We start from the raw sequence: 72089 nt of genomic DNA, 5'->3' as shown, positions 1-72089 counted from the left end.
ATCTGAATAGAATCTCCACAGTCTGGAACCAGGCCATTCGACCCAACCAGTCCATTCCAAACCTCTGAAGAGCATCTGACCCAGACCCACCCCTTTACCTATCCCTTTAACCCTGCATTTCTCATGGTTAGCTCACCTAAACCACACTTAATGATAGTTAATCCACTGATCGTGCAACGTTTGGATTGTGGGATGAAACCAGAGCGCCCGGGAAAACCCACACAGTCGGAGGGACAACATGCAAAGTCCACACAGACAGTTGCCTAAGGCTGGAATCGAAGCCAGGTCCCAGGCGCAGTGAGGCTGCATTGTTAACCACTGAGCCATCCCTGTGTCTGATTATACAGAGCGCTGCATACATTAGACCAGGTTCGAAAGTTCACAAGGGTTTATTGGAAAAGGAAGAATATATAGTCAGGGATAGGACAAGGTTTCACAGATGGTGTCCATGAGAGGGACTGGAGGAGGTTAACGCAATAGGGAGGGCTGTGGAATCTCCAGGCAATAAGAGGTAGGGACGGTTGGGGAGACTGTTTGAAGTTAGTACTGCTCAGAGTTGTGCACACTGGGTGAGGTTCCAGAGTTAGCAAGGATTCTATGGACTGGCTGAGGTTATAGACAGAGGCAGTTGTGTGAATGAAAGTTTTTACAACAATTGAGAGGAGGTTTCAGACACATGAATGGTTTTAGTGGCTGCAGGATGTTCGAGAGCGAGAAAGGCTAGTACTGACTGGAGGTGGTCAGAGGTAAGGAACATTGTAGAGAAGGGAGTTTGTTACAGAGACAGAGAGGTATGGAAAGAGAGGGCAAGGTTACAGATATTGGGACAGTTCAAGTGGCTTCAGAACGTTACACAAAGGGAGGGTTGGCAGGAAACGCTACAGAACTGAAGGACTCTGTACAGACAGGGAGGTGAAATGGATGGTGGAAGGTTAGAGGTAATGGGGTGCTGTAAGACAGGATGGAGGAGTGCTGTGGGGACTGGAGAAGGTTACAGTGACATCATGTGCTGGAGGAAGGTACACAGATGGGGAGGTCAGTAAGGGCTGGATGTTACAGACAGAGTCGGCTGTAGGTGCTGGACAAGGTGGCAAACATAAGGATTTTTGTAATGTTTTGGCGATGGTGGTCATAACACTAGGTTTCAATGTCATTTTGGAAAAGGAATAATGCAGAAGTGAAGAGGCCAAATTTGGGGAAGCCCCCTAATTGTTCTAATATCACTGTCACTGGGCATTCTCACTATCAGGAGACAGGGTCTGGCAAACACAGACACGGAGGAACTATTTGCAGTTACGTTCACATTCGGAAAGAGGAAAAATGTTAAAGTGATACAGTGAGAATTCAGGGCCGGTGTGGTCCCTGAAGAGCGAATACTGGTCAAGCGATACTGTCAGCTGGATAAATGAGGTACAGTACGATGGAAACAGGCGAAGCTCTTCAGAAGTATCAAGAGTGCAAAGGGGTCCTTAAAAATGAGTAGCAAAGAATGGCCATGAAATATCCTCATTAAAATACTGTTAAGGAAAGGTCACAAGGTATTTTATGAGTGTAGTTAGAGGAAGAGGATTCCCAGCTAAAGAGTGGGGCCTGTTAGAAACCAAAGTGACAATCTGTGCATGGAGCCAGATGAAGTAGTTGAGGTCTTCAATGAATACTTCCCATCTGTATTCACACAGGAGAAAGACATTGTAGCTGCGGACTTCATTTCGGTTGGTGAGATTCTATAACATGGTATGATCAATAACGAGGAGATATTAAATGTTTTATTTGGCGTAATGTTGGAGATAATTCCCAGTGCCCAATGAAATGTTCCCAGGCTGCTATGGGAGGTAAGGGAGGAGGTTGCTGGGGCCCTAGTGGATATATTTAATACTTTGCTGGCCACACGTGAAGTGCCGAATGACTGGAGGATCGCTAATGTGGTTCCTTTATTTAGGAAGGAGGAGAAAGTGAGGACAGCAGATGCTGGAAGAAGGGCTGATGCCCGAAATGTCGATTCTCCTGCTCCTTTGATGCTGCCTGACCTGCTGCGCTTTTCCAGCAAAGCATTTTCACCTTTATTCAGGAAGGGCAACAGGGGTAGGCCAGGTAATTACAGAACAGGGAGTCTGACAGCAGGGGGAGGGACATTATTGGAAACAATTCTGAGGATGAATCAACATTTGAAAAGGCAGTGATCACGGATTGAGTAGAGGAACATATTGTCTGAGGAATTCAGATTTTGAAGTGGTGTCTAAGAATATTGATGAGGGCAGTGTAGATGATGTGGGTTACATGGACTTGAATAAGGCCTTTGACAAGGTCCGTCATGGAAGGCTGATCCAAAGGTAAAGAGCCATTGGGATCCAAGGCAGGTTGGCAAATTGGTTGTAAAATTAGCGGATGTACCAGCGGGTGTACCACAGGGATCTGTGCAGGAACCTCTGTTGTTTATGATGTACATTAATGACTTGGATGTGAAAGCGGAAGGTGTCATTAGTCGGTTTGCAGATGCCATGAAAGGTGAGGGTGTTGTCCACAGTGAGGGGGATGGTCTCAGGCTGCAGTCCGATGTCAGTCAGATGATAAGCTGAGCAGAACTTATTTCTGATCAATGTGAGGTAATAACTTGTGGGAGGTATGATAAGCAACGGACAGACACAATGAATGGTCAGTCCTTGCGGCGTACTGAGGAACACAGGGACCTTGGTGGATAAGTCCATTGATCTCTGAATGGGTCAGCACAGGTAGACAGGGTGGGGAAGACACCTGAACTGGTAGCGGGAGCGAGACCCATATCTTGATGGGGTAAATTACTAGAGCTGCTTGAGAGGATATAAACTAGTCTGGCAGGGTATTGGACCTTAAACAGTTGTAAGGTCACAACGAAGATTGAGGCTGGTGCACACGTTAAAGAGAGTGATTTCAAAAGACAAGGCAGGCAAGAACATAACAGGGAATGGGGGGAAACTGATGATTAAACTGCATTTATTTCATTGCAAGGGGCCTGACAGCTAAGGAAGATGAACTCAGGACATGGATTGGAACATGGGACTGGGATATTATAGTTATTACAGAAACACAGCTGAGGGAGGGGCAGGACTGGCAGCTCATTGTTTCAAGGTAGAGATGCTACAGGAAGCATCGAAGGGGAGGCAAGAGAGGACGCGTGGTGGTGGGTTTTGATTGCATGAATCATCAAAGCAGTACTTAGAGAGGATATTCCTGTGGGATCGCCCAATGAAGCTATGTGGAACTCAGAAATAAGAACGTGTCATCACTTTGATACAATTGTCCTACTAACCCCGAATAACCAGTGGAAGATTGAGGAACAAGTATGTCGGGAGATCTCAAATATCAATCAGAATAATAGGTCTGTAATTTTAGGGATTTTTTTAAACTTTCCAAACTTAGACTGGGACTGCCAGTGTTCAGCGTTTGGAAGGGAGGAATTTGGTCATTGCGTTCCAGAAAACTCCCAATCAATATGTAAACGGCCTAAAAAGAGAAAGGGACAAAACCTGACCAACTCCTTGGGAAACAAGATCAGGAAAGGGACTGAGGTGTTAGTGGGAAGGCATTTTGCTAAAGTGACCACAGTTCTTCTAGTTTACAAATAGCTCTGGAAAAGGACAGGCCTGGTCCACAAGTTCAGTTTTTAAAACGGAGCCAGCCCAATCTTGATAGCATTAGCTAGGAACTTTCAAAAGGTGACTGGGGAGTGTATTTGCAGGGAAAGGGAAGATTGGCAAGTGAGAATATTTTAAAAGTGAGATAATTTGAGCATTCAGCGCCAACATGTTCCTGTTTTTTGTGTAGGTCAATGCTGACAGCATTTGGAAATGCTGGCTGTCTATTGAGGGTCTGGTCATGGAAAAGGGGGCGAATGTCAGGTATAGCCAGCTGGATCAAGGGGATCCTTGAGAATCATAGGGACTGTAGGAATACACTTTGGGTAGAAATCAGTAATGCAGAAAAGATACATGAAAATGCCTCGGCAGAGAAGAATAAGGAGAATCCAAAAGTGATTGTATAAAATATTAAAAGTAAACGAGTATCTCAGGCCAAAATTGGGGCCCTTAAATATCAATGAGGCAATTCATGTGTGGAACTGCAGGATATTTCCCAAGACCCTAAACACATTTTTCGCTCCAGAACTTACTGTGGACAAAGACTGGGGAACTCAGGGAACAAGAGTAATAGGTTAGACCACAATTGGTGTTCTCTGCAATTCCAGTCTCCCTCCTATAGGAATGATGTTGTGAAACTAAAAAGAGCTCATAAAAGATTTACAAGACGTTGCCCGGGTTGCTGCTGAATAAGATGGGGTTATTTTCAGTGGAGCATCGGAGACTGAGGGGTGACCTGACAGAGGTTTATATAAACATGACGGACATGGATTGGGTAAACATTCAAGGTCTTTTCCCAGGGGTTGGGGAGTCCAAAACTAGAGAGCATAGATTTAAGGTTAGAGGGGACAGGTTTAAACGGCACTGAAGTGACAGCTTTTTCATGCATATGGTGATGCGTGTATGGAATGAGCTGAGAGAGAAAGTAACAGAGACTGATATTATGACAACATTTATAAGGTATCTGGATGGGAACATGAATAACATGGGTTTTGAGGTACATGGGCCAAATGCTGATAAATGGGAGGGATGTGTTAGATCTACTGGTCAGCATAAATACGTTGGACCGAAGGCTCTGTTTCCATGGTATCCATCTCTGTGACTTGAAAAGAGTGCATTTATGGAAGAGGTAGTGCTGGAGGTTTTAAAACACAGAGGAATGGAAAGCCCTAGGACCTCATTAAGTGTATCACAGGACATTGTGGGATGCTAGGGAAGAAATGGTGGAGCCCCTAGCAAAGGTATTTATACCATTGACATCTACGTGTGAGGTGCTGGAAGGCTGGAGGGTGGCATAGTGGACAGTGAAGGAGGTTTACTCAGATTACAAATGGACCTTGATAATATGGGTGAATGGGCTGAAAAACCGTAGATGGTATTCAGTCTGAATAAATGCAACGAATACATTTCGTACAACAAACAAGGGTAGAACTTATACAATTAATGTTCGGGCCTCAGTTAGTGTTTTAATGCAGAGAGATCTCCAGGTTCAGTTACATATTTCTTGAAGTTTGTATCACAGGATGGATAAGACAGTGTTGGCATGTTTGACTATTGCTCAGTCCATTGAGTGTAGGATTTGGGACAACATGTTGAGATTGTATGGACACTGGTGAGGTCTCTTCTGCAGTACTCCATCCAGTTGTGACCGCCCAGTTATAGGGAGGATATTATTAAGCTGCACGGGTTCAGACGAGATTAACCAGGATGTTGCTGGGTATGGAAGGCTTGAGATTGAAAAATGGCTGGATAGGCTGAGCACTTTTTATGAAAAAAATGAGATATATAGACCAATTTAATGGTCGGTACCTTTTCCTCAGGGTGGGGGATTCTCAAGAGGAGAGACCACATTTTTAAAGTTAGAAGAGAGAGATTTAAAAAAAAAAGACATGGCGGAAAATTGTTACACAGAGGGTGGTTTGAGTGTGGAATAAACTTCCTGAGGAAGGGGTGCATGTGGGTACAATTACAACGTTTAAAAGACATTTGCATGAGTATATGAACATGAATGTTTTGGAGGGATTTGGGCCAGCAACAGGCAGCTGGGATGAGTTTAGTTTGAGATTATGATGGGTATCAAGTGAAGGGTCAGTTTCCATTCTTTATGACTCTATGACAAGAATGTGGGTTAATTCTATTATTTAAGAAAGGCTGCAATAGAAAACCAGGGAACTAAAGACCAATTAGCCTAATGGTGGGTAAGTTGTAGAAGTGACTCTGCCAGACAGGAGTCACATTCATTTGGAAAAGGCAAGGATTGATGAAAGATAGTCAGCACGGCTTTGTGCATACAAAGTCAGGTCTCATTAACTTGATACTTTTGTTGAAGTGGTGACCATACATTGTCTACACTAAAGTCAGCAGGGTCTTTGACAGGATTTATCAAGATATACTGTTTCGTAAGATTAGTTGACATGGGATCAGGGGGAACCAGCCAATTGGATACAAAATTGGCTTGACAATAGGAGACAGAGGGCGGTGGGAAAGGGTTGTTGTTCAGACTGGAGTCCTGTGACCAGCGGTGTGCCAGAAGGTTCAGGGCTGGGTCCACTGATATACATCACCGACACAAACAATTTGGTTGAGAATATAGGAGTCATTGTTAGTAAGTTTGTAGATGATCAAATTAATGGTGTAGTGGGCAGTGAGTACAGTTATCGTATACAGTGAATACACTGACCAACTGGGCCAGTGGACCAGGGAATGAAAGATGGAGTTTAATTCAGGTTTTGGATTTTGTTAAGACAAACGAGGAATGAATGACACAGTTAATGGGAGAGCTCTGGTCGGTGTTGTCGAACAGTGAGAGACCAAGGGGTACAGTTACAGATGGACAGGGTGGCGAAAGTGGCATTTAGGACACTTGCCGTCATTGTCCAGCACTTTGTTAGATACGTTGGAGATATTTGTAACATTGTCCTAAATAGTTCTCTTGGGCAGAGGAGGCTACAGAGTGACTTTATAAAGTTTTACAAAACCATACAGTTCCTAAGAATGGTGAATAGCCAAGGGGAAGTGAGTCTAAAACTAGACGCTATAAACGGGAGGTGAGAGAGCAAAGATTTAAAGAGGGAGCTGAGGGGCAACATTATCCACACAGGATGGTGCATAGACGGAATGGACTGCCAGAGGCACATGGGAGAAACAAGAATAATAACAACATGGAAAAGACATTTGGGCAGGAACATGGAGAGGTACATGGAGAGGAGAAGGTTTTTTTAGATTAGATTAGATTAGATTACTTACAGTGTGGAAACAGTCCCTTCGGCCCAACAAGTCCACACTGCCCCGCCGAAGCGTAACCCACCCATACCCCTATATCTACATCTAGATCTACCCCTTACCTAACACTACGGGCAATTTAGCATGGCCAATTCACCTGTCCTGCACATCTTTGTGACTGTGGGAGGAAACCGGAGTACCCGGAGGAAACCCACGCAGACACGGGGAGAACGTGCAAACTCCACACAGTCAGTCGCCTGAGGCGGGAATTGAACCCGGGTCTCTGGCGCTGTGAGGCAGCAGTGCTAACCACTGTGCCACCGTGCCACCCAAAATAGAATAGAAAAGAGCCAAATGCAGGCAAGTGAGACTCGTTCGGTATCGGAAAGCTGGGCAGCATTGAGGAGTTGGACCACAGGTTCTGTTTCCGTGCTGTATGACTCTGTATCCAGTTAAAGAGGATTAGATTACCGAAATAAAGCATGTTATAGACACTGAAGCAATTTACAGCAATAGGGATGGTAATCCAGAATGCAGTACCTTTCAAATATGTGGAGGGAGTACAGGGAATGGAGGTGGTTACAGGGACAGGAACTGTTCTAGGAGTTACAAATTATTGAAGACACTGGTGCACAAGCCATGCCGTAGACACAGTGTTACAGGTACTGAGTCTTAGTGCAGTGTTGGAGGGAGAACACAGAAGAGAAAGATCCCATGCAGCATTCCAAACGTCTTGTGGGAGGCCTGCTTTAACCTATTTTGTACTGATGCTCACTAAGACAGCAGAGGCCTGGAATGATTTCTCTGAACTCCCGATGCTGTCTCACAACGTACGTTAAAGTAGATGTGGTGATTGAGCCTGGGGTGTGTCTGTACAATGCTCCCCCTCCAGCACTGCATCTGTGTCATGTCTTGTTTGCCGGTGTTTGGAGCCCACTCATTGCTCCCTGCTCTGTGCACTGTGAGTGATCTCACCTCACTGCAGGATTTATTGAAGGCTCCAGATCTCTCTTCCCTTTGTCTCTTTGGCTGACCAAACATCTTCAATGTGGTGACAGACAAGCAGTTGGGAAGTCTATTGAGCCAGGAACTTCCCGAGTACCTACAGGAGACAGGGAAATAGACAGAATGGGACATTACACAGAATGGGACATTAGACTGATGCAGTGAGGGTTACACAAGAAGAATGGTACTAAGTCCCACAGAGATCTGGAAAATGCATCCTGCTCTGTGTTGCTGTATCTTTCTGGAGGTAGAAATCTGTTGACCCAGGATCTAGACTAACTGCAAGAGCGGGAAGCACTGACAGAGACTGCAATTATACCCACACAGTGAGGGATACCACATGGAGAGATACTGAGTGATATCACTAGAGTGCTGGAAGGTGTTGGGATCACAGAATCATGGGTTTAGCTTCATGATGCACTGGTTTCAGGGATGAGCAACCAGTGAGCAGGTGAAGTGATGCCCTAGTGGTATTATTGCTAGAGCATGTATCCCAAACCACAGCTAATGTTCAGGGGAGACAGATTTGAATCCCACCACAGAAATAGTGGAATTTCAAATGAATAATTTCAAAAATAGTAAGTAAGAATCCATAAGTAAGTATGAAACCATTGCTGATGTACAAAAAACCCAAACACTTGTTCTTTAGATAAGGACATCTGCCCATCCTCACGTGGTCGGCACGACATATCCACAGCAAAGTGTTTGCCTCTCAATTACACTTTGAAATGGCCGAGCAAGTTACTCAGCTCAAGGGCAGCTCGGGCTGGGCAAGAAAGGCTGGTTAGCCAGAGACACCCACATCCCATAACTGATTTAATAAATAGTCCATTAGGACGGTCCCACTGGAACTGTACTGGGAGCAGTATCCTGGCCAATCATGTCGGTAGGTTTATGGACAGGGCTTTAAACTGACAGAGAGGATTAAGGGACAGGGTTCAGGTGAAAGGAGCTTTCCAAATCCAAAAAGAAAAGGTGAAGCATCGGAACAGCATGGGAATGTGGCTGAAGACAAGCAGAAAGGAACAGGATGGGACAAAGTTTAACTAAAACTGTACATCAGTGAATCGGTTTGTGACAGGAAATTGTGGGAAAGAGTAAAATATGACTTTGTTTTTGCAATGGACGAATTCTCATCAATAAGGTAGATGGATTTGTGATGCAGTGATAAGAAGAGATTTAGTCACCAGGGAGACGTGGTTACAGGGCGAACAAAAGGTGAAACATAAATATTCAATGGTTCACAATCTTGTGGAAACTCAGGCAAAATCAGTAACGCTAACAATAATGGATAACAAAGGCATTACAGAGAAAGCATTTGGCCGCAGATCATGAAGTAGAGTCAGTCTGAATGTAAATTCTGGCTACTACTTGTCAAGGACTCAAGCAGCAGAACAGTTTTTAGCCACCGAACAGTATTTCATTCCTCATCACTGCATTGAACAGGAACTCAATGAAATTTTTAACTAAGGCATTGTGATAATTTTGGGAAACTTCAATTTTCACATAACCTGGGACAGTCAGATGGACAACTGTGATATTGGAAGAGGAGTTCCAAGAATATTTTTTCAGTGTTGCTTTAAATAACTCATTGGGCAACTGGCTAGGAACGTAACTATCTCAGATTGACCGTTGTGTGATGAAACTTAGTGAATGAGTCATATCACCTTAAGAGATCCTATAGGAAATTGTGGTAAGTGCAGTTTTAAGCATTATAATGTTGTAAAGAGACTCGCAGAAAGGACAAGTTACAACTAGAAATGAAAATAGCCAATTACTTGAGTTTGAGCAGACAAGTGACCAAGGTAAACAGGCTAAACAGACTGAAATATGTGTCTGAAAATGAACAGTGGAAAATATTTGAAGGAACAGTGTAAAATACTCAACAAAAGGACATTCCATTGAAACAGACAAAACCTCAGCAAGAAATTCCCACTGGTCTCTCACTCAGGACAGAATGGATCATATTAGATTATCAGGCTGAGAAGATCACCAAATATTACTTAAAATTCTGCAGTAAGGGAGTGTTTAGGAGTACGTTTTAAAGGAATTACAAAGTGTATGCTAGCAGGAGGAGGTCAGATGGAAGGGGTACCATTGTCAGGGTTTATTGTCACAAAAGGAACAGGGAGAGATGAAGGGGATGGAGGTGGTGAGAGTGTTACAGAGAGTGGTCAGGGCCTGAACGTTGTTACAAAGTCAGTACGGATTGCTGCAGCTGGAGGGGTTTGCAGAGGTAGGGAGCGCCATGTGTATTTTTAGTTATTTATTCATGGGATGTGCGTGTCACTGCCTGGACTACATTTTTTGCCCCCACTGGTAATTACCCAGAGGGCAGTTCAGAGTCAGCCATATTGCTGTTGTTCTGGAGTCACATGTAGGCCAGACCAGGTTAGAATATCAGGTGGCCTTCCCTAAAGCAGGTAAGTGAACCAGGTGAGTTCTTCCTACTGATAAACAATGGTTTTATGGAGGCCTCACCGATGTTTTGTACAGATTCAACATGACATCCCAACTCCGACTCTCAATGCTCTAACCAATGAGGGTAACCATCCCAAACGCCTGCTTCACCAGCCTGTCTACCTGTGACACTACTTTCAAAGAACTGTGTACCTACATCCCTGGGTCTCTGATTGACCACACCACCCAGGGCCCGAGCATTAACTGTACAAGTCCCGCCCTGACTTGTTTCACCAAAATGGAACACTTCACATTTATCTAATTAAACTCCATCTGCTATTCTTCAGCCCACTATCCCAGCAGTACTGTTCATCCTGTAGAATCACAGATAATCCTCTTCACTGTCCACTTTACCACCAATTTCAGTATAACTCAAAAACAAAATCTTACTTTCCAGGATACCAATATTCCCATCCAAACCATTAGTCCAAATGACAAACAACAGGGCACCCACTGCATCGCTGGTCACATGCATCCAGTCAGAAAAACAATATGTCTCTCATCACCCTCTGTCTCCTATCATCAAGCCCAGTTTTGTATCCAGTTCCCTCACTCCTCCTGAATGCCATATCCTTTTACATTGATCTGAGCTCATTACCCACTTTACCATATGGAGCAAAGAACACAGGACAGTGCAGCACCAGACCCTTCGGTCATGATGCCATGCCAATATTTTATCCAAACGTAAGATCAAACTAACCTACACACCCTTCATTTTATTATCCATGTGCCTATCCAGAAATATATTTAATGTCCCTAATGCGTCTAACTTTACTGCCACCTCTGGCAGTGCATTCCACTCGCCCACCACTCTGTATGTAACGAACCTACCTCTGAAATCTCCCCTTAAATACTCGCTAATCACCTTAAAATTACACCCCCTTGTAATAGCTATTTATGTCAGGGTAAAAAAAATGTCTCTCACTATTCACTCTTTCTGTGCCTCTCATCATCTGGTTCACTTCTGCCAAGTCATCCTCACACGTCTTCACTCCAATGAGAAAAGCCTTAGCTCCCTCAACCTTTCTTCATAAGACATGCCCTCCAGTACGGGCAGCATCCTGGTAAATCTCCTCTTTACCCTCTCTAAAGCTTCCACATCCATCCTGTAATGAAGAGACCAGAACTGAACACAATATTACCAGTGGGGTCCAGACAGGGCTCTATAGAGCTACAGCATAACCTCGCAGCTTTAAAACTCGATCCCCCAGCTAATGAAATCCAACACAATATATTCCTTCTTAACAAGCCTATCATCTTGGGTGGCAAACTTTGAGGGATCTCTGGACCTGTTACCCAAGATCCTTCTGTTCCTCCACAATGCCAAAGATCCTGCCTTTAACATTGCATTCTGTATTCAAATTCAATCTTTCAAAATGAATGACTTCACACTTTTCCAGATTGACTTCCATCTGCCACTTGTCAGCCCAGCTCTGCATCCTGTCATTGCCCCGTTGCAAACAACAACAGTCCTCCACACTATTCACCACTCCACCAACGCTTGTGTCATTGGCAAACTTACTAACTCACTCTTCCACTCACACATCCAAGTCATTCATAAACTCACAAAGAGCAGAGGTCCTCGCACCTCTCCCTGCAGAACAACACTGGTCACTGAGCTCGAGGATGAATGCTTTTCATCTGTAATCACCCTCTGTCTTCTGGGGGACATTAATTCCATGTCCAGAAAGAGAGGTTTCCCGGCAACCCATGTCTCTGTACTTTCTGAATTGAGCCTAAAAGGTATTTTGTCACATTCTCAAAAGTTTCAATAAGATTTATACGGCATGATCAGCCCCTTACAAAGCCATGCTGACTATCTGTAATCAAACTATGGTTTGCCAAGGAATTATAAATCCTGTCTCGGAGTCCTCTCCAATAATCTGCACACCACAGACATAAGACTGACAGGTCTGTAATTCCCAGGATTCCATTTCTCAACAAGGGAATAAAATTTGCAACTCTCTAATCATCTGGTCCGACTCTAGTGAACAGTGAGGGTGCAAAGGTCATCGCCAAAGTGCAACAATCACTTCCCTCGCTTCGTGCAGTAACTTTGGGCACATCCAATCTGGTTCAGCGGACTTATCTATCCTTATCTTTTACAAAATTCTCAGCATATCCTCATTCTTAACATCAATCTGTTCACGTATATCAGCCTGTTTTTAGGCTGTCCTCACAAATGTCCCTCTCAGCAGTGAATACTGAGGCATAGGATTCATTGAGGTCCTTCCCAACCTCCTCCGACTTCAGGCACTAGTTCCCTCCATTATCCCTGACAGGCCCTACTCTCACTCTGGCCATCCTCTTGTTCCTCACTTAAGTGGAGACTGCCTTACGGTTTTCCTTAATCCTTCCCAACAATGATTTTTCATGTCTCCTTCTAGCTGTCCTAAGTCCACTCCTAAGTTCCTTCCTGGTACTTTCGAGAATCCCTACAGTATAGAAACAGGCCATTTGGTCCAACACCTCGATATCAACCCTGCAAACAGTATCCCACCCAGACTCATTCCCCCACCCTATTACTCCCCAATTGCCCTGACTAATGCGCCACACCTACACATCCCTGAATACTATGGGTAATTTATCTTGGCTGAGTCACCTGACATGCACATCCTTGGGATGTGGGGGGAAACCGGAGCACCTGGAGGAAACCCACGCAGACACGTGAAGAATGTGCAAACTCCACACAGACAGTCGCCTGAGGCTGGAATCAAAATGGAGTCCGTGGTGCTATGAGGTAGCAGTGCTAACCACTGAGCCATCGTTCTGCTCTATGTTACCCTCGAAAAAGCTTTCTGACCCTTGCTTCCTCAACCTAAAATAAGCTTCCTTCTTCCTCTTGACAAGATGTTCGAAATCCCTTCGAACCATGTTAAATGCTTTGCTGTCCAAGTGGACAATGTTCACTGGTCTGCCTTCATCGATCTCTTGGCTACCTCCTCAAAGAGTGAATCCGATTTGTGAAACACGGTTTTCCACTCACAAAGCCATGCTGACTATCTCTAATCAGCCCTTGCCTTTGTTAATATATGTGGTACCGTTTTCTCATAATCTCCTCCAACAACTTCCCTACCACTGGGCTCACTGGGCTGTAATTTCCTGGCTTTTCCCTGCAGCTCTTAAGTGATGGAACAGCATTATCCTCCCTCCAGTCTTCCGGCACCGCACTGCATCTGTTGATAATATAAATATTTCTATTAGGGGCAGTGCAATTTCTTCCCTAGATTTCCACAATATTCTAGGATGCACCTAATGAGCTACTGAGGATTGATCTAACTTTATTTGTTTTAAGATTCCAGCACTTTCTCTTCTCTGTTGAGGATTCTTCCTAAGACATCACTATTTACTTCCCCATTTTCCCTAACTTCCATGTCTTTCGCCACAGTAAATACTGACAACACTATTTTGTCTAATATCTCACCCACCTCCTCTGGTTCCACACATAGGTGAACTTATTCATATTTCAGAGGCCCTATTCTCTACCAAGTTACTCATTAGCCCTTATTGAAATTTGTGTAAAGGCTTCTGATAATTCAAAGACACCATTTCCCCTGTACCACTACACCCCTTCTATACCCATTCAATTCAGCCATTTATATTCACACAAACCAATTAAATCCAACAGGCTCAAAAACAAAGTCTTTTTTATAAAATGTGTTTCTAAGTGGCCAGTTATTTTATTTTAAAATATCCTTTCGAACAATTTTAATATGCTCCCGACTTAATGTCAGGCTAACACTATTTGGTTTCAGACTGGCAGGAGAAAGGGTTATGGGAGTTCTTGTTCATCAATCTAAAAAGGTTAGCTTCCAAGGTCAGCAGGTAATAGAGAAGTCAAATCAAATGCTGGCATTTATTACAAAGGGAATGGAGTCTAAAAATAGGCAGATCTAGCTAAAATTAGGCATGGTTCAAGTCAGACAATACCTAGAATATTATGAACAGTTTGAGTGCCCGAAGGAAAGATACTGTCGCATTGGAGGCAGGTCAGAGAAGGGTCACTCGGCTGATCCTGGGAATGGAGGGATTTTCTAGTGAGAATAGGTGAAGTAGATTGAGGTTGAACCCATTGAAGTTTAGATAATGAGAGAGAAATGGAATGAACCATCCAAGATTCTGAGGGTCTCTGATCGGGCAGATGCTGTGAAGTTAGAAAATAGAACAGTAGAGCACAGCAACAGGCCCTTCGGCCTACCATGGCTGTGCTGTGCAAGATGCTATTCTAACACATACCATCTGCCTGCACATGGTCCATATCCCGTATCCCTGTTCATGTTTCTGTCTAAATGCCACTTTGAAACTTTATTCACATTCTGTTGCTACGACATCCCTCGGTAACCTCCACTCTCTATATTAAAAAAAACTTGTCATACACATCTCGTTTAAACATCCTCTGTACCTGGTCTCCTGTCAGCCTCTGATACTCTCGCAAAACAATCCAACTTTGTTTAATTTCCTCTTACACCTAACACACCATGAAAAACCTAACACAGGCAACGTGCTGATAAACACCTTTTGTACCCTCTCCAAAGTCTCCCCATAATTCCTATTGCATGGAGATGAGAACAGCACACAGTACTGCAAATGTGGCCAAGCAGAAGTTTAATACAATTACAACATCAGATGCCAACCACTATACCCAACGCTGTGACCGATGAAGGCCAGTGTTCTATTTGTTTTCTTTCCTGTCTGAAACACTTCTGTTGTCATTTTCAGGGAGTTAATGTCTTGCACCAAGATCTTTCTATTTATCAACTTCCCTCAGTGTCCTTAATTTCCGCTTGAATCTGACATCACCTCACACTTGTCCAGATTAAACTCAATTTGCCATTTCTCTGCACATCTTTCCAACTGATCTGTAAAGCTCTGCAACCTTGGACATTCTTGTTCGTTAACCCCATCTCCACCAATTTTCATTTCACCTCCAATAATTATCTTTGTCATTTCCCTTCGTTTCAGTTGTGTGAGAATCTGGAACCAGAGACCCTAAAATCCCATCAAGGGCTCACCTATTTAAGATGGAGATGAGGAGGAATGTCTTCACTCAGAGGGTAGTGACTCTGTGGGAATTCCTGACTGGAGGGGGCTGTCCAGGCTGGGTCATTAAGAATATTTACAGCAGAGATGGTCAGATGTTAATGAATCAGGGAAACAAGGGCTTGGGGAAAAGGAAGGAAAGTAGAGTTGAAGAGTATCAGGTCAGCCATGATCAGATTGAAAGGCAGAGCATCCTCAATGGGCCAAATGGTCTAATTTCACTCCTACTTCTCATGGTCCTAGCTCAAACTGAGCATCTACATTACAACATTGTGGGTCTCTGCTAAAAAAAAACACCTTTAGATTAGGATTTTTAGATATTTATTATTACACAGTATTTGATCTACAATAGACAATTTTGTTGATGGCTCCTTGATATGATGTTAGAGAAAACCATCTCGTAATCAATCCAGGATTCCATCCATTATAGCCCTGATATTCATTAGTTATCCAGTCGGGATGGAGACCACCGTCAGCCACAGTAACTATACTGCCCTTGCTCCAAGTATATTCAGTGTCCTGATCATAACCATCTTGACATTACCATCATTTTCTGGTGCCCATAAAATAATTCCTGCTAACGGTTGTTGCTGCTTGCTCCACCCAAACAGACTCCAACATTTGATCTTCAGATCCATATGACTGTCTCATTAATGCATTAACCTCATCCTTTCTTCACAACTTGTTGCCTTTTTGTATAGATCCCAACAACCCTTCAATATTCCCTTCCCAGCGATGGTGATTCTGCAGCTACATCTCCGGAATGACAGTTCCATCATATCTGTTCACTGTCTTTCCTTCTCCCTTATGGCGAATACAGGGAGTCATTCCTCAGTAGTGGGGGTTTGAACAGATGGATAAAGGTTACAGAGATAGGGAGGCTTACAGGGACACAAGGATGTTAGAGTTAAACAGAGTACATCTGATCAAGAATGTCAGCGGGACAAAGGTGTTTGGGGATTTGAGGAATTTACAGAGATAGAGGGAGCTGGATTTAATTCTGGAGATAGGGATTGGGATGGGTGTAGGGTGAGGCAGGCAGACTGAGAGGGACAGACAGGGGGTGTTTCCAAGAGAAGAGTCCTGAGAGAGGTATGGAAGGTTGTAGTGACGGAAGATGTTTACAGATATTCGAAGGCTTCTAGGTTCTGAAGGCTCATAGATAGGAAGGCAATGGAGAATGCCAGGTTACTGGGTTAGAGACAATGACACAGATGGGGAGGGTTGCTCAAACTGAAAGAGGTTCCTGTGGTTGGGAGGGTTGGGGGAGAACTAGGGTGAAATGTAAAGAGATTAATTTCTAAGAATTGGAGAAGAATAAGCAGATTATAGGTAGGTTTTGATACTAGATAAACTGGCATTGAAAGTGAGTCTGATCGGAATTGGAGAGTCATAAAGATTGGGGAAACTGCTAAAATTGGGAAATCACCTGGAACTTCAAGAGATTACCCAACAAGGGAAGATCAAATGGGCTCCATAGATTGGGGGTTTTGACAGGACTAGAAGAGGGAATACAAATAGAGATGGATTTAGGGGTAGCAGGTGTTTATGGAGATAGTGAGGGGTTGGAACAGTTTACATAGACATGCACGTTTTTAGGCAGTACTAAGATACACAGGCTTTAGTTAATGCAAGAATGGGAAGCTTAATGGGACTGGAAGACCGAAGAAAGTTACGGACAGTAGTGGTGGCTGCAGATATTAACAGATTACAGAGACACTTGCAGATTAGAGAGAGTGTGGGCATCAGATTCTGACAGACATTGTAGGAACTGGAGTAGCCTTGGCAAACGGGCAGTTTGCAGTTATAGAAGGTGCTGAAGGGACTGGAAGCAGGAAAAGGTGTGGGGAAGGTTGTGGAGGCAGCTTGTGGTTTGAGATACGGATGGCTACAGAGACTGCAGGGGATCATACAGAGAGAGAGTGTTCTAAGAGCAGGAGAAAGTAGCAGAAATAGAGAAAGTGCAGAGCCTGAAGAAGGTTCGGCAATCAGGAGGTTTCAAGGTGCAGGATAATGTTACAAAAACAGGGGCAATTGTAGGGATTGGAGGACCATACAAATATAGGGAGAGCTTTTGACACTGCAGGATATATTACAGACATGGGGAGAGTTTCACAACTAAAGGGAGTTAGAAACACCAGGAGGCTTTGAGGTTATTGGAGCAGCTTTGACTGCTCCAGGGAGAGATGTGGAGGCTGGAACAGGAGACAAATTTAGGGAGGGTTTTATGAATCAGGAGGACTTTTCAGAAAAACAGAGGGATATAGGGATGGGACATGGTGAGAGTCGGTGAGAATTACGGAAGCTCATGAAGGTAACGGAAATAAATAGTGTAGTCACATGGGGAGGACGTTAAAGATATAAAGATATGTAGTGACTGAAGCAGATTACATGCACAAGGAGGGGAGCAGGGACCAGCAGAGTTTACAGAGATTGAGTGCGCTTTAGAGAGGAAGAGTTTATCATCATCATTAGGATTATAGAGACAAAGTTCCATGATAGGGACAGTTGAACTGGAAGATTTCTACAGACGTGGAGAATGTTATCAGGTGGAGGGGTTCCTGAAGTCAGGGGTTCCTTGGGAGATTACACGGATAGTGAGATTCTCAGGTAGGAGCCTGACATCATTTCAAAGACAGGGAGGTATTTAGATCTGGAAGGGATTACACAGATCGGGACAGCTCAATGGAGTGAATAATTTTTCACAGACAAGGAAGACTTGGAGGAGCTGGAGACGTTTACCCAGACAGGAAAGGATGGAGAGGTTAAAGGCAAATACATTTACATCGAGGGCAGTATTGGTAGGAGGGGCTTACAGGGATAAACAGGACTCTCGGGGTTAACCAGGATGAAGGAATTTAGTTTCTACTGGAGATGTATAGGGATTATGTTGTTAGGGATTGGAGAACCTGACAGAGATAGAGAGCATTGTGGGGACTAGAAGAGATTCCAAACAGAGGAAAGATGATCGGGAATGGAGGATATTACAGGGATCACTAATACAGCATGGGTCAAGATTGATACCTGGGACCACCTGGGTTGTCTCAGTGAGGACCATACATCAGAGGGGAAAGAAATGTCCTCACAAGATAGTGGGATTGAAGCCTCGAATATAGCTGTTCCTTGCCCAGCAGTGTCCCCACTCCCAGACCATACAGAACCTCATCACCTCAGGACATATCACACCCACAGCTTCCAACTTCATAGTCCGGGAACTCTGCACTGCCCGGTTCTACCTCCTTCCCAAGATCCACAAGCCTGACCACCCTGGCCGACTCATTGTCTCAGCATGCTCCTGCCCCACTGAACTCATCTCTACCTACCTCGACACTATCCTATCCCTCCAGTCCAGGAACTCCTCACATACGTTCGAGACACCACCCACGCCCTACACCATCTCAAAGACTTCCATTTTCCTGGCCCCCAACGCCTTATCTTAACCATGGATATCCAATCCCTGTGCACCTCCATCCGCCATGACTTGGGCCTCCAAGCCCTCTGTTTGTTCCTCTCCAGACGTCCCCAACAGTAACCTTCAACCGATACTCTCATTCGTTTGGCTGAATTGGTCCTCATCCTTAACAATTTCTCCTTTGAATCCTCCCACTTCCTCCAGACCAAAGAGGTAGCCATGGGCACACGTATGGGTTCCAACTATGCCTGTCTCTTTGTTGGCTACGTAGAGCAGTTGATCTTCCGTAATTACACCGGCACCACTCCCCACCTCTTCCTCCGCTACATTGATAACTGCATTGGCGCCACCTTGTGCTCCCGCGAGGAGGTTGAGCAATTCATCAACTTCACCAACACATTCCACCCTGAAATTAAAGTTACCTGGACCATCTCTGACACCTCTCTCCCCTTCCTGGACCTCTCCATCTCCATTAATGACGACCGACTTGACACTGACATTTTTTACAAACCCACCGACTCCCACAGCTACCTGGATTACACCTCTTCCCACCCTACCTCTTGCAAAAATGCCATCCCGTATTCCCAATTCCTCCGCCTCCGCCGAATCTGTTCCCAGGAGGACCAGTTCCACCACAGAACACACCAGATGGCCTCCTTCTTTAGAGACCGCAATTTCCCTTCCCACGTGGTTAAAGATGCCCTCCAATGCATCGCATCCACATCCCGCACCTCTGCCCTCAGACCCCACCCCTCCAACCGTAACAAGGACAGAAGGCCCCTGGTGCTCACCTTCCACCCTAACAACCTTCGCATAAACCAAATCATCCACCGACATTTCTGCCACCTCCAAACAGACCCCACTACCAGGGATATATTTCCCTCCCCACCCCTTTCCGCAAAAACCGTTCCCTCTGCAACTACCTCGTCAGGTCCACGCCCCCAATCAACCCAACCTCCAATCCTGGCACTTACCCCTGCTACCGCAGGAACTGTAAAACCTGCGCCCGCACCTCCTCCCTCACCTCCATCCAAGGCCTTAAAGGAGCCTTCCACATCCATGAAAGTTTTACTTGCACATCCACTAATATCATTTATTGTATCCGTTGCTCCCGATGCGGTCTCCTCTACATTGGGGAGACTGGGCGCCTCCTAGCAGAGCAGTTTAGGGAACATCTCCAGGACACCCGCACCAATCAACCAAACCGCCCCGTGGCCCAACATTTCAACTCCCCCTCCCACTCTGCTGAGGACATTGAGGTCCTGGGCCTCCTTCACCGCCGCTCCCTCACCACCAGACGCCTGGAGGAAGAACGCCTCATCTTCCGCCTTGGAACACTTCAACCCCAGGGCATCAGTGTGAACTTCAACAGTTTCCTCATTTCTCCTTCCCCCACCTCACCCTAGTTCTAAACTTCTAGCTCAGTAACTGTCCCCTTGACTTGCCCGGACTTGTCCTACCTGCCTATCTTCTTTTCCACCTAACCACTCCATCCCCTCCTCCTTGACTTATCACCTTCATCTCCTCTCCCACTCACCCATTGTACTCTGTGCTACTCTCTCCCCACCCCCACCCTCCTCTAGTTTATCTCTCCACGCTTCAGGTTCACTGCCTTTATTCCCGATGAAGAGCATTTGTCCGAAATGTCGATTTCGCTGCTCGTTGGATGCTGCCTGAACTGCTGTGCTCTTCCAGCACCACTAATCTAGTATTTGGTTTTCAGCATCTGCAGTCAATGTTTTTACCTCGCAGTAATACCACTCGGCCATCAGCTCCCTCCTGTGATATTCATAATTTGTTGTTTTCAGTTCTCAAGAAATATGTTCTGCATTAATTTTGAACTCTGTAAAAGCATCCACAGTGAACACAAAAAGCCCACCTCCAGTCATGATGTTTGAGTCTGTATGACTCAGTCAGACTGGCTAATGAGGTGGAGTTACGCATTTTAATATCTGGCAGTTTCGGCTGGCGTTGGGCTGCTCTCATTCCTTCTGCGATGAAATGAAGAAATGACAGTCGATACTCCCCACTAAATCTCTAAATTCAATTGCACCGCAACCAAAGTAATTTATTTTAATTCAAAAATGTTTCAGTGAAAGACATTCCAGGAAGCTCACCACCACCTGTCTCAGTTTAATGGGAAATGGGATCAATTTTGTAGCACCTACTGTCCCAGTGGAAAAGGCCACTGGTTTAAGCCCTTGAACAGGTTATCAGCTGATCTGAGTTTTCAATCTTATTCTTTGACAGATTGCAACATGTTTTGCACAAGGGGGCATGCAGACAGGGCAAACTTCAATTATATTCAACACAAGAAAAGGCAATTCCATTTAAATGAGGCAGATTAATTGAGATCAGGCCTCAGGTGAGGATACAAATCAGTCAAGTTTGGATTTTTCAGAGACCATCAAGATTGTCCATTCAATTACTGAAGTTTGTCTCAGTATTGCTTTCCCAATCAAACTATTTCAATGCATTATGACACCTCTGGAGGTGGGACAGTTCCAGGCCTTCTGGCTCAAAGTTGGAGACACTACCACAGAATCACAAGAGCACTGTGTTTTAGGCTGAGTGACTGGTGGGTTAATTTGCCCAATTATTTTACTAATCCGGAAGATGCTGTTACCATCCTAATGCTGGGAAATAAGCAAGGTATTAAGGGGAGCAAAGATGTTACAACAGTCTCTCTGACAAGGGACAAAATATCTTCCATCTGTTGTTTTGTTCATCCTTCGATAGTTTGAAATTTTTAAACTTTCTTGTCTACCATCATCTTTGCAGTTTTGTACATCTTTTCTTTCAATTTGATGTCACTCATAATTCCGTCAGCTATGCACCGCTGTTCATCGTGCATTTCTTTTACAAGTTAATATATATTGTTGAGAATAATAAAATAACTGAATATATTCTTCTGCTTTGACATTCTAACTAGAGTCCCATTCCAGTTTAGCGAACTACTACCTTATCCCCTTGTCACTGCCTTTAAGTTTAGATACTAGTTGAAGAGTCAAATTCCTCACCCTAAAGCTAAATTCTATCATGCTGCATTGCATCTTACCAAAAGGGTCTTTTACTTTGAGCTCATTATTCAATCATATTATCAGGTCTAAAATAGCTGTTCCATGATTGGTTCCAGAGCATCTGTTCTGTAAAATTGCACAGAGCAGTCTACCTCAAACTGCTTCAGAAGGTAGCATAAGCTGAGTGCACAATACTATTTTAACTAACAGTGAACCCTCTGAATTCCAGGATTCTGTTAGATCCCCAAAATTACTCATAGCAAGGAATCCCTACATTGTGGAAACACGCCCTTCAGCCCAACAAATCCACACCAACCCTGCAAAGAGTATCCCAACCAAACCTATTCCTCAATGTTTACCCCTGATTAATGCGCTGAAACTGTGCATCGCTGGACACTATGGCAATTTAGCATAACCAATTCACCTAACCTGCAGTTCTTTGAATTGTGGGTTTGCAGCCCTGGTTCGCAGTTGCTTCGTGAAGTCTGAATGTTGTTGCCTCTATTAGTCCAACAGCACTGTCACTGACACAGGAGCTGTTCCCCCAGATCGGTTTGTGGCAGTCAGAGATCCTGCTACAACCTGCGCACATGCCAACCCAGTCATCTCAATCAGAAAGAATTAGTACAGCACAGATTAGAAGACAACTTGGATCACATTGTGCTTTTGAAATCGGAGGCCCCTCTTCAAACCATCACAACTGTGCTACCTTTTTAAAATAGGTATTTGGCTAGATCCCTGCTCTCACAGTAATACAAACAATTTCTTTTTGCAAGTATTCAAATTAATTTTGGAAATTAACAGCGAATCAGCTGTCACTTCCTTTGCAGCTGATCTCAGATCTTCTTTGAAACAGCAAAACCCAATGAGGACATTAAGGCATCCAATGTTTTAAAAAAATCACATCCTCAGTCACTGTAATATGATGAGTTTTGTTTTACATAATTCTTAGCAAAAGTTAATTTGAAGCAAAAAGGAGAACGCGAAGAGAAAGGTGAACCGCCCGTGGGTAACAAAGGCAGTCAAGAGCAGTACCCACAAGGAAAAGAATGACATAGCCGCGGATGACTAAAAAGGGAGAAAACTGATCATGTAATTAAATTGACAAGAAACAAAAATGAATGACAAGAGTTGTACAGGTATATAAAAATTGAGTATCTAACGTCAGCATCGAACCCTTGGAGGTTCTGACTGTGGAATTGATCATGGGTACAGGGAAACAGCAGATCATTTAAACCGATATTTTACATTGATCTTCATGAAGGAGGATACCGTTATCATCCTAAAGGGAGCAAATAAGCAAGTTAATCATGAGTAGAAAAATGTTATATCAGTTTTGTCACAAGGGACAAAGTATTGACCAACTAATAGGACTAATGGCAGACAGGACCTAATGGCCTGGATCAAACACTTTTAGGGCAACTGACTGCAAAGATATTCAAGGCATCGATTGGAATATTCCAGAATCAGGGGATACAGGAAAAATCCAGTGGATTGATGCACCTGTTCAAGAAGGGAAGGGAGACAGAAATCAGGAAACTATAGTTAGTTTAATGTCTGTGTTTGTAATATGGCAGAGTCGAATATTAAAGTAATAAATAGCAGGACATTTAGAAAAGCTTATCATTTAACATTGTAGACTGGGTTTTGTGAAAGAGACACTATGACAAATTTGCAACAGTTCATTTAGGAGATAACAAGCAGGGCTGATAAAGGGCAATCCAATGATGTTCTGTATTTGGGTTTTAAAAAATGCATATGATAAGGTGCTATAGAAAAGTTAATTGCATAATACAGGAGCTCACTGTGTCAGGGGTAACCTATTTGCATGGAGTGAGGATTGGTTAACCACACTGGCTGTTGCTGAGACCTCACTTGGAGTACTGTACACAATGTTAGCTCCCATATTTAATAAGGGATAAACCAGTATTGGAGACAATTCAAAAAAAATTCAGCTAGCCGCTTCAAGGATGAAAAGGTTGACCTATCAAGAATAGCTAAACAGGTTAGGTCATTATTCAATAGAATCTCGACAAACAGATTACATACAGTGTGGAAACAGGCACTTTGGCCCAACAAGTCCACACCGATCTGACGAAGCACAACCCACCCAGATCCATTCCCCAACATTCACCCCTTCACCTAACACTACAGGCAATTTAGCATTGCCAATTCACCTAACCTGCACTTTTTTTGGATTGTGGGAGGATACCGGAGCACCCGGAGGAAACCCACGCAGACAACGTGCAAACTCCACACAGAGAGTCACCTGAGGCAGGAATTAAACCCAGGTCTTTGGCACTGTGAGATATCAGTGCTAACCACTGTGCCACCCACATAATATAAGGGGTGATCTTATGGAAACAAGGTTCTGAGGAGCTTGACAGGGTAGATGTTGACTCGATCTTCTAGCACCAATGAAGTCTCAAACTAAACATTACATAAGGGAACATTCATTTTGTAAAAAATGTAAAGAATTTTTTTCTCTCAGTGAATGGCTAGAATTTTCTAGCACCAAAAATTGTGAAAGTTAAATGTGGAAGGGGAATGGATCTGGTTGGGTTCGTCATCAGAGGGTCAGCTTGGCTTGTTGGGCTGAAGGGCCTGTTTCCACACAGTAGGGAATTTATGATTCTGTCTCAAATTATTCTAAAAGAGGGCAGATAGATTTTTGAAATATTGAGCAGTTGAGGGCTATGCGGATCAAGCATAAAAGAGGTGTTGAGGTCTGGGTTGGCCCAGCCATGATCTGATAGAATGGGGGAACAAGCCGAAGGGAATGAATGCCCTATTCCTGTTCTGATTCCTTGAGGCTCCATTTCATGCTTTTTTTATCTCCAAAGAAGAGTGTGATACAATGTGCTGAAGATCTCAGATGTTGTGAAAATTGTGTGTTTATGTACTGGTTCAGATGGCATTGATTCATCAATCACAGCTATGCAGTCATGAGTAGGAAGGGAATTCCCTCCATGAATAAAGGAAATCTACTGCAGAGCTCACACTAAGGGATCCTTCCCCTCAGTGAACTCTCCCATCACATTATCCAACATATCAGCGAAAGCAGGACGCACAGTGCATGCTCGAGCCAACAAAGGGACCAGGGGTGATTGATGTCAGCACCGGACCAATGAAAGGACGGTGGGCGGAACTGGAGGACCAGGGGAGGTTGGTCCTCCAACCAATCAAAGTGAACTAGGGGCAGAACTAGACTAAACCACGTGGTTACCCTCGCGCGCAGCGGAGAGTCGCTGTAATGAATTTTCCGGAAGTTATGGAGCGAAAGGATACGGTAAGGAAAGAAACAAATAAACAGAGGGAAACGGGAGAAAAACTGTATTGCTATGAGGGGAGAGGTTTTACAAGCATGTTGTGCACGTCGGAAAACACAAATTTGAACTTCCCAGTCCCGTGTTTGTAGTAAAAGGGAAATTGCCTCAGCGCGGCTGCAGGCCTGAGTGAGCACCGCCATCTTTATTCGGGGCAACGATTCACTGGACACGTGCGCAGCCGCCATCTTTGTAGGGGGCAAGGTGCAGCCAGGCGCATGTGCAGCCTTTCTCTGGTACAGAGTCATTGGGCAGGATTTACACAGAGTACATTCAAACTCAGAGTAATGAATGTTTATTTCTGGATTTGTTTCGTCATTCATTTAAAGGACTTGCTATTGTAACTGAGTTTGCAGGTCAATCAAAATTGGAGGTATTGTGCATAGGGAAGAAGGTTACCTCAGGTTACAGTGAAATATTGATCAGATATGGATTAATTTAGATTAATGTGAGGTGCTGCATTTTGGAAAAGCAAGTCAAGGCAGGACTTATACTCTAGGGGAAAGTGAAGACTGCAGATGCTGGAGATCAGAGCTCAAAAATGTGTTGCTGGAAAATCACAGCAGGTCAAGCAGCATCTAAAGATCAGGAGAATCGACATTGCGGGCATGAGCCCTTCTTCAGGATTCCTGAAGAATGGCTCATGCCCGAAATGTCGATTATCCCGATCTTTGGATGCTACCTGACCTGCTGTGCTTTTCCAGCAATACGTTTTTCAGCCCAGGACTTATGCACTGAATGGAAAGGCCCTGGAGACGTTTGCAGAACAAAGAGACCTTGGACTGCAGGTTCACAGTACTTCCAAGTCAAGTTGCAGGTAGATAGGATGATGAAGAAGGTGTTCAGTGTATTTTCCTTTATTGGCTAGAGCATTGAATATAGGATGTGGGAGGTCATGTTGCTGTACAGGACATTCATTAGGCCACTTTTGGAATATTGTGTGCAATTCTGGCCTGCCTCCTATCAGAAGGGTGCTGTGAAACTTGAAAGGTTTCAAAAAAGACTTACAAGGATGTTGTTAGGGTTGGAGGATTTGAGCTACAGGATGAGGCATAAAAGGCTGGGGCTGTTTTTCCTGGAGTGCCATAGGCTGAGCGGTGATGTTATGGAGATTTATACAATCATGAGGAGCATGAACAAGGTAAATGAACAAGGTGTTTTCCCTGGAGTAGTGGTGTCCAAAAGTAGAGGACATTGCTTTAGGGTTAACGGGGCAAAAATTCAAAGGGGGCTAAAGAACAACTCTTTCATGCAGTGGGTGGAATGAGCTGCCAGAGGAAGTGGTGGAGGCTAGTACAATTAAAACTTGTTGAAGGCATCTAAATAGACACATGATATGATTAGGAAGCGTTTACAGGGATATGGGCCAAGTGCTGGCAAATGGGAATAGACTAGGTTCGGATACCGGGTTGGCATGGATGAGTTAAACCGAAGGGTCTGTGTCGGTGCAATACGTCTCTATCACTGTGGGATCATAACAGCTTCTACAGCTCTACTTCATCTCTGGGCTCCCTTATGAGCACTTTGTCAATATCTAGCTTGCTCAGTATCAAACAATGGGTGTATTTTTGGTCTGTTTCGTATTTTACGATTACTTTTACAGACATTTTTGTAAGTTAATTTTTCTCTGCCGCCCAGCCCCTGACCATGTGCTGCTTATTAATTTTCTTTCTGGAAAATCTTTGACACTCAAGAATTCTTTTTTCCAATAAGCAAGTGTATTTTCCTTCCATTTCGGACTATCAAATTCTGCACCATTTTCATTCCCTGTAATCTGTTTTGCACTGCCTGAAACATCAACTGTGTTTCTCCTTCCACAGATACCAGTGATTAATGCCAAAGTCCTGTTGCTTGTGGAGAGGGTGATGTTTGACTTTCTTGTACAGCTGCAGTTTGTGTGGTGAAGGTACTCCCACAATGTGGTTAGGTAAGAGATATTACAGAGTATTCATTACAGCAACAGTGATGATTTGAAGGTAATGTCCAAATCAAGAACAGTTTGTAGTTTTATCATCATGCTTATAATTTCACAAAAATATTATTGGGAACTTTAGACATAAGGTCAGAGACTGATGGTATTAGGTCAGGTGACCAAAAGCATTGCCAAATAAGCAGGCTTTGAGGAATGTCTTAAAGGAGGAAAGCAGACCTGTGAGGTTTTGGCTGCGAATTTCAGAAAATGATGCTTTGGCAACTGTAAAAGCAGCCACACAGGTGAAGTAATGAATTAATAGATCATTGGGAGTCTCGAACAGAATGGGTTGTCGAGGTCTTCACGGAGGTCTGATGCGGCAAGCTAGGGATGATCACAATCAGGAATTAAATCAAGGGTCAGAATTTTAAATTGAGGGATGTGGGCCGGATGCTGGCAGGTGGGACGGAATTGGGTTGGAATATCTGGTTGGCATGGACGGGTTGGATTGAAGGGTCTGATTCCATTCTGTACATCTCTGTGGCTCTATGTTGTTGATTATGAATAGGAGCCTTGTGATGGATCAACAAGTTTTGGTACGAGGGAGTACTTGGGCAGCAGAGATTTAGTTTTTCTTAAGATTACAGGGAGATTGAATGTGGGAAGCTGGCCAGGAGTGTGTTTGGATACTGACGTCTGGAGATAACACAAGGTGGATGACAGTATATGAGCTGAGACAAGGGTAGAATCAGCTAGAAATAGTGATCTTGGAGTGGGACTGGGCTGTCACCCTCACCTCACCTCTGGGATTCAGCTGGTTGTCAGGTTGTGAATCAGGGCCGTAACACAATCGGGAGCTGAGTGACCCTGGTGGAGCCTAAAATGAGTGTCACTCAGCTGGCTATTGCTGTGCAGATGCTGCTTGATACCCCTTTTGATGACATCTTCCATCACTTTACTGCTGATCGAGTGTGGACTGATAGATGGAAATTGCTTGGGTTGCATTGCCCTGTGTTTTTGTGCTGAACATCCCTGGGCAAGGTTCCACATTGTCGCTAGATGCCAGGGCTGGAGCGGTCCTTAGCTTGGTGGGTGGCAAGTTCTGGAGCTCAAACCATCAGTATTATTGCCAGAATATTGGTAGGGCCCGTAGCCTTTGCACTACTTAACCATTTCTTGATGTTATTCACACTGAATCAAACTGGCTTAAAACTCACATCTGTGATGTTGGAAATCACTGGTGAACGCTGAGATGGATCATCCCACTTTGCACTTCTGGCTGAAGATTGCTGCAAATGCTGTCATCTTATCTGGTGCGTGGGCGTGTGAGACCCCTTCACCAGTAAGGGTGGGGATATCTGTGATGTTTCCTCCAGTGAGTTGTTTAATTGTCCATCACCGTTCACAACTGGGTGTGGCAGAACTGCAGAGCTCCGATCTGATCTATTGGTTGTGGGATCGTTTAGCTCTGTTGCTTGCTGCTGATGCTGTTTGACATGAAATAGCTTCAGGAAATGGTTTAAGTAGAATCCAAAGAGATCAAACAAATATATCACAGACAAAAGATTAACTGGACCAGAGAATAGGACCCCTTAAAGATTAACGAGGCTGTCTATGGAACCACCAGGGGTGGGAAAGATATGGAAATATTTCACGTCATTTTTACTGGAGAAAGATATGGAAGCTCGAGAGTTTGGAGAAATAAACAGAGAGAACTTGAAAAGTATCCATGTTACAGTGGAGGTGTTACTGGATGTCTTGAATCGCATCAAGTTGAATAACGCCCTGGGACCTGATCAGATGTATCCCGGAACTTTCTGGAAATCTAGGGAAGTGATTGTTGGGCCTCTCCTGAGGTATTTGTATCATTGATAGCGACAGATGAGGTGCCATTATTTTAAAAAGGTGGTAAGGAGAGGCCATGGAACAAGAAAATAGTGAGCCTGAAGTCAGTGGCAGGCAAGTTGTTGGAAAGGATTCTGAGGGACAGGATATCCATCTATTTGGAAAAGTAAGGAATAATTATTGACTGTTCTCAATGTGGCTTTGTACGTGCACAATAGTGTCTCACTAACTTGACTGAATGTTTTGAAGTGACAAAGAAAATTGATTAAACCAGGCTGTGAACGTTGTTTATATGGACATTCGACAAGATTCCACAAAGCAGACTGGTTAGCAGGGTTACATAACATGGAATGAAGGGGAACAAGCCATTTGGGTACGAAACTGGCTTGATGGTAGGAGACAGAGGGTGATGATGGAGATTTGCTTTGTGGACTGGAGGACTGTGAGCAGCAGTGTGCTACAAGGATCAATTATTGGGTCCTTATATAAATGACTTGGATGTGAATATATGAGATATGGTTAGTAGCTTTACACAAGACACCAAAATTGGAGGTGTAGTGGACAGCGAAGAAGGTTAGTTCAGAATACAACAGGATCTTGATCAGATGGGCCAGTGGAGCAAGGAATGGCAGATAGAGTTCAATTGAGATAAATGTTAGCTGTTGGATTTTGGAAAGACAAATCAGGGCAGGACTTATACACTTACTGGTAAGGTCCTGGGAAGTGTTGCTGAACAAAGAGACCTTGGAGTGCAGGTTCATAGTTCCTTGAAAGTAGAGTCACAGGTAGGTAAGGGAGTGAATGCAGCGTTTGTTATGCTCTCCGTCATGTTGTTGCTGTACAGGACATTGATTAAGGCTCTTCTGGAATTCTGTTTTCAGTTCCAATCTCCCTGTTCCAGGAATGATGTTGTGAAACTTGAAACATTTCAGAAAATGTTTGCAAGGACTTTGCCAGAGTTGGACAGTTTGAGGCCAGTGCATGTTTGGAGTGAGCTGCCAAGGGAAGGGGTGAAGGAGAGTACAATTACAACATTTAAAATACATTGATTAAGCCACTTCTCGAATTCTGTTTTCAGTTTGATTTTCCCTGTTCTGGGAAGGATGTTGTGAAACGTGAAAAGGTTCGGACAAGATTTACAAAAACGTTGCCAGGTTTGGAGGATTTGGGCTACAGGGAGAGGCTGAATAGGTTGGGGTTAATTTCCCTGGAGAGTCCAAGACTGAGAGGTGACTTCATGGAGATTTATAAAATCACGAGGGGCATGGATAAGGTGAGCAGACGGGGTTCTTTTTCCTGAGGTTAGATGGGTCCAAAACTGGAGCACATGGTTGAGAGGGCAACGATTAAAAGGAATCTAAGGGCAACGTTTGCAAGCTGAGTGTGGTGTGTGTATGGAATGAGCTGCCAGATGAAGTAGTGGAGGCTGATAAAATCACAACATTTAAAAGGCATCCGATTGGGTACGTGAACAGGAAGGGTTTTGATGGATACAGGCCAATAGCTGGCAAATGGGACTCCAGTAGTTTAGGATTCCTAGTTGGCATGGATGAATTGGACCGAAGTTCTGTTTCTGTGCTGTATATGTCTATGACATTAATAAACTAAGATGCATTCCTCTTTTGTGGAGAGCAAGCTGAAGCACAGATAATTGTCCTTGGAGCTGAGAAGGTGAAGCAGTGATTTTGACCTGGTGCAGATTTGGTTCCAAGGTCTTGAATTTGAGGAGAGAGAGGAATTGTTAACACTGTCATAACTTTTAGTAACTACTTTCAAGTAATTGTCAAATAATACAAAGTGAAAATGTGAACATTATTGTACTCAGTAAGTTCTGAGCATCTGGAACAGTCTGAATGACACAGATTCAGCAGGTATTCTGAAAGAGACTTGGAATTTTAATTTTTAAGGAAAGATTTGGGGGGCTGTGGGCAAATAGGAGGGGATTTGGGACAGATTTGCAGCATCTCCAGAGGGAGAGAGTACAGCCCCAATGGGCTGAATAGCCCCCAGGCCCTGTGCTCTGTGGTACTGCCCCATTCACTGTGAATGATGAAGCTCATCCCAGGGCAGAGAGAGGGATTAGCCCTCCACTCTCATCACAATGGGGCCCGGCTGATTGACGGCAGCTCCAGACCAATGGGAGGAGAGTCTGTGTGGTCCTGCAGCCAATGGGAGTGAATGAGGGGTGTGGCCAGCAAGATGACACAGGTCCATGAGCTGTGCAGGTGCCGTGTCACTGGGTGGGGTTGGGAGAGACAGCAGAGACTGGGACAGAGGCTGTTGGACCTGAATTACAAACTCCCGGGAAATTAAAACCAAAAGAACTGTGGAAGATGTAAATCAGAAAAAACAACCAGGAGGTTCTGGAAAAGCTCAGCAGGTCTGGCAGTATCTGTGATGAGAAATCAGAGTTAACATTTCAGATCCGGTGTCCCTTCCTCAGAACTGATACTGAGAGAAAAAAATGTTGGTTTATATGCAGAGGGAAGGGTTTAGGGGAGGATGTAAGGATTAAAGGATAGGTGGGAATAGAGCGAGAAGAAGGGTTGGATAAAGGAGTGGATAACGATCTAGCTGGGGGAGGGCTACTAGCTGTTAGTGGAAACTGTTAGTGGCTAACCATAGGTAGTGTGTAATGACAGGCTGTGAGAACAAGTACTGGTGTGTGGGGTAGGGGGGCTAGGACATGGGGTTGCTAAACTACGGTTAGCCACTAACTGTCTCCGTCGTAAGCTGTTCTCCACAGACATCACTCCATGATTGGAGCTGCAGAGGACAGAGTTGCAGATGGGCGGCACGGTGGCATTGTGGTTAGCACTGCTGCCTCACAGCGCCAGAGACCCGGGTTCTATTCCCACCTCAGGCAACTGTCTGTGTGGAGTTTGCACATTCTCCCAGTGTCTGCGTGGGTTTCCTCCGGGTGCTCCGGTTTCCTCCCACAGTCCAAAAATGTACAGGTTAGGTGAATTGGCCATGCTAAATTGCCCGTCGTGTTAGATGTAGGGGAATTGGTCTGGGTGGGTTGCTCTTTAGACGGTTTGTCTGATCTAAAAATCTCTTAAATATCCTTCCCAACCCCCTCTATACTCCTCAAAGATGTATCTTAAAGTTGTTCTCTTTAATCAACATTTCCAGCATTCGTGAAGCACTTTAGGAGATTTGTCAGTGTGAAAGGCTCCATACAATGCAGGTCGTTGTTGTTAATGTCTGACATTAGGAGAAACAGGAATGAACACTCTCTCTCTTATACCTGATAAACAGCAGCAAAAGCAGGAAGCACTGAGCATGCTCCAGCTCACAAAGGGCCTCTGGTGATTGATCTCAGTGCAGGACCAATAAAAGGATGGGGACGGGGCTGAAAGACAAGGTAGTGCCGGTTGGTCTGAGTGAATGAGGGGCGTGGCTACACTAACCACGTGATAAGCCTCTCGATTAGTGGTGCTGGAAGAGCACAGCAGTTCAGGCAGCATCCAAGGGGCAGCATCCAAGGAGCAGCAAAATCGACGTTTCGGGCAAAAGCCCTTCATCAGGAATAAAGTGATACCACGTGATAAGCTTCACTGGCAGCACTGTGATGTTGTGATCAAGGCAATGGAAATGTGTGAAGGTGCAGGGCATGGTAAAGGAAAGACATATTGATCAGGAAGAGAAGGAAATTTTAATGGAACGGGCTGAGACGTTTTACAGAACTTAGTGCACATCGGAAAACACAAATTTGAAAATCCCAGGCCTGTGTTTGTGGCAAACGGGAAAATGCTTCAAATGGTGAAAGGTGTGAGTGATCGCCGCCATCTTTATTGGGGGCAGTGATCCACGGGACATGTGTGTGGCTGCCAACTTTGAGAGGGGCAAGCTGTAGGGGGACGCATGCACAGCCTTCCTTGGCAGGGAGTGATAGGGCAGGATTTACACAGTGTCAGAGTCAGGATGTTTTCAATGTCAAAGAGTGTGATGCTAGAAAAGCACAGCAGGTCAGGCAGCAGCTGATTGGTGGGAAGGAAGATGGAAACGTAGGACAGGTCAAAAGGGCAGTGCCGAGTTGGAAGGCTGGATCTGGGATAAGGTGGGTGGAGTGGAAATGAGGAAACTGGTGAAATCCACATTGATCCCATGTGATTGGAGGATCTGAACACAGATGATGAGGCGTTCTTCATCCAGGCATCAGATGCCTGGGATTTGGCGGTGGAGATGGCCCAGGACCTGCATATCTTTGGTGGAGCGGGAAGGGAGTTAAAGTCTTTGGGCACAGGCTGTTTGGCTTGTTTAGTGTTTTACTGTTACTTTCACAGACCTTTTGTAAGTTAATTTTCCTCTGCTGCCCAACCCCTGACAATGTGCTGCTCTCTCAACGGACTAAATTTTCCACAGTATCTTTGCCAGTGAATAAATCTTTTTTTCAACAAAAGAGTGCATTTTCCTTCCATTTCTGACCATCAAATTCTGCAACATTCTCACTTCCTGTAATGCATTTAGCACTCCCTGAAATATCAACTATGTGTTTCTCTCTCCACAGACACCAGTGATTAATGCCAAAGCCCCATTGCCTGTGGAGAGGGTGATGTTTGACTTCCTTGTACAGCTGCAGTTGGTGTGGTGACTTGGGTAAGAGATGTTACAGATTATTCACTCAGTGACAGTGAAGAGTTGACAATGTGTGTGCAAATCAACAACGGTTTGTATTTTTATCATTTTTATAATTTCACAGAAATTGAGAATTTCTGACATAAGGCCACAGATGGGGATATTAGGTCAGGTGATCAAAAGTATTGCCAAATAAGCAGGTTTTCAGGAATACATTAAAGGAGGAAAGCAAGTCTGAGAGGGTCAGGGTGCGAATTCCAGACTTTGTTCCCTTGACCGTGTCGAAACAGCCAGACTGGTGAAGCAATACATAAATGCATCTTTGGGAGTCTGAAAGAAAATGAGTTGTCGAGGTCTCTCAGGTTGTGTGGTTCAGGGAGACAGGGATGTTCACAGCCAGGAATTACATCAAGGGTGAGAATTTTAAATTGTTGCTTGGAAGGAGCCTTTTGATGAATCAACAAGTTTTAGTACAAGTGAGCACTCGGGCAGGAGGGTTTTCGATACTCTTGAGATTATATGTAAGTTGAATGTGGGAGGCTGGCCAGGACTGTGTTTGGATAACGTAGTCTGGAGATAACACAGGGATGGACGAGTATTTCAGTAAATGAGCTGAGACTAGGGTGGAGTTGGGTGATGTCACTGATGTAGAAATAGCAGTTTTGGAGTCGGGCCCCTCCTCATCACTCCCCCTCCCCAATTCACAAATATTGTTCGTTGTCCTGTCTGTCTTTTCTGGTTATGTCCTTCTCTCCAATTCTGCTAAGAACTAATACTTGACCTCAAGGTTGTTGGAAAATCCTGCTCCATCTCCACTCTCCCTTTCCTTTCTGAATTCCTCATATGTGGTGTTCATCCAGGATCTATCTTTGTCCCCTCCTGTATCTCACCTACACACACTGCCAGGAGGTGACATCGTATTGGTTTCACATGTACACTGACGATGCCCAGCTCTCTCTCCCTATCATCCCTCTCTATTGCTCCACTGTTACTCATTCATCAAACTGCTTACCACTCGATTGGCTGCAATTTCCTCCACTGAAACACTGCAATGGTTAAACCCATTGCCTTCAGTTGCTATTACAAATTACTTTCCCTTACTGCTCAGCCCCTCCCTCTTACTGGGAAATGCCTGAGGCAGAACTTAACAATATTGCTCTCATGTTCTGACCCCAAGGTAACCTTCTGATCAGACATCTACACAATTGCAAACACCTGGAATTCCGATCTCTAAAATGTTGCTTTTCTCCACCTCACCCCAGCTCCATTGCTACTGAAACCCCTTACCCATGTCTGTGTTGCATTAAAGTTGACAAATCTAAAACAGAACCCTTGATTCTGCAACTGACCCAGAATCTGGTTCTAGGTTCCCTCATGATGGGACACATCCTCTCAGTATTTACCCTGTCATACCCCTTAATAAGCCAATGTGTTTCAATAAGATCGCCTCTCATTCTCCCCCAAATCCAATGAGTCCAGTCCCAACTTCTTCAGCCTTTTCTTAAAAGATAGTCCCTGCAAACCAGGGATCATCCCAGTAAATCTTCTCTGAATGCTTCCGATGAAGTGATGTATTTCCTTAAATAAAGGGACCAAAATTTCTCTCATTACTCCATATGTGGTCTCACTCGCACTATATAAAGTGCCTCTCAGGTATATACTCCAAACTCTTATACTGCAAATCCCCTGAAATCAGGAATAATATTCCATTCCCCTTCCTGATGACCTGTTGTAACTGTGTGCTAGCTTTCTGTGTTTCCTGCACAGTTACCCCCTGGGTCCCTTTTGTGTTGCAGCTTTCTACAGTTTCCACCATTTAAATAGTCCTCTGTTCTTTTATTACCTCCTCCAAAATGAACAACTTCACATTATCCCAAGTTATGCTCCATTTACCAACTTGTCCACTTCTCCGAATCCATCTCTGTAAACTGTTTATAATCCTTTTGGAATTTTACTGTTCTACATTTTCTAGGAGACTCCCCCCTCATTCTTCTCAATCTTTCCAGGGAGCACCGGGCAGTGTGAAGCATGCTGAGTTGCTGTCTTTTCAGAGAGACTCTTTGGAATGACTGGGAGGATCTTGCTGCCCTTTGGTCAGAATGGAGACAACTTGCCCATCGAGCTGCATGAGCCTTTCACCCCCCCCCATGTCTTATTGATGAGGCACAGCGGCAGAACGGAAGGAAAGAAAAGGAAGGAAATCCTACTCTCCAAATCTCACTGACTCTTGGAACATTCTGTCCCATGTGTCAAAGATCTGCCCTGTTCAGTCACATGAAGTCCCAAGTTGGAAAATCATAGAAACCCACACAGATTTCCCCCTGAACTGACTACTGACCTCCACAAGGGGTAATATGTACAGTCATCCTGGACCAGGAGGAGGGGATGGTGTGAGTTTCTAACCTGAACTGACAGTGACAGATTTTATAAATTTGTATTACAGGATACTACAGGTGGATATTCAGATGGCAATCTCAGTAACTGTAATGCCAAACTCTGATTGAATTACTCCATTCATCAGGACCTCAGGACCTGGATATTTGCACTGTGTGTGAGTATTTTGTTCCAGCTCAATTCCATTTTCTGCATAAAAATTCTCCTTTGAATCAAACCGTCCCTCAATAGATCTCCCCAAAATCTTCAATATGTGTCCAGTAATCCTTTTATGATGAGTTGATGAGTGCAAGGTTTAACATCCTGTTGTATATGTTTTGTAAGCACTTGTCTCTCAGCTCCCCTCAATTTCCTTTGCTACAATGAGAACACCTCAGTTTCCCCAAACCCCTGATTCCCCAGTGTCTGTTTGCTCTCTATAAGGTACACATCAGGATCGTGTTGGAACATTCTCCACTTGCCTTCATCAGTGCAGCCCTCAACAGTATTAAAGAAAGCGAACATCCTCCAGGACAAAGCACTGTGCCTGAGTGGTGTCCCATCCACCACCTTCAGCATTCCCTCTCTCCACCTCCGATGCACAGTGGCATCACTGTGTAAAAGGTAAAGTCAGCATTGTCCTACCAGACCATAGGGCTGCTCTCTCATTAGGGAGAGATGTCTGGTGGTGGTTTAACCTGAAGGTTACCACAGCCCAGGCAAGGGGAGAGGTTGAGAACAAGAGTCCATCTATTGTAGATGGATATTCTTGATATGTATTAACAACACCCATGTCCCTGCAACTAAAATCCCCCATTCCTTGAACCATCCTGGTAACTCTCCTGTGCCCCCTCTCAGGGACCCTGCCATCCTTCCCAATGTGTGGGCAAACTCTGGTTTGCACAGACCCAGCTGCTCTGTGTTCCTGTGGGTGATGTCATCATCGAGCAACACTTGCACTAAACCTCACTGTCTGTGAGGGTGGGAGACACAAATCCCGAAATCATTTGAGATGTATTTAGTGTGCACTTGCTATGCCATGATAGATGACACTTTTCCACATGTACTGGAAAATAGAGGAGGATAATAGTATGGTGGTAGTTTTCAGTCGTAGTTTTCTTTCTCTCAGATTCGATGGACCACCAGAACGTTTTTCTGTTCTGTAGACCGCTGAGATGTTTATTATAGGAATATGACAGGCTCCATTGGACATCAGGTCAGAAACGGTGATACTAGAATAGATGACACATGATTGGTCGATTTTCTTGGGAGGAAAGTGAGACGCAGAGATTTAAGAGGAAATTCAGAAGCTCAGCGCAGGAATTGTAAAGGGCAATCATCAAGTGAGAAATAAACATTGGGCATCCTGAAAGCTGGAAATAAAGAAAGGCACATATAGCAGAGCTTTGAGAGTCTGGAGGGGATTAGACATGGGGAGGATAATGAAGCTGGAGGAGATGCAAGTTGGAAAGGATTGTGAGGATGGAGGATGTTACAGAGATAGAGATATTTGTGATAGAGGTTTTTGAATTTTGAGGCTGGAGTGGAATTATAGAGATGTGGAGGATTTGTAAGGCTGGATGAGATGGCACTGATAGGGAGAGTTCCAAACATAGAGGAATTTACAGAGGTAACGAGTCATAAAGTTACACAGCATCGACACAGAACATGTGGTCCAACCAGTCCGTGTCGACCATAAATTCGAACTGAACTAATCGCACCTGCCTCCACTTGGTCCAAGTCCATCCTAGCATTCCCTGTTGATATACGGGTCCAAATGTTGTTTTCCTATTAGAATCCCATTCCCCTACCCTTTTGCTCTACATTTACCCCGACTAATTCACTCAACCCAATCATTCCTGAACACTATGGGCAATTGAGCACAGTCAGGTCACCTACCCTGTACATCTGTGGATTGTGGGAGGATATGGGAGTTCGTGGAGGAGCCCACGCTGTCATGGGGAAGAATATGCAAACTCCACATGGACAGTCACCCAATACAGGAATTGAGCCTGTGTCCCTGGTGTTGAGAGGTCGCAGTGCTAACCGTTGAGCCACTGTGCCACCCTGAAATTGTAATTGCATTCACATCTACCACGTCCTCTGCAAGTTTATTCCACATGTGAACCACTCTTGTGCAAAAACAAAAAATAACATCGGAACTTCTTTTTAAAGCCTTACTTTTTAATTTGAGAAAAGGATGTCCCCAATCTTGAATCGCGCCCCCTCCTGGAAAGGGCACCTGCTGTTCACATTACCAAAACTCTTCAGGATTTTATAAACCTCTAATAAGTTCACCCCTCACCCTCCTGTGCTCCAGTGAAAAAGGACCCAACCTATCCAGACTCTGCTTATAATTCAATCCCTCCGTTCCCATCACCATCCTGGTAAATCTCTTCTGAACCTGCTCCGATTTAATAATATCCTTCCTATAACAGCACAAGCAGAACTGGGCACAGTATTCCAGAAGAGGCCTCCCCAACATCCTGTACAACCTCAACATAATGTCCCAACGCCTATATTCAAAGATCTGAGCAATGAAGGCAAATGTGCTAAAGCCCTTCTGAACCACCCTGTCTGCATGTGACACATAGTTCAAAGATCTGAACCCCTCGGTCTCTTTGTTCCATATCACTATCCGAGGCCCAACTTTTAATCAGTCTAAGTCCAGCCTACGTTTGTTTTACCAAGATGTAATATTTTGCATTTATTCCAATCCAAAAATCACAAACATCCTTCGAGTATAGAGGCAAGAGGAGTATACTTAAGAGTAAAATCAGTAAGGCAAAAAGGGGACAGGAGACCGCTTTGGCGAATAGGGAAAGGGTTTTTACAAATACATTAAGAGCAAATGGGTCACTAGAGAGAGAATAGGCCACCTCAAAGATCAGCAAGGCAGCCTATGTGTGAAGACACAGGAGATGGGGTTGTTGGGGGGGATACTAAACGAGTGGCATCAGTTTTTACTGTGGAGAAGGACAGATTTGTGGGGGTTGTCAAGATTAGAGATCGTGAGGGTGGGTGATGAGATGGGAGGCAATTGGAGGATGTTACAGAGATGCTTGTGATACCAGAGATAGTGATGGTTCTGAGGCGAGAGAGGATTTCTAGAGATAAGGAAGAGTTTAGTCTGGATGAGGTGACAGTGATCTGGGGAGTTGTGAGCATGGAGGAATTCAGAGATAGCGAGAGCTTGAGTCATAAAATGATACAGAACAGAGACAGACCCTGTGGTTAAACCAGTCCGTGTTGACCATAATTCCCAACTAATCTAATCGCACCTGCCTCCGCTTGGTCCACATTCATCCAAACATTTCCTATTTATGGACTTGTCTAAATGTCTTTTAAACATTGTAATTGTATTCACAGCTGCTTCTTTTTCTGGGAGTTCACTTCACACATGTAAAGGTAAAAATAAATCCCCAATTTATTTTTTAAACCTTTCTCCTCTATTTTCAAATTGTATGCACCCAGGTCTTGAATCCCCCCCTCCCCCTTATCTACACGCTTCATGGTTTTATAATCCTTTAAGGTCATCCCTCAACCTCCTACGCTGTAGTGAAAAAGCATCCCAGCCTATCCAGCTTCTCCTTGTGACACAATCCCTCCATTCATGGCAACATCCCGGTTAGTCTCTTCCGAATCCGCTCCAATTTAATAATATCCTTCCTATCACAGCACAACCAGAACTGGACACAGTATTCTAGAAGAGGCCTCCCCAGCATCCTGTACAGCCTCAACCTAAATTCCCAACTCTGGTACTCAGAGGTCTGAGCAACGAAGATAAGTGTGCTAACCACCTTCTTAATCACCCTGTCTACATGTGACACAGACTAAGAAGACCTGTACCTCTCAGTCTCTTTGTTCCATATCACTACTCAAAGCCTTACTTTTAATTAGTGTAAGTCCTGCCCTCGTTTGTTTTATCAAGATGCAATATTTTGCATCAGTATTTACTGTGGAGAAGGACACGGGAGATGTAGAATGTGGGGAAATAAATGGTGACATCTTGAAAAATGTCCATACTACAGAGTACGGGATGTCTGGAAACGCATAAAGGTGGATCAATCCCCAGGCTTTGATCAGTTGTACCCTAAAATTCTGTGGGAAGCGAGGGAAGTGATTTCTGGGCCTCTTGCTGAGATTTTTGTATTATTGATAGTCACAGCTGAGGTGCCAGAAGACTGCGGGTTGGTTAATACGGCGCTACTATTTAACGAAGGCAGTTTGGACAAGCCCAGGAACTACAGATGCTGTGCTAGACTAGGTGTTGGAGGGAGCCCTGAGCGACAGGATTTGCGTGTATTTGGAAAAGCACAGACTGATTAGGGATAGTCAGCATAACTTTCTGCATGGGAAATCATGTGTCACATACTCGATCTGGTTTTTAAGAAGTAACAAAGAGGATTGATGAGAGAAGAGTAGTAGATGCGATCTATATGGACTTCAGTAAGGTGTTCGACAAGGTTCCCCATGGGAGACTGGTTATCAAGGTTAGATCTCACGGAAGTAGCCATTTGGATATAGAACTGGCTCAAAGGCAGAAGACAGAGGGTGGTGGTGATGGATGATTATTTTTCAGACTGGAGGCCTGTGACTAGTGGAATGCCACAAGGATCGTGCTGGGTCCACTACTTCTCATCATTTATATAAATGAATTAGATGTGAACACGGGAGGTATAGTTAGTAAGTTTGTAGATGGCACCAAACTTGGAGGTGTAGAGGACAGTGAAGAAGGTTACCTCAGATTTCAATGGGATTTTGATCAGATGGGCAAATGGGCTGAGGAGTGGCAGATGGAGTTCAAATCAGATAAGTGCGAGGTGCTGCATTTTGGAAAAGCAAAGCTTAGCAGGACTGATACACATCATGGTCAGGTCCTGGGGAGTGTTGCTGAACAAAGGGACCTTGCTGTGCAGGTTCATAGCTCCTTGAAAGTAGAGGCGCAGGTAGATAGGATAGTGAAGGTGTTTGGTATGATTTCGTTGATTAGTCAGAGTACTGAGTAAGAGAGTTGGGAGGTCATGTTGCGGCTGTTCAGGACATTGGTTTGGCCACTCTTGCAATATTGTGCGCAATTCTGTTCTCCACCTATCACAAAGATGTTGTGTAACTTGAAAGGTTCACAAAAGATTTATAAGGATGTTGCTAGGGTTGGAGAATTTGAAATATAGGGATAGGCTGTACAGGCTGGGGCTGTTTTCCCTGGAGCGTCAGAGGCTGAGGAGTGATCTCAAAGGTTTATAAAATCATGAGCATGGATCAGATAGATAGACAAGGGATTTTCACTGGAGTGGGGGAGTCTAGAACTAGAGGGTATAGATTTAGCGTGAGGGAAAAGATATAAAAGGGACCTAAGGGGCAACTTTTTCATGCGACGGTGTTGTGTTTATGGAATGAGCTGCCAGAGGGAGTTGTGAAGGCTGGTACAATTGCAACATTTATTCGGCATCTGGATGAGTATATGAATAGGAAGGGTTTAGAGGGATATTGACCAAGTGCTGGCAAATGGGACGAGATTAGGTTCGGAAAACTGGTCGGTATGGACGAGTTTGACTGAAGGGTCTGTTTCCGTGCTGTATGTCTGTGACTCACAGCCGGGGATCAGCTCAGTGGGTTTCAGTCTCTTCAAAGGTAAATCTTACTCTGTTTTACTTTTTCAAATCTGCAACATTCAGTAGGGTGAGTGTTTACTAGTTTAAGTGCCTCTGTTATGATCTTTTGGTTGAATGTTTTAAATGTAAAATACAGGTACTAATGTATTCGAGAGTAGTCTTTTGTAAAGCTGTAAGACTCTGCCTTTTTCTGGGTCTACAGATTAAGGTGCAGAGATGGCCATTCGTACAGTGATGTGCACTTCCTGGAGGAGAGTAGGGGGAGTTTGAATGATCCTGAGGATAGCCTACAGGAAGTGATGCAAATCCTCTTGGATCACATGGATCAGATGGAGCGGTGCTTAATGGTAATGAAGAATTTACAAAAGTCAGGATGTGTGATAGGTGGCAGTTTCAGGCCGAAAAACTGCCAATACAGTCAGGTAGATGGGTTACCTCTCGGAAAGGTAGGAGAGGGAGGTAGGTAGAGAAGGAGTCTCCTGTGGCTATCCCCATCTGAAACAAGTATACTATTATGGATAATGTAGGTGGTCATAGACTCTCAGGGGAATTTTGCACTGACAGCCAAGTTACTGCTACTGAGACTGGCTCGACTATAATGAGAGGTATATCAGATTCCAAACGCTCAAGGATGATAAGGGACTCTGTAGTTGGGCACAGACTGCCCTTTCTGTAGCTGACAGACATCAGAATGGGGTGGTACCTCCCTGGTGCCAGGATCAAGGATGTTTCGGACAGGTAGCAGAATATTCTCAAAGGGAAGAATGACCAGTGAGAGGTCATTGTACATTGGTACCAATGACATAGGAAGGGGAAGAGATGAAGTCCTGATGAGAGAATATAGCAAATTAGCCTGGAATATAAAAAAGTAGGTCCTCGACCATAATATCTGCATTACTTCTGGTGCTACATGCTAGTGAGAGTAGGAATAGCAGGATGGAGGAGATGAATGATTGGCTATGGAGCTGGTGTAGGGCAGAAGGATTCACATCTTTTGATCATCGTAAGCTCCTCTGGAGTAGAGTTGACCTGCATAAGAAGGATGGATTGTACCTGAATTAGAAAGTGTCTAATATCCAGGCAGGGAGATTTGCTAGTGTTACTCAGGTGGCATTAATCCAGTGAGGGTAAACCCAAAGAGATAGTGAGAAAAGAGGTAAGTCTGAGGCTGGTACAGTTCAGAAGTCAGACAGTCAAGACAGGCAAGGGCAAGGCACAGAACCAGGTGGAACTGACAAGTTACACTGCATTTACTTCAATGCAAGAGGCCGGACAGGGAAAGGCAGATGGGCTCAGGGTATGGTTTTGAACGTGGCACTGGGATATCATGAGTATTACAGAAACGTTACTCAGAGATGGGTTGGACTGGCAGCGTAATGTTCCCGGGTATCGATGCAAGAGGAAGGATAGGAAGGGGGACATGAGAGGAGGCGGAGTGGCCTTTTTGTTTAGAGGTAGCATTACAGTTGTGCTGAGGGAGGATATTCCTGGGAGTACGTCCAGTGAAGTTATTTTGGTGGAACTGGGAAATAAGAAAGGGATCATCACCTTGTTGTTACTATCTGCGTGGATTTCGTCTATTTGCTCTGGTTTCCTCCCATTATCTAAAGATATGCAGGTTGTGTGGATATTCCAGGCTGAATTGCCCATATTGTTCAGGGATGTGCACGCTAGGTGGATTAGCCATGGGGAATGCAGTGGTAAGGTAGGTGTCTCTGAGGGTCCGTGTGGTTGTGATGAGCTGAATGGCCTACTTCCACGCTGTCAGGGTTCTTTGATAATTCTACTAGTTTTAAAATAGTTACAGAAAATAATAGACCAGATCTAAATGGTGTTCTAAATTGGACAAAGGCGAATTTTGACAGTACAAGGTATTCCTTTGCTATTCCCAGGCTGGAAAGTGGGAACATAAGAACATAAGAAAGAGGAGCAGGAGTAGGCTACATGGCCCCTCAAGCCTGCTCTTCCATTTAATAAGATCAGGGCTGATCTTTTCATGGCCTCTGCTCCACTTTCCTGTTCTCTCACCATAACCCTTAATTCCTTTCCTGTTCACAAATCTACCTTTTGACCTAACGATAGTCAAGTCGATAACCTAAACTGCTGCACTCAGCAGCAAATTCCACAGATTCACAGATTTAGCTGAAGAAGTCCATCCTGAACTCAGTCCTAAATCTGATACCCCCTTATTTTGATGCTCTGCTCCCTAGGTTAAGCGACCCCTAGCGGAAATCACCTCCCTGCTTCTATCTTATCTACTCCGTTCATAATTTTATTTTTTTTCCCATCCAACCTCCCATATTTCGAAATTCCAATGAGCATACTACCAGTTTCCTCAATCTCTCTGCATACGCCAACCCTCTGAAATCCTGACTGAAACTAGTGACCCTCCTCTACACTCCCTCCTGTGTCAGTACATCTTTGCGAATGTAAGGGGACCAAACCTGTACACAGTACTCCAGGTGTAGCCTCCCCAGCACCCTGTACAGCTGCAGCATAACCATCCCTCTAGCAATGAAGGACAATATTCCCTTCACTGTCTTAATTACCTGCTGTACCTGAAAACCAACTTGCTGTGATTCGTGCATAAGGACACCCAGCTCCCTCTGCACAGCAGCATGCTGCAAGTTTTCACCATTTCATCATCAGTTTGCTGTTAGTCTGACCAAAATGGATGACTTCACGTTTCCCAATCTTGTCCTTCATCTGGCAGATCCTTACCCACTCACATAGCCTATCTGTATCCCTGTGCAGACTTACAGTGGCCTCGGCACACATTGCTCTACCACTCATCTTAGTGAAGTCTACCTTTCATGAATCGATGCTGTGTCTGCTCAATGAGATAATTTCTATCCACATAGCTCACTATTTCTTCCTTAAGAGATCGGGCATTTTCCCCACCAAAGAAGTTATGCTAACAGGTCCATTTTAAAATATTCGCATCACATTTGTAGCTTGCCAATCTGTCAGAGCTGTCCCAGAGTCCAGCAAATTTTAGTGAATTATCACGAGTGCATTTGCTATTTACCCACTGCCATCTGTTAACGTCCCCTGGGATGCACTCCATCACAGCCAGGAGACCCATCTACCTTTCGGCTGTTATCTTTCCCAACACCACCTCTTTACTGAGAATGATTGCTTCTTTGTCCTCATCTGCCATTGCGTCCATAGGCCTGCAACAACGAGAGTACACAGACAGTATGTTCCTGTTAAGGCCTTAATAGGTAGTGTAGGGAATGCTGCCTGTCGAGAGAAATTGAGAGTCTCGTCAAGAAAATGAAGGAGCGATACGGCAGGTGCAGACAGCTGGGTTTGTGTAAATTCCTGGAGGAGTATAGGGGCAGTCGGAGTCTCCTCGAGGGAAACCAGGAGAGCAAAAACGGGACATGAGAGAGCTTTGGGAAATAGGTTCCCAGAGAATCCAGAGATTCCAGAAATACACTAAGGATAAACGAGTAAGCAGGCAGAGAATAGGGACCCTCAAAGATCAAGAAAAAGGCCCTATTTGTCCGAGATAAGTATATACCTGTCAGGCAGGGCGGAAGCTGTAGAGTGCAGGAGCTGTGGTTTACAAAGGAAATGGAATCTCTCTTCAAAAGGAAGAAGGCGGCTTATGTTAGGATGAGATGTGAAGCGTCTGTTAGGGCGCTTGAGGGTTACAAAATAGCCAGCAAAGTCCTAAAGAAAGAGCTCGGAAGTGCCAGGAGGACACATGAGAAATTGTTGGCGGATAGAAACAGGGTAAACCCTAAGGCTTTCTATAGGTATTTAAAGAATGACGAATAAGATTAGGGCCAATCAAGGATAGTAGTGGGGAGTTGTGTGTAGAGTCAGAGGAGATAGGGGAAGCACTAAATGAATATTTTTCAACAGTATTCCCTTTAGAAAATGACAATGTTGTTGAGATTACTGAGATACAGGCTACTAGACTAGGTGGGATTAAGGCTCATGAGGAAGAGGTATTAGAAATCTTGCAGAGTGTGAAAATAGATAAAACCCATTTGGCCCAGTGAACTTATCCCAGGATCCTCTGGGAAGCCAAGGTAGAGATTGCCGAGCCTTGGCATTGATCTTTAAATCATCATTGTCTACAGGAATAGTGCCAGAAGACTGGAGGATAGCACATGTGGTTCCCCTGTTCAAGAAGGGGAGTAGAGACAAACCTGGTAATTATAGACTAGTGAGCCTTACATCAGTTGTTGGTAAAGTGTTGGAAAAGGTTATAAGAGATATGATCCAGAAAAGAATAATTTGATTAGGGATAGTCAGCACGGTTTTGTGAAGGGTAGGTCGTGCCTCACAAACCTTATTGAGTTCTTTGAGAAGGTGACCAAACAGATAGGTGAGAGTAAACCGGTTGATGTGGTGTATATGGATTTCAGCAACGCGTTCGATAAGGTTCCCCACAGTAGACTATTGTACAAAATGCGGAAGGGTGGGATTGTGGGAGATAAAGCAGTTTGGATCAGTAATTGGCTCGCTGAAAGCAGACAGTGGTGATTGATGGGAAACGTTCATCCTGGAGTCCAGTTGCCAGTAGTGTACCGCAAGGGTCGGCGTTGGGTCCACTGTTGTTCGTCATTTTCATAAACTACCTGGATGAGGGCGTAGAAGGATGGATTAGTAAATTTGCAGACAACACGAAGGTTGGTGGAGTTGTGGATAGTGACGAAGGATGTTGTACGTTACAGAGAGACTTAGATAAGCTGCAGAACTGGGCTGAGAGGTGGCAAATGGAGTTTAATGCGGACAAGTGTGAGGTGCTTCACTTTGGTCAGAGTAACTGGAATGCAAAGTACTGGGCTAATGGTATGATTCTTGGTAGTGTAGATGAGCAGAGAGATCTCAGTGTCCAGGTACACATTTCCTTGAAAGTTGCCACCAGGTTGACGGGGTTGTTTAGAAGGCATACAGGGTTTTAGCTTTTATTAACAGGGGGATCGAAATCCGGAACCATGATGTTATGCTACAGCTGTACAAAACTCTAGTGAGGCTGCACTTAGAGTATTGTGTACAGTTCTGTTCCCCACATTATAAGGAGGATGTGGAAGCTTTGAAAGGGTGCAGAGGAGATTTACTAGGATGTTGCCTGGTATGGTGGGAAGGTCTTACAAGGAAAGGCTGAGGGACTTGAGGCTGTTTTCGTTAGAGAAGAAGGTTGATACGTTACTTAATAGAGACATACAAGATAATCAGATGGTTAGATAGGGTGGACAGGGAGAGCCTTTTTCCAAGAATGGTGACGGCGAGCACGAGGAGATATAGCTTTAAATTGAGGGGTGATAGATATAGGACAGATGTCAGAGGTAATTTCTTTACTCAGAGAGTAGTCCGTGTATGGAATGCTTTGCCTGCAACGGTAGTAGATTCACCAACTTTAAGTACATTTAAGTCGTTATTGGACAAGCAAATGGACGTACATGGAATAGTGTTGGTTAAATGGGCTTCAGATTGGTATGACAGGTCGGCGCGACATTGAGGGCCGAAGAGCCTGTACTGTGTTTTAATGTTCTATGTTCTATGAGCAATATGCTGTAAGGATCGTTTCTGGGTCCACTGCTTTTCTTCATTTATGTAAATGTTTTCTATGTGAATATAGGAGGCATGGTCAGTGACTTTACATAGATACCAAAATTGGAGGTGCAGTGGACAGGGAAGAAGGTTACCTCAGATTACAATGGGACTTCAAACAAATGGGCTAAGGAGTGGCAGATGGAGTTTAATTCAGAAAAATGTGAGGTGCTCCATTTTGGAAAATCAAATCAGGGCAGGACTAATACACTTAATGGAAAGGTCCTGAGGAGCGTTGCTGAACAAAGATCTTGGAGTGCAGGTTCATAGTTCCTGAAAGTGGAGTCATAGATAGGCAGGGTAGTGAAGAAGGCGTTTAGTATCCTTGCCTTTACTGGTTAGTGGATTGAGTACACGAGTTGTGACGGCATTTTGTGGCTGTTCAGCACATTGATTCAGCCACTTCTGAAATTTTGCTTTCAGTCCTGGTTTCCCCGCTATCGGAATGATATTGTGAAACTTGAAAGGGTTCAGAAAAGATGTGCAAAGATGTTACTAGGGTTGAGGGTTTCAGCTATATAGGGATGGGCTGAATAGGCTGGGGCTGTTTTCCCTGGAGCATCGGATGCTGACAGATGACCTCAGTGGTTGATACAATTGTGAGGGACATGGATAGGGTGATCAACCAGGATCTTATTCACAGGTTAGGTGTGTCCAAATCTATGGGGCACAGGCTTAAGGAGTGAGGAAAACAATTTATAAGGGATCTGAGGGGCATTGTTTTCAAGCTGAACGTGCTATGTGTATGGAATGAGCTGCCAGAGAAAGTGTGGTGGCTGGAACAATTGCAACATTTAAAAGGCAACATTTAAAAGATTGGGTAAGTGATTAGGAAAGGTTTAGAAGGTTATGGGCCAAGTGTTGTCAAATGGGACGAGATTAATTTAGAATATCTGATCGGCATGGACAAGTTGGACCAAACGGTTGGTTTCTGTGCTGTACATCTCGATAACACTGAAACATTAAAATAAGATACGTTTCTCTATGTGGAGAGTTAGCAGAAGGTCGGATAATTCTCCTTGGAACTCAGAAAGTTAAGCAGTGATTTCAACTAGGAGCAGATTTCTTACAGGCAAATGGGAGGTGAGTTGGGACAGACTGGCACCATCTCCAGAGAGAGAGAGTACAGCCCCAATGGGCTGAATAGCCCCCAGTCCCTCTACTCTGTGATACTGCCCCCTTTCACTGAATGTTGAAGCTCATGCCAGTGCAGAGCCATAGAGATATACAGCATGAAAACAGCCCTTTTGGTCAAACTAGTCCATGCTGACCAGATATCCGAACTTAATCTCGTCCCATTTGCCAACACTTGGCACACATCCCACTACACCCTTCCAATACATACACCCATCGAGATGCCAAATGGTCTAGTTTTACCAACTTCCACCACTTCCCCTGACAGAAGATTCCATACACACACCACCTGCTGTGAAAAAAGTTGACCCTCTGATCCCTTTTATATATTTCCCCTCGCACATTGAACCTATGCCCGCTAGTTCTGGACACCCCCACCCCAGGGCAAGGACCTTGTCTATTTATCCTATCCATGCCCCTCATGATTTGATAAACCTCTATAAGGTCACCCTTCAGCCTCCAATACTCCTGGGAGGAGCGCACAACTCGTGTCACAATGGGGCCGGTGAGATTGATGGCAGCTTCAGACCAATAGGAGAGTTGATGTGATCCTCCAGACAATGGGAGTGAATGAGGGGTGGGTCCAGTGGGCCAACATGTGACCATAAACTGTGCAGGTGCACTGTCACTATGGTGCGGGTGTACTCCGTGAGTGTGAAGGGAATGAGAGAGACAGCAGAGATTGGGAGAGAAATTCAGTTTGTATGGACTGGGAATGTTGATAAACACACGGTTTTAGGTGGCTAGACCTGAATTAGAAATTCCTGGTAAATTAGAACCAAAAGAGCTGCGGATGCTGTAAATCTCACAATAACCAAAAGGTACTGGAAAAGCTCAGCAGGTCTGGCAGCATCTGAGAAGAGAAATCAGAATTAACATTTTGGATTCGCTGAGCCTTCCTCAGAGCCGATGTGACTGAAAAGAAATGTCGCTTTTTATGCAGAAGGTAGGGGTTAAGGAGTACATGATAGGTGGGGATAGAGTCCAAAGAAAGAGATGGGAGCAGTTGGACAACGGAGTGGATAACGAACTGGCTGGGGGAGGGTGAATAGCTGTTTATGAGGACTGTTAGTGGCGAACCATAGGTAGTGTGTAATGGCATGCTCTATGATAACAAGGACTGGTGTGTGGGTTAAGAGGCTAGGGCGCTAGGACATTGGAGAGTTCAGGGCCTAAAATTATTGAATTTGATAGAGGTGTTCAGGATGTCCAAGTAGAAAATGAGGTGTTGTTCTTCCAGCTTGTGTTAAAGTGTGGCGCTGGAAAAGCACAGCAGGTCAGGTAGCTGACCTTCAGCACTTGATCACCCTGAAGCTCTACTTTCCAGGGACTGTACACTTGTTCTGAGCCCTTCAGAGGGATTGAAGGGGATAGGGAGAGAACAGGAACAGGGTTGTGTTGTAATCTACAAAATAACGGTCACCCTCCCCCTCTCGGTGTCTCCCCTCTGTCTCCCATCCCCCATCATGCCTCCTCCCCACCGCAGGGAAAAGATCTTGTGTATTTTCCCTATCCATGCCCCTACTGATTTGATAAACCTCTATAAGGTCACCCATCAGCATCTGACGCTCCAGGGAAAACAGTGTATTCATCCGCTCCCTTTGGTTCAAATCCTCCAACCCTAGCAACATGCTTGTAATACTTTGCTGACCCCTTTCAAGTTTCACAATATTGTTTTGATAGGAAAGAGATCAGAATTGCATGCAATATTCCAAGCATGACCTAACCAAGGCCCTGTACAGCCGCAATATGACTTCCCACCTCCTATACTCAGTGCTCTGACCAATAAAGGAAAATATACTAAACACCTTCTTAACTATCCTATCTACCTGTGATTCTGCATTTCAAGGAGCTATGAACCTGTACTCCAAAGTCTCTTTCTCAGCAGCAATCCCGAGGACCTTATCATTAAGTGTATTCACCCTGCTAATATTTGCTTTTCCAAAATGCAGCACCTCACATTTATCTAAATTAAACTCCATCTGCCAGTCCTCAGCACATTCAACCATCTGATCAAGATCCCATTATAATCTGAGGTAATCCTGTTCACTGTCCACTACACCTCCAATTTTGGGGTCATCTTACGAACATTACTTCCTATATTCACATCCAAATCATTTATATAAATTATGAACATTTCAGGATCCAGCACCGATACATTGTGACATCCCACTGGTCACAGGTCTCCAATCTGAAAAGCAACCTTCCACCACCACCCTCTGTCTTCTCCCTTTGAACAAGTTTTGTATCCAAATGGCTAGTTGTCTCTGTATTCCATGAGATCTAACCTTGCTAACCAGTCTCCCATGGGGAACCTTGTTGAATGCCTTACTGAAGTCCATGTAGATTATTTCTACCGCTTTGCCGTCATCAATCCTCTTTGTTGTTACTTCAAAAAAATTGAATCAAGTTCATGAGACGTGATTTCTCACACACAAAGCCGTTATTAATATCCCGGACTTAACTCTGTACATTGGGGTCTGCGTCACCCAGTTATGGGTGTTAATATTCTGGATAAATTTCACATACACCAGCTTTGTGTTGGTGACTGTGTACTGAGTCTTGTTAATAACACCAACACAGATGAGTTCCTTTTGAAAGGCAGTCCCTATATCCCTAACCCCCTTCCAGTTGCTCTGTCTCCTCCATTCCCACCGTAGACAGTAAGTGGGAGGAGCTCATGGAGTTTCCATGTGAGTGAGATTGAGAAAATCTTCCCTTCTTTCCACTAGCCCACCAAGAAATGGCGGTAGTGTCCTTACCTCTGGACCAAGAGAATCGGGTTCAGAGTTTGGTAACAGCGGCTTTGAAGAGGCTGATTGGAAATCATGCCCAAGCCACCAGGCCATACTGTCTCCCAGCTGTCCCTGCCTGAGTCTCCAAACAGAACCATCCTGTCGTTTCTCTCCTGTCAGGCTCTCCCATTGCTCAGTTTGTCCAGTATTCCCTCCTGCTGCTGCACTGCTCCTGTCCCTCACTGACCTGTCCATCCCCAAGTGTCCTCCACATTCATTCATTGTTTACAATCCCATTGTTCCAGTCCTGCAGCCCCTCCCCCTCCACTCTATTGGGCACAGCTGCTGTCAATCACCCAGGCACCTGTGTGATCTGGAGCATGCTCTGTAGGAGGGGAGACCTGTGCACGGGCGCAGTGCTGGCCAATTGTTGGCGTATGTGCAGTATGGGTCAGTGCCAGCGAGGGAGGCTTTGGATGTGTGGGATTAATCTGTCATTGGCTGCTCCCTCCCTTCCTCCCTCTGAGAACAGGACCCAGGGGACTGGTCCCTGCCCTGGTATCGTGACAAGTGGTCGGCGTATCGGTGGGGGGAGCATTTTGCAGAAAGTTATCAGAACTCAGGTGAAGATTCAGGAATGTTATGGAAAGGAACAAAGGTAGGCCTGCAATTAAAGTTCTAATTTGGTTCATTTTAGTTCAACCAGATGTGATTTGTCCAGTGTGTGCAGGATGGTTCTTATCAGAGGGTTGGTGTGGAGGAAATAAATAAGAGGTTCCAGATTGGAAAAAAAAAATCAATGTTGGTCTGACTAGGAAACCTTGGGAGGTGGGGGGAGGATTCACCAACACCCAGGAGACTCCGAGTCAGATTCATTGATTTGATTAGATTAGACTTCCTGCAGTGTGGAAACATGCCCTTCGGCCCAGCCAGTCCACACCGACCCTCGGAAGTGTAGCCCACCCAGACCCATTTCCCTCTTACTAATGCACATAACACTATGGGCAATTTAGCCTAGCCGATTCACCTGACCAATGCATCTTTGGATTGTGGGAGAAAACCGGCGCACCCGGAGAAAACCCACGCAGACACGGAGAGAACATGCAAATTCCACACGGACGCTGTGGGGCAGCAGTGCCATCGTGCCACACCTTTGTTTTGGTCCTTAGTCTGCAGGCAGGAGCTAAGAAGCTGAATTCAACGAGAGGAGAGAGCATTAGAACTGGGTGTGGAGGAAAGGGGTGAGGAGATTGGTTTGGATTTCAGTTCACAGAAGGGAGAAATTGTGAGACTGAGAATTAAAGCTTTGGGGGAACAAAGAAACTACAATTTAATACTATAATTGTCTTATGAATTTCCATCCTGTGTTAATGGTGGTGACTTGTTTTCTCTGTTGTAGGGTACTGAAAGGACAGATTTGTGAATGAGAAATTCAGATTGAACTTCATGTTCAGTTTTGACAGTTACTTAATCCGTGCCGATCTGAATATCATTGGCCTTTTCATGTGGAAAGAAAGGTGTGTATTCTGTCCGTGGGCGAATATTTCAAGTGTCAATGTGACTGGAAAAATTACTGAGACACAGCCAAGTCCATGTCAGCGTGGTGAATGTGGAGAGAGCTTTCATTTGTTTTTAAAAGTCTGAAAATACATGTCACATTTCCCAGGAATAATGAAGTTACAGATTTGTTTTGTATGAGGACAAGTTTTTAATTAACCATGCAACCAGAAAGACAGAAGGATACCTGCACCATGGAAAATACAATGAAAACGGGATTGTTGTAATGGGGTTAATTTTCGATCATGGCTTGTAATCCGTTGGCGATATCACGTCTGTTCCAGCGCCGTGGGGAGACACTGGAAATGTGATGAATGCAGTGAAGATTTCGGTTATTCAACTGGATAAGGTGCAGAAGAAATGGGCTCAGGGGTCTGAGTTAGAGGGAGAGGTTGGACAAGCGAGGATTCTTTTTTGTTTAGAGCAGAGGAAACAGAGGGGAGATCTATTTCTGGCAGTGTATAATATTGTGACAGGCTTGGGTAAGGTGAATGCACTCAGTCTTTTTCCCAGGAAATCAAGGAGTAGAGGGCATCAGTTTAAGGTGAGAGGAGAAATTATGAAAGGGAACCTGAGGGGCAACTGTTTTACATAGAAGGTGGTATGTATATGGACTGAGCTGCCAGTGGAAGTGGTTGAGGTGGGTACATTAACAACATGTAAAAGACATTTGGACAAATACATGGATAGCAAAGGGTCAGATGCAGATGGGCCAAGTGCAGGGAAATGGGTTCGCGTGGATGGACATATTGGCCGGCATGGGCCAGATTGGGCCAAAGGGCCTGTCTCTGCTGTAGGACTCTGACTCCAAATATATTTTCTATTTCTCCCGCCACCTCTGGTAGTACCCTGGGATGTATTCCATCCTGGCAAAGAGACATGTCTACCTTTAGCTCCATTAGCTTGCCCAGCTCTAACACTTTCGTGATAATGGTTGTTCCTTGGTCTTCACCTTCCTCAGTCTCCTTATCAATTACTGGCATGTTCTTCGTATCCTCCACTGTGAAGACTGACTGCTGTGTACTCATATTCCTGAACCCTGCTGGATAGGAATAACTGGGCACAGAACTCTGAGAGGTCTTGTTTGAGTCTTTATTGATGAGACATGGCAGTTACATGGATAGTGTACATGCAGAACACCTCCAGGCAGCATCAGGTAACTCCCCGCCTGTCCGATGTGCCGCTCCCATTCTTATACCTTTGTGGTTTGTGTTTTGAATGGACGCTGTCTCTCAATATTATCTCCATGGCAATGGCAGTTAAAAAAGTCGAGTTCAGCTCAGCACTTTGTGGTTAAACCACATACCCCTCCCTCACGGCCCTGTGGCTCAGTCAGGTATCTGACAGGCACTTCAGTTTCCGTGGGGCTGTCTGTCAGGATTCTGATGTGGAAGAACTGGTGTTGGAGTGGGGTGGGCAAAGTTAAAAGCCACATATCACCAAGTTATAGTCCAACAGGTTTATTTGGAAGTACAAGCTTTTGGAGTGTGCTGAGATTTTGCACTTGATCAGGATTATCTCTATGGTAACAGTTAAGTGCTTCAACAATTACAGAGGCCATATGTTCCCCAAATAATAGGTTCCCTTCTAGCAGTGTAAACTGCTATTCCAGCCCTGGGGATAGCTACTCATCACTTTTCTCCCCCAATCCCATCCAGCTTTCTGTTGATCTTTAAAGTTTTTCTAATCTCCTAGTTTCTTCTTGGTCTTTGCCAATTTGAATGCTTTCTATTTCAGTTTGATAGACTCCCTTATTTCCTTATCCACCCACGGCAGATTATTCCATTTCCTACAGTCCTCCCTTTTCACTGATATATAATTTTGCTGAGCAGTTTGAAAGATTATTTGATATTCCCGCACTGTCCGTCAACTGTCCCACCCTAAAGTCTTTGCTTCCAGTCTACATTAGCCAACTCCTGCCTCATCCTATTGTAGTCTCCTTTGTTTAAACACAGGATCTTGGGATTGGATTTAATCTTCCCGCTTTCCAACTGTATTCTAAATTCAACCAGATTTATCACAAGTCTTTTATCAGATTACGAGGTGAGGTGATGTTACCTGGATGTTTTGGTTTTCATTGTCAGAGACCTTGGCTTTGTAATAAAGTACAGGATAGATGTTCAAAACAGAGTATTCTGGACGGTGTGAATGTACTGAACAGTCTAAAACCATAAATCACTGTCTCCCCTCAGTTTACATGATCTGGAGATGCCGGTGTTGGACTGGGGTGTACAAAGTTAAAAATCTCACAACACCAGGTTATAGTCCCTCAGGTTTAATTGGAAGCACACTGGATTTCGGAGCGTTGCTCCTTCATCATGATCCAATTAAATAAGTTGGACTATAACCGGTCTAACTCACCTCAGTTTAAAATTGAAAAATCATTTTCTCCCACATGCTTCCTTACTTTCGAAGTTTGAAACGCTAATCCACCTGACTATCCTGCTTTTTCCAAAAATCTCCTTTGGTGAAGGTGGTGAGTTTTGGATTCAGCTTTTCCGTTATTACCGCAAGAAGATAAGCACTGGGCACAGGAGAGGCAATGCAGCTCCACCATTTAATACCATGCTGATTGAGCTCACCTCGGTCTCAGCTGGATTTTCCTGCCTGCTCTCTCTTACCCTTCAATTCATTGCAAATTCAACATCTGTATTTCTTCAGTAAATTTGCTCATTGTCCTAGCATCTACCGCATTTTGAATAGGGAATTCCACAGATACACAGCACATTGAGATAGGTACATTCTTCTATATGAGAATGGAATAGGAGCCCTACCGTGCAGAAATAGGGTAATCGTCCATGGAGTCCACACCAACCCTATCATGAGCATCCCATTCACACTCACCCATTGCCTGTATTTCCCATGGTTAATGGCTTAACCTGCACAGGTATGGGCACTGGGAATTTCGCATAGCCAATCCACTTTACCTGCACATCTTTGGACTGTGGGATGAAACTCGAGCACCCAGAGGAAACCCGCAGTGACGCAGGGAGCACGTGTAAACTCCACACAGTTGCCTAAGGCTGTAACCAAATCCAGGTCTCTGACGCTGTGAGTCAGCAATGCTAACCATTGAGTCACCTCTGCTTAAAATCTCCTGCTCCTATTATTCTCGCCACACCCCAGTTGGCTGAATCTATATTCCTTACATCAGAAAATCAGGTTGTGGAAGCAGATGTTTCAATAAAACCCAGTGACAATCCAAATGTTACGTGTGTCTGAATGGGGATCAGATACACAACACCCTCCAGTCTACACTTTTCGTTGACTTTCCAGAGACAGGGCTCCAATGGCGTCATGGGGACTACAACTCCCACAATCCCTGAGGCAGGGACCACACGTGTGTGGGGAAACACGGCACTGTACATGTACAAAATGTGGGCGGGTTTTGGAGCATGTGCTTTGGGTAAATATGCTTTGCGGAAAGTTTTTCACACTGTGATTGGCTGGAGGAGGAACGTATTTACTCATAGTATTGATCTGGTGGGGGAGGGGGTCAAAGTATCACTACATCCATGTAGGACCACTCTCCATCCCCAATTCATTGTAATGGTCGGAATCAACTAATGGGGAACGAAGAAGGATCTGATCCATTCTCCCAGATTGAAGGTTCCTCTTCTGTCCAGGATCTGCCACCTCCCTTTCTTTCCTTTTGTTTCATTCTGCTGTTACATTATTCACTTGCAGCAACTGAAGGGAAAGGAAGTGAACCCAGAAAGGGTGCAGAGTCTAACCAGGGACGGGAAGTGGTGGCATGGATCTGTTTATCAGTTACTCCATGAGAATGGGGAGGGTGTACATTAGGGGGTAGCAGAGTCAGAATGGTGGGAGAGAGTAAGTGGGCTGGAGGGTTACAGCTTTGAGGGAAGAAAGGGAAAAAGAGTAAGTAGAATTGTCTGCTCTGAATTTCTAACATGTACATATTCCTTTATACAGGGTGCTAGATGGTGAAGATTTGCAGACTGAAATCTCAAAGTCATGTGCAGATCATGATTAAGTTAACCAGCATTTGAAGAAGCAAAGACAGAGAATCACTCAGCCAAAATCCTGCAACACTCTCATCGCAGCATTTTCGATCTCTCTGCACCAAACGGACTGTGAATTGTACAAGACAGCAGCTCCCTACCATCTTCTCAAGGGTAACTAGAGATGGGGAATAAATGCTGGCTGAGCCAGTGATGCCCATATCCTGGAAATGGTTTCTATCTCTAGTTGCTGAACCCCAGTTGATGTTCCTGCAGGATGATGAGGGACGCTGAGTGCATCCTCCAGGAGGTAGCACCATCACATTACCCCTGCCTACAACCACACAGTAACACAGCAACATCACTGGAACAAAAGGCAGTGAAGCCAAAGGAGGACTTAGATATAGTTCTTCAAGGTAAAGTCATGAAAAGGGATTGGAACACAGCAGGAGACTGAGCTGGATGGTCAGCTGTTTCCCATTGAATGGTGGAGCAGGATTGAAAGGCTGAATGGTCTCCTCCTGCTGCTATCCCCCAGGTCTGTATATAGTCATGGAGCCTGGGCAGGAAGGAGTTCGCAGGGATTCTCCAGGAGATTGCACTTCCACAAGTTTTCAGTGAGGGATGGTTTGATGGATTTTATTTAACATTTATCTTTAACAAAAGGTTTGTAAATTTTGGTTTTAAAATGTTGTAAAAGTTATTTTGCACAGCAAATAAAATTAAAGAAAATAACGTAAACTGTCTGAATATAACAGTTTTAAAACTTTCAACCCTTGTAAAACAAAATCCTGTCTATTCCTGGACACAATCACTTTCCAGCTACTCAAACTCCAGGGAAATATTCCCTCCCTGTCTGAACCTTTGGTTTGATTTAACTGCTTTTCAGTTCTCGTTCTGTTAGCTGTGAAGCATTCTTTTTCCCCATTTCTCCGACCCAGAAATGTGAGCACAGCAATCTACCCACCATCAAAATCATCAGTACGCCATTTTGCTTTTGGTTAACATATAATCACCAGCAGTGCAAATGTGAGGACTGCAGATGCTGGAAACAAGAGCCTAGATTAGAGGGATGCTGGAAAAGGCCTTTTGCTGAAATGTTGATTTTCCGGCTCCTCAGATCCTGCCTGACCTGCTGTGCTTTTCCAACACCACTCTAATCTAGACATATAATCACCAGCAGTCAACCATTTGTGTAAGCAATTGAATATTTCCAAACAAAGCCCATTTCGGGCCAAGCAAACCATTACAAGTGTCAGAATGAGAAGGGACTAAATCAAAGTAGAGTTGTGGGGAGGGGGCAGCGATGGAGATAAAGCACTATATCCCCTGCGGTGCCCACTTCTATCTAAAGGCATCGAGAGCATTGATCCACACCACATGCTCCTTTTCCAAGGACACCCTTCTGTGTAGCATTTATCCTCAATCATAGAATAGAATCCCTACAGTGTGGAAGGAGAGCATTGGCCCATCAAACCCCACCGACCATCCGAAGAACATCACGCCCAGAGCACTCCATCACTGTAACACTGCATTTCCCATGGCTGATCCACCTAGTCTGTACAATTCTGGATCCTGTGGACAATTTAGCATGACTGATCCACCTAACCTGCACATCTTTGGACTGTGGGAGGAAACCAGAACACCTGGAGGGGACCCACACTATCATGGAGAGAATGTGGGAACTCCACACAGGCCGTTGGACAAGGCTGGACTCCAACTTTGTACCTGATGCTGTGAAGCAGCTGTGCTACAATCACAATTTAAATCAAAACAGATGATCCCTGCTCATTGTCACATTGCTGTTTGTGGGGACTTACTGCCCAGAGAGACATCCTGAGGTTCAGAAAGTGGCAATGTAAGTTCAGTCACCTCCAGCCCAGTTAATGTGGTTAACAACAACATCAATACTCCAACAGTGTCATCATATACAAGGTCCACTTCTGACTCTGATGGACAGTAACATCAGAATCAGAGTCCTGCAGTCCACATGGAGCAGGGGGATGACCACTTCCCTGTGAGCACTCACTGGGCTCTCAATCGTGTTGAAGACGCAGCAAATCTCTTGTCACACAGAGGGGTGAACAGCTCCTACCCAGTGTGAACACGCTGGAGTCTCAGGGGGTGGGATGAATAACTGAATCCCTTCTCTTCACTGAGCATCTGAATGAGATCTGCCTCAGTAGATTGTGAGGTCGAGTAAATCCCTTCTCATACGTGGGGCAGGTGAAATGCCTCTCTGCAGTGTGACTGTGTCGGTGAGTGTCCCACTGTTCGGGTGAAGTGAATTCCTTATTCTGATTGAGCCCGTCCTCCTATTTCTCTCAATTATCATTGACAATCTCACACCAGAACTTGTTCCAGAGAGTGTTCCAGAACAGGCAGAATGGTCAGCTGCGGCTGGTCACCTGACTTTTCACTGGTCCTGAAAGGTTCACTCTCCACAAATGCTGCCAGATCTGCTGAATTTTTCCAGCAATTTCTTTTATTTTTTTCAGTTTTTCCCAGCATGTGCAGATGTTTAGTTTTCCAATTCTCATCTTGTCTGTTGCAGAGGAGTTTATTGATGAAATTAGAGGGTTTTGAAAATTGTACGTTATGTCACACATCAGCTATGATCATCATGAATGGCAGAGCAAAGTCGAGGGGCTGAATGGCCTCCTCCTGTTCCAAGGAAAGTTTTCCATTGTCAGCTTGTGGTAACATTTCCCGTCACTGCTCAATTCACCTCCATATCGAACACACTGTTACTGACTGAACAAACCTCCTGTGTTTGAAATTAACTTACTAATGTTCAGTGACTCCCTCTCCTGCCACCCGGGTTTAACTCTCATCATGGAATACTGTCGTGTATTACTGCAGGAATGCCCACAAAGACTAATCCTGGAGTCTGTATCCCCTAGGATCCACAATCACCTTTTATTGACTTCTTCCTATTTCATTCTGGCTATTGAACTCTTGGTTTCAATCCAATATCCTGTCATGCTCTTCAACATGTCCACATGGGTGGACTAGAGGTAGCTGGGATTTAATGAAGGGAAGTGGGGATTAGGCGGAAGCATGAGGAGCGGTGACAGCAAAGACAGTTCTCATTGTAACAGCAGAGTTTCTCCATGACCTAGTGAGTGGTGAGGCAGCTGAGTTTGTGGGCGGAGACAGTTTCAATCAGGGATTTGGTAAGATACTCAGACATTGACCTGTCCAACTGATTGTTAACTCAGACAGATAGAAAGAAAGATGCACATTTAGATATCACCTTTGATGATCTGGGGCAATGAAACATGCTTCCAACCCAAAGATTTCAACCTCAAAACTCTGAAAACACAGACACAATGCTTTCTGTTTGTACCAGGCTGTCTCTGAGACTCCTCTTTTCTTGTGAAAAGCGTTTCGACCTGTTCAGCCTTTCCTGGTGATTATAATCGCTATGTTCCTGTGAGATTTGTGACTGAACCTTTATTTTCCTCTTCCTTGTGAGTGATGAAAGTAGCAGAAACAGTTCCTGACCTGTGAGGGGTTTTGATTGGAGTATTTATATTTACAAATCCATTCCCACCCTCACATACAGTGTGAAATTGATGTAAAACTGAAGGAAATGAGTGAGTGAGCACCCACAGAATCATAAAGGAATCATATGTATCTGAGTTGAATGAACAACAATCAAAACTAGTTAGAATCACAGAATCCCGTGGGTGCAGAAAGAGTTTATTCTGCCCATCGAGTCTGCAATGACCTGCTCACCCACCCTACCCGCATAACCCCACATTAACCATGGCTAGCCCAACCCACCTAAATTGCACACTGCGACCATGTTAGCATGGCCAATCCAGTGACGTTACACATCTGTGGGAAGGTCACAAATTACATACAAATGCTGAGAATTGTGGAAGATGGCTCACAAATACTAGACTCTGACACAAATGCTCTGCTTTTCAAAATAAAATCTGGGGGACACTGCAACCGGAAAAAGTTCTGATTTTCTTAGGAGGAAGAGAATTCAAAACTCACGCCACTGACCCAGGGGGCGCAGTGAAAGTTACAGAGGTCTCGGAACCATCAGAAATGTAAGAGGTTGTGAGCAAGGTGGGGGTGAGACAAGGACACAAAGACAGTCTGTCACACGGGGGAAGGCAGGAGAGGTTCAACAGCAGAAATGGTCGTCCCTCAAGGCCATGGAGAATGGAGTTAGAGCTGGGAAAGAAACAAGGAAATAAGGTGTGCAGCTGCCAAAGGAATATGTTAAAAAACAGATTATAAAAGCATAGAGGGCAGAGTTCAGTCTGAAATCTTTGCTCTCAATGATGAGTAAAAAAGCTGTAACGCCTGGGGAGTTGTATTTCAGCCAACACTTACCCAGGATTGGCCAAGTGTGCTGTCATTTTCTGATAATTTTTTTTTCTGGCATTTGTAGTTCAAGTCTGATGACGCTAGTAACTTTTCAATTTGGACTGGAGTTTAAATTTCTGGAGAAATGTCAAATAAATCACATTGATCACATTCTGCACATCTTAGTCCATTACCCTGCATGTTCCAGTATTTCAGTGACATCCATGTCCTGCCGGTGGGACAGGACATACAGGGATGGTGACGATGGTGTCTAGGACATTGTAAGCTATGATTCTGTGCGTATGACTGTGTCGGCTTGTTGCTTGACTTGTCTGCGTTCCAGCTCACCCAAGAAGATGTTGGCAGGGTGAGACAGTACAGTTGGAGATCCTCTGCTCGCCAATTCCTTTCCTTTTTGTTTTTTTAGAATTTCATTCTCTCTCACTCTCCCCTTTGCAGACTCTGACAATCATGACAAATTTTTTTTAAAAAAACATGTCTCTATTAGAAAACCAATCGAGGAAAATATATTATTCTTGCATCAACTGCATTTTTAAACAAAATCCATTGTGTTCAATAAACACTGTCTCATTTTTTCCTTCAATTCTATCAAGTGAGCTATTATATTTTGTCCCTCAGTTTACCGATCTTAATAAATATCCAATCAATTTCAGAGCAACATGCTGACAAAGTATTGAAACAATTTATCTGTTTAGGTTTTAGCATTAGTTATAACGTCATTACAATTACAACAATTGCAGAATAATTGGTCTGGGTAACAAGTATACTGAGGTTTACAATTTAATTTATTGATTGTTTGAAAATTGGTACAATATATCCTTTTTTCAGGATTCTAGCAGTAATTGTTAAGGCATTTGTACGACAATAATTATAGTATGCTTTAGTTTAGTTTTGCTAACAACGACAGTGATGTTTATATTTGAATTTAATCCAATCTTCCATAGTACCTATATAGTAATATAAAACTCCATTTTATTTCCAATCAACACACCTACAAAAGAATCCATTATTTCTGATGCAATGCGCACTGTTCAAAATATGACTTTTGCTCATTTGAATGATCTGTGTAATCCCAGCCTTATAAATTTAGAAAATCTTATTTACTTTTCCCTGCAACAATTCCTGTTCATTTTTTGCAGATAGCACAGTCAAATAGCAAGATGAAATTTATCATTATTCTTAAGTATGCCAGTAGAATTTTGAAAATCTCTATGTTGCTAATATATAATAATTGTTCATTTCAATCCATAGAATATAGAACAGTACAGCACAGCCCTTTAGCCACGATGTAGTTCAGACCTTTTATCATACTCTAAGATCAAACTAACCAACATGCCCTTCATTTACTATCATCCATGTGCCTATCCAAGAGTCGCTTAGATGTCCCTGATGAATCTGAACGTACTACCACCACTGGCAGTGCATTCCACACACTCACCACTATCTATAAAGAAACTATCTCTGACATCTCCCCACAACTTCCCCCATTCATCCTAAAATTATGCCACTTTGTGGGCAAACGTCTTTCATTATCCACTCTATCTATGCCTCTCATCATCTTACACAAAGCTATCAAGTAAACTATCATCCTCTTTCATTGCAATGACCAAAGCCCCAGCTCTGTCAATCTTTATTCATGAGACATGCCTTCCAGTCCAGGCAACATCTTGATAAATATCATCTGCACCTTCTCTAAAGCTTCCGCATCCTATGTCTTATGAGGTGATCAGAACAGAACACAATATTCCAAGTGTAGTCTCATCAGGGATCCACGGAGCTGCAGCATAACCTCGTGGCTATTAAACTCAATCTCGCCACTAATGAATGCCAACACCCTATGCACCGTCATAATAACCCTATCACCTTGGATGTCAGCTATGAGGGATGTATGGACGTGCACCCCACGATCCCTCTGTTCCTCCACATTGTCAAAGATCCTGCAAATAATCTGAAAATTTGCATTCAAATTTGAAATTCGAAAATGAATAACTTCACATTTTCCCAGGTTGAACTCCATCTGCCACTTCTCAGCCCAGTTCTGCATAGTCAATGTCCTCCAGCAACGTACAAAAGCCTTCCACACTATCCACAACTCCACCAACCCTCGTGTCATTGGCAAACTTCCGAACACACCCTTCCACTTCCTCATCCAAGTCATTTGTAAAAATCACGAAGAGCAGAGATCCCAGAACTAATTCCTTCAGAACACCATTGGTCACCGTGCTCCAAGCTGAAAACTATCTATGCAATCTCACCCTGTCTTCTATGGGTCAGCCAATTTATTATCTAACCAGGCAGGTTTCCCTATATCCCATGCCTCATTACTTTCTAAATGAGCCTACCATGGGGTACCTTATCAAACACCTTGCTAAAATCCTTATACACCACACCCACTACTCTGTCCTCACCAATGTGTTTGCCACAACATCAAATAATTCAATGAGCCTTGTGAGGCATAACCTGCCACTCACAAAGCCATGCTGACTATCTCTAATCAATCTAAGCTTTTCCAAAGAATCATAATCCTGTCTCTCTGAATTCTCTCCATATATTTGCCCACAACTGATGTAAGACTGACTCATCAATCATTCCCAGGATTATCTCAATTTCCTTTCTTGAATAAGGGAATAACGTTTCCCACCCTCCAATCATCTGTTATGACTCCAGTGGACAGTGAGGATGCAAAGATCATTGCCAAAACACAGCAATCACTTGCCTCCCTTCTCATAACAAACTATGGCCCAGGGGACGTATCTATCCCCATTATTTTTAAATGTTTTCAGCACATTCTCTGTCTTTACATCAACCTGTTCGACCATATCAGCCTGTTTCATGTTGTCCTCATAACTAAAAAGGTCCCACTCACTCGTGAATACAGAAGCAAAGTACTCATTAAAGACCTCCCCAACCTGCTCAGACTCCTGGCACAAGTTTGCTTCACTATGATGCGTATAAATGTGGAATTATGTCTCAGCACTGAATTACTGTAAAGATATTGCAGTGTACAATCACTCGACTACTTTGAATATTGAACGGTATTTTAACTGAGAAAACACAGTTGAATTCATTTGATTATATTTCACTTCATGCTAACATTTATTGCATTTAGGACAACAATAAGAGTTTCCTTTTTACATATATGAAACTTACTTAAATTAATCACACGTTTATGTGAAGAAAATAGAATTAACAGCTCCTTGTTCCTTCCTTTATCAATGACTGTTCATTTTGAAATTGTGGAAGTTGTACATTGTTGAAAGGAAGGGAACTTGTCGTCAGCTGAATATTCACATTGAATGACTGATGTATATTTAAAATTAAAGTACAATGATCATGCAGTTTTGTCAATTTGTCTTTCAAAGAATTGCCATGAGATTCCTCTTTATTTAAGACTATCATTCATTTATTCTATTGTTATTGTAAAATATTGTTTAATTTCCAGTCCATTACACACAGAAACCAACGAATTAATTCCCAATCGAATTACTACAATAAACAGCTGATTAGTTTTCATTTGTGTAACCACATTAAACATAATATTGCAGTTCTTAACGTCCTGAGTGGGAATATTATGAAAGGAGCCTGTGGAGCTGTGGCAGTGTCTCTATTACTAGACCCGAGGGAAGGTTTCAAATCACACCTTCAACACAAATATATCAAGAGCTATCTGAATGTTGATTAGAGAGTACCTAAGCACAGATTGAACTGCTTTTCAATCCACCATTAGATCTGCTTTTATCTATTATATCAATCATCACAAAATCTGATACTTATTTGAGTCAGGTTACCAAGAAATATGTGTTGGAAAATTCGTTTTAGCCACTTTGCTTTTACAAAAGACTTACATCTGTCCCTGTTTTCTCTAACTGAAATAAATCTGAAGAGGATTTTCACTTTTACAAAAAAAGGGGAGGTGTTTCCCATATAAATTAATGCTTCTTCGATTTACCCCTTTTCAGTTTATGTAAGGTTTCATAATAACGCTCTACTGTCGGATAGTGGGGATACCTGTATCTAATTCTGTTGCTTATAAGTTCCTGGAGAGTATTTGAAAATGCTGCAGAATTAAAGATTACGATGTCTAAGTAATGAGATTGATCTTTTTTTGTTGCAAAGGGGCAAGTCCAAACAATTGAAACACTTTAAACATTATTCTCTTGTGCTATAAATTTGAAATAAAGTTGATATCTTCTTCAGTAAACTAACGAATGCTACCACCTATTACTTGTCAGTCAGCTGATTATCTACTTTGTAACTAAATGTTTGTGATTCATCTAAATATTACTCTGTCCTTTGATGAAAGTGAATTTGTAACTGTTGTTCAGTTTATGAATTGTCAGAAACTTGTTTTTATTTTCCCATTCACCTGTTCATTTTGACCGTAAGATTGAAATGCTTTGAAAATATTGGAGTTTGTTCATTTAAAAATAAGGTTTGCACATCTCTCACATATCTCACTTCTTTTATTATGATTCAAGAATGTTTTCTGGTGGAATTCTAGTAAAGACCAAACATTTGTTGGCTTCAAATAAGGTCTTTAACATCCAGTTATCCATCTGTTGTTAATGTTTCAGCTGTTACATTGACATTGATTAGGTACTCATTCAGAAAGATCAACTGACAATTATAAACTACTTGCAGGATTATTGAATTGAGAAAAAGATACAGACGTGGAAACATTTTTTAGAAGGAATTGCTTTTTCATTCAAATATGTAGGCTGTTCAAGCATTCTTTCACGCCTTCCATTGGTTTTGTTGTCGAGAATGTAAATTTATAATTCATGTGAATTTTAATGTGTTCTGTATTTTAAAATTTGTATCAGATTTAAGAAGAAAAAGAGGTGCAATTAACATGAAAACTTCAGTGAATAGAAAGCACAGTAAATTAAATTGACAGAGGTAACTTTTAGTATTGTCTCTGAATATTCAGTCAAATATTTCTAATGGCACGAGCATTGTGCCGGTAAAGCACAGCAGGTCAGGCAGCATTCAAGGAGAAGCAGAATCGACGTTTTGGGCATAAGTCCTTCATCAGGAATCTTTTCGATACTCCTGCTCTTTGAATGTGCCCTCACTTTTCCAACACCACAGCTTTCCTCACTTTCTCCAAATATGCTTAATGAACATGAACTGAAAATGTTAGCATCAGCAGTTAAACAAGACCAAATAAATGCAAATTTTTTTACAATATTTATCGTGAAAACTTGTTTGAGAACATGCAACAAATCAGATCGAACAACATCTCTTGCCGTTAGAACCCTTGGCCATTCATAATAAAGAATAACCATGCTTTGAACAACCAGTATGGTGTATAACGACTGAACTGAAATACCAGAGGACAACTATTACATTTATTGAAGGGAATGATAACCAGATCCTTACTGTGATAGTGGGGATTGATCTCAGTAACAATAAAATTTTACTGTGATTATTCCACTGAACAGTAATTAGATGGTCGTGAAGATCTTTGTGTGGCTTTATGTACAGTGTTTTGTTTGAACATTGATTTCAGTAACATTGAGATATTTTACAACATTGACAAGTGACAGTTAAAGATAAGTTTTAAATGCAACATTTAAAAAAATTGTCAGTTTTGTTTAGCAAAACACAATTCTAATTATATGGAATCCCTACTGTGTGGAAACAGGCCATTTGGCCCAACAAGTCTACACTGACGGTCCAAAGAATAATCCACTCAGCACCATTCTGCTCTCAGATTACTGGACATTTACCCCTGACTAATGTACCTAACCTACACATCCCTGAACAGAACGTGCAGCTTAGCATGGCCAATGTACCTAACCTGCATATCTTTGGATTGTGGGAGAAAACCAGAACATGCAAACTCCACGCAAACATGTGGCCGAGGATGGAATCAAACCCAAGTGCATAACACTGTAAGACAGGCGTACTAACCACTGATCCTCTGTTCTCAATGCCCAACCCCATGCAAGAAGTGAGTTAAGTGAGAGACGTGCAAAGTCAAATTTCAAATGAACACTCTCTGATGTTGCCAAAGCATATCAATCTTGCATTCAATATGAATAGGTGAATGGAAAACAAAAAATAAAAACCCCTGACAAAGCATTAATGTACAATAATGAGAAAATTAATGTGATCAACGGGCACAACAATATTTACGTGAATTGCATTGTTTAATTAAAAATTTGGGAATTAGCTAACTTAGAATAATGGAAATTGACATTTGTTTATTTCACTGATGAAGAAATTTACTTGCTTTTCATCTTTGTAACACTGCAGAATAGAAATTGATGTGCCTGAAATGTTTGAATTAGCTTTTTCCAATTAAAAAAATCAATAAAATTAGATTGACTTCTTCAGCTTTAAGACTGCAACAATATCAAATACTTTCCAGGAATTTAGAACCAGCAGAATTAATTCATTTGGTTGCTTGGGAACTCGAAGAGAATAAACAGCAGATTCTGTGAATTAGTCATTCAATGTTATTATTCAGCTGAAGGCAATATCCCTTCTTTGCAAAAATGCTCAACTTCGAAAAATGCAAAATGCATTGTCATTGCTAATGAAACAAAATAGAAATGTTAATTCTTTTTCATTTGACTTAACAAAACGCAGGAATTTTACATGATATTGTGTCATGAAAAATACTTAAATCTTATTATGGTTAGAAATATAGTAAATGTTCGCATCAAAGTGAAATATATTTAAATGAATTCAGCTATGTTTCCGCAGGTAAAATAAGAATTAATATTAACAATGATTGAGAGATTGCACCTTACAATAGTTATTCATGTAAAGAACCATAATTCCACATTCATAGCATGTACTGGATTGAATAATTTTTAGGTTTGAGCAACAACTGAATTATAAAATTCGACAAATGAATTTAGAAACAATGAGAAATCTCGTTTTGCTATGTGACTGAGGAATATGTGCAAACAAACCGGAATTATTGCAATGAAAAGTAATTGCCGGTTTGTGAATTTAAAGTCTGTGGTTACGGAGATCATTCAAATAAGAAAACATTAGGCATTCACAATTAATGTTGGATGAGAAGTCATTGGATCCATTGTGGGAAACTTGACCTGAAAATAAAGTTTCATATTGCAGTGTTGGTACTTAGAAACAATTGGTCAAATTAAAATGTGAATCTCACTTTACTTGTTCAAAAGATTTTCTCAAACAATTGTGCAATTATTATTATGACAATGACTTGATAATGTTGTTATATGAGCAATTAAAATGATTCATTATATCAAAAACACTTTGCTGTTATGTTGATAGGATATTTATTAAAATTGGTAAATTGTGGAATTAAATATAGTAACTAGCTTTATGAATTGAAGAAAAAATGAGCCATTCAGTGATTATGGAAACTTTTTTTCTTTCATTGCTAAAAAATGAAGGTAACACAAGAAATATGAATTTCTATCAAATGGTTTCATCATACAGACATATTATTTTAATTTAGATGATTAATGTTATGATCAGAGTTCAGACATTTGTGTTAGAATTTGGAAGCAAGTTAATAGATAATGAAAGTGAGCATGAAAGTGAACAAATGATGCAGTCAATGACATTTGGTACATAAAAGGAATTATCATAATTGTTCATTATTGTACAGTGATGAATAATGTTGGTATAGAAAAGACAAAAAGAATCGACATGTTCAAAACAGTTATTTTCTTACAATTAAATGAAACCAATAATCATTTTGCAGAGCGCGTGATTTGGAAAAAAAAAGTTATTTAATGTGTTATATAAACTGAAAACTACTTCCGTTTTGCAAAAATGAAGACTTTCCCAAATTCAAATTTAGGATTGCTGAATTATGCAACAACAATGGTTGTAATTTGAAATATCTCTTGCAAACAAATTTAAAATAAGTAAACTTAAAGATTTTTAGAATGACAAACGTTTGTTGTTTGCATGATTGTATTACAGTCAATATCCGTAATAAAGTAGAAGCATTGTTTTAAGCAACATAAATCATCTTTAACTACTGAACTGAAATAGAAGATATCAATTGCACTTGTTGCATGGAATAGTAAACAAATGTTTACTGTTGTCATTGGTTTCAGGAGCAATAAGGTACTTACTCAGGTTATTCTACTGAAAAATAATCAGATGGCGATGGAAGTCTTTGTGTTGCTTTGTGTGTATTGTATAGTGTTAACATTGGGTTCGATAAAATTGAGGTATTTGTATGAATTAAGAACAAAGTGATAATTGGGTGCAAATGATCTGATTTAAAATCAGACAGTTTTTGATTTTTTCGAGGATTGCTGAGTGAAACGTTCTTAAACCATCATGCAATCAACGGGATAAGTGAGAGATATGCAAATTGAACTTTCAAATGAACAAACCCTGATATTTTCTCACCATTTCAATATCACATTCAATGTAAATAGATGACTGGAAAACTAAAATTAAATCTCACACAATTCATAAACTGACCAATAATTATTAATTGATAAATAATAGCAAGTGACATTTGTTTACTTTACTGATATGTAAGTGATCTTTTCTCATATTTATAGCACTGGAACATAAAATTCTGTGTTGTTTTAACTAAGATCTACAGAACAAGAGAAAATTAATGACTATCGTGACTTTGTATATTTCAGCTTTATGACCACAACATTCTCAAATATTTTCTGAGGCATATTGATTGAGTGGAATTAGATACATTTTGCTATGAGTGACCAGAAGAAAGAATATAGCAGATACTGTGATTATTGGAATGGACGGTGATACCTCCAAATAATCTACTGATATTGTGATTGTATATACAGTAAGTGTCAGCATCGAAATAAATTATAATCAAATCATTTAAAAAATGTTTGCAAGTTTAAAATAAATACAATTTTCACAATGATTGAGAGATTGTACTTTGTAATGACCTTGCAGTATTTATTGTACTGAAGCATAATTCCACATTTGTAGCCCTTACTGGATTGCACAATTATTAGATATAAGATATATTAGCAACAAACGGATTTTAAAAATCATATTCGTGAATTTGAGAATAATGAGATATCCCATCTTGATATTAGACTGAGTAATATGTAGAAATGAAGAGTAATATTGCAGGGAAAAGCAATTGGAGCTCTCTGAATTTCAAAAGCTGAGATAATTGTTATATTTCACCTGAGCAAAAATCAGACATTTACAAAGAATTTTGCAAGGGATATTATTGGTCGTTTGGTATGTGTATGGGCCTGAACAAATTGGTATTAATAAAAAATAATGAATGAAATTTTTAAAAAAACTGCATTTTTACAAAGTCTATGTTAAATTTCTGTGCAATTATTGTAATTGATAAATTGATTTTAGAATCCTGACAGATAAATTGACTTAATATTTTGAAAACACTTTGATTTGATGTTGATTGGATATTCATTAAGATTAAGAAACTGAAAATTAAAGCATAACACTTAGCTGTATGATGTAAAAAAAATCATTCAGCAACAATTGAAAAAAAATGATTTTATTTAAAAATGCAGGCAATGCAAGATTTATATGCTTCCAATGGTTTTCTTGAAGAGTCATGCCAATTTTGTTGATGTAATTTTTACCACAATAAATGCTTCGATATTTATTTCAGAATTAGGAGGAAAAGAATTAGGCCATAAAAGTGACTATTATTGTGAACAAAATATAGAGTCACTGACATTTGATACAGAAAGGAATTCTCATAATTTTGTGATTATTGTTCACTGACACCTAATATGGGAGGAAAAGGAAAATTGTCAACAATTGTCCAAGCAATTTTTTCTTATAATGAAAATAAAAATCATTTTGGAGGGCACATTGTTTGAAAAAAGGAAACAGTCATTTCATATGACATTTGAGCTGAAGACTCGTTCCCGTTTCCCCCATTGTAGTCTTTACAATAATTTAAAACTTAGTGTTGGTTGAACAAAAGAACAAATGGATATAATCAAAACGTTTTCTTGTACACCAAACAAAGTAAATGTAAAGCAATTTTATCATGAAAATTAAATCACTCTGAATGTAATCATTTCACACACAATAAAAGTTTGTATTGAATTGAAATGTCATCATAGTGTCATCATCCCTGACAGAGAATGAGGACTCAGGAGGCAGGCTGAGCTCAGGCATGTGGAAGATGTTTACTCATGCAGCAACTAGTTAATGAAGGGATCATCCCCCGAGGCCAATCTCGGAAGGGAGATCCATAACACACTGTAACATGCACAGTAAAAAAGCAGCATTTTTATGCACTTTCTGCATCACAAAGGCCACATGCAATGTGGTTACAGCCCTTCTCTCCTCATCCAGCCACCCAATTGAAATACATAATCGCAGATGGGCATTCTAATGGACATCCCCAGATTCCTATTGGGATCTTTCCATGCATCTTATTAACTTAGATTCCAAAGTTATTCCTGAACTCCCTCGCGCCTCTCAGGATACCTTATCAGTTGGGACATTTTGAATTCTGCTATTCATCATATTTTATTTTATGAAAGCCAATTACTCCTCATATTGTTCACTGTCTTAATTATATATGTACAAACAAATAGAAAAGACAGTTAATTTTAGCTTACTTGCCATAAGATTAGTAATATGACTTATGTTATAAAGTTCGTTATATTGTGCAAAATTATACAGCTACTCTTTCTGTCAGGACTTTATAATTAATGGGCAGTCAACATCATACCGTGAAGTTAATTCCTAAAACTAGCTAACTTCAAATCTCAGTCTAAATGCTTTTCTATAATGTTTTTAGTAGGCATTGGTTACATGTATCAAACTTATGTTGCAAATTTCCCCTATTATACTCAAGAATCTGTAATTAGAACCTTTGTTTAATATTCTGAGTAACTGTAAAATAATAACAATATCTGACAAATGAACTCTTCTGTTGTCATGATAGCTGCTTAGTGAGGTAACTGGGCTGCACCCTGCAGCTGCTGTGTATTCATTTCCTGCGACAATAATCCTTTCATTTATGAAGATCAGGATTGGTCATTTGTCTGCAGGTCGGCATGCTCTTATTAAGAAATGTCTGGAATGCTGTTGTCCTGGCGTTGGAGTAGGTCAATTGGTAGTGTGCTTTCTTTTAATTTAAGGCTGGAACAGAATGTTAGTCTAGTTTATCATCCCCTGACACCTTGTATTTTAGTTCTAAGGTAGGCTGCCTGTTTTTGATTGTCAGGCATTTTGTATGAGCCAATATGGACCATTCTATTCCAGGTTGGGGCAAGCCATGCCCAGGACAGCAAATTAACTAAGATTCAAGTATTGAAATAAAAATCACCATTCGCTATCATTGGTTTCTGTACAATGCAATACGTTTACGTTACTGAGCCTTAATTTCACACTTAAAGCTGGATATACTGGAATTGA

The 72089-nt window shown here is 42.8% G+C and overlaps 1 long non-coding RNA gene across 4 annotated transcripts; it reads left to right on the top strand.

Moving 5' to 3' along the window:
• The first annotated feature begins 24974 nt into the window (after positions 1-24974).
• On the top strand, positions 24975-57125 carry LOC140471622 (uncharacterized). 4 transcript variants are annotated; one of them, XR_011957111.1, is made up of 6 exons: positions 24975-25059; positions 26917-27023; positions 33367-33455; positions 35878-35985; positions 36252-36431; positions 56356-57125. It is a non-coding gene; the product is annotated as an uncharacterized lncRNA (long non-coding RNA). The 4 variants fall into 4 exon arrangements; XR_011957113.1 differs by lacking the exon at positions 56356-57125 and adding an exon at positions 52262-52275; XR_011957110.1 differs by lacking the exon at positions 36252-36431.
• The last annotated feature ends 14964 nt before the right edge of the window (positions 57126-72089 follow it).

Source organism: Chiloscyllium punctatum, unplaced genomic scaffold (assembly GCF_047496795.1).
Source record: "Chiloscyllium punctatum isolate Juve2018m unplaced genomic scaffold, sChiPun1.3 scaffold_129, whole genome shotgun sequence".
Classification (NCBI taxonomy): Eukaryota; Metazoa; Chordata; class Chondrichthyes; order Orectolobiformes; family Hemiscylliidae; genus Chiloscyllium; species Chiloscyllium punctatum.
The sequence above is the reverse complement of the archived record's forward strand: the minus strand, read 5'-3'. Positions and strand labels throughout refer to the sequence as shown.